General features: G+C 35.6%; 1 pseudogene; it reads left to right on the top strand.

The window, feature by feature from the left end:
- The first annotated feature begins 16,903 nt into the window (after positions 1–16,903).
- On the top strand, positions 16,904–17,682 carry LOC105529055 (annotated as a pseudogene).
- The last annotated feature ends 54,407 nt before the right edge of the window (positions 17,683–72,089 follow it).

Raw genomic sequence — 72,089 nt, 5'->3', positions numbered from 1 at the left:
CAGTAACCAGCATTTATCATCCAGGAATCAAAAGATGGAAATGGGAGTGGCTCCTTATTACCCAGCAATAATCCACTAGCAAAATTTTTTGCTTCTTGTCTTGGCAATCTTAGATTCTTTTCATCTAGAGTTTTTAATTTCAAATGGACAAGTGCTTCTACTAGGAGACACAGTAATGATTTTATTGGAAATTCAAACTACCAGCCCAATTTGGGCTACTTATGAGTTTGAATCTACAAGCAAAGAAGGGGGTTACTGTATTGGTTTGAGTGATTGATCCTGATTGCCAAAGGGAAATACAACTGCTACTTCATAATGGAGGTAAGAAAGAGTGTCTGGAGTACAATAGATCTCTTAGGGCATCTCTTAGTTCTACCGTGTCTTATGACTAGAGTTAATTGAAAAGTGCAGCAACCCAATTCAGACTGGACTATTAAAATTTCAAGTCATTCAGGAATGGAAGTTTGGGTCAACCCACCAAGCAAAGAACCACAATCAGCTAAGCTGCTTGCTGAAGATAAAGAGGATATGGAATGGGAATAGAAAGAAGGTAGTTCTGTTACTAATGGTACCAACTATGATCACGTGACCAGTTGTAGATGGGAGGACAGTAATAGTTATTATGTTTTTCCTATTTTGTTATGAATATATTTGTATACATACAAATCAAACATTTTTATTTTTCCCTCTCATCCTCTTATTATCTAACATAAGATCTGTTGATGATAAATATCTTTATATCTTAGTACTTAACTCTAGGGTATCAAAGAGATGAGTGAACATCACCTAAGGACTTTTCCTTCTTTTTGGAGTAAAGAATTAGCAAGTTTTTGGTGGAATGCAAAATAGTTGTCCTATATTAAGTAGAAGTATGACTTCATTGTTGTCTTTATTTGGAGATTAAATTGTCTTTATTTGGAGATTAAATAAAGTTTAAACAGACATTTATGGATGCCAAGTTGATTAAAGTTAGATTGTGATGGTCAGTTCTGTGTGTCAACCTGGCTAATCTACAGCACTCATTTATTCAATTAAACACTAATCGAAGTTTTGTTGTGAAGAATTTTGTACAGGTGATTAAAGCCCATAACCAGTTAACTTTAAGTAAAAGACATTATCCTTAAGTAAAAGAAAGTATAAGATGTGGACCTGATTCAATCAATCCGAATGTCTTAAGATCAGAACTGGGTCTTCTCTGAAGAAGAAATTCCACCTGCAAAAATTAGCTTCAACCCATGCCTGATAGCTCTATCCTGCCCTTCCTGGCATCCTCCTCTACAGATTTCAAACTTGCTTAGCCAGGCCCACAATCACGTAAACAAATTCTTTGGAAAACAACATATAATGTATACCCCCTACTGGTTCTGCTTCTCTATTGAATCATAACACTATTTTTCCTAAATGTAGAAAATAAACTAAAGTCACATCACTTTCATATCACAAGCTGAGTTAAATCTCTCTCCCAGTCCTCATTCCTTATTCACTCATCAACAAACAGAGCTTGTATCATGGATGCACCTTACATATTTGGTTTTAGGGAAATTAGAAAGTATTATTACTGAATATAAACTACAGAAATACAGCAGCAACATTTTTGAAAGGAGCAAACCAAGAAATAAAATTATGTCTAGACCAGATTTGTAAATAGCTATGCAGTTAACAGGACAATATGAGGAGACTTTTTCTGTAAAAGAAAATTAACAAAAGTTATTGATAAGCTGGACTTCATTAAAGTGACAAACTCCTGCTCTACCAAAGACACAGTCAAAAGAACGAGAAGCCAAGTCACAGACTGAGAGATAATATTTGCAAAAGATATATTTTGTAAAGGACAGTTATCCAAAATATACAAAGAACTCTTAAAGCTCAACAATAAGAAAATGAACAACCCCATTTTAAAATAGGCAGAAGACCAGATCAGATACCTCAATAAAGAAGATATACAGATAGCAAATAAGCATAAGAAAAGGTATTCAACATCATATGTTATTAGGGCATTGCAAATCAAAATAACAATGATACACCGTTATACATCTATTTGAATGGCCAAAATCCAAAATACTGACAACACCAAATGCTAGCAACCATATGGAGAAATAGGAAATCTCATTTATTGCTGGTGAAAATTCAAAATACTACAGCCACTTTGGAAGACAGTTTGACAGTTTCTTACAAAACTAAACATACTGTTACCATTTGTTGGCAGTAATTGCATTCCTGGGTATTTTTGTTCACACAAAATTGACACTTATGTCTACACAGAAACTTGAACATAGCAGCTTCATTCATGATTGGCCAAACTCGAGAAGCAACCAATATGTCCTCCAGTAGGTGAGTGGATAATCTTTGATACATCCAGACAATGAGACATTATTTAACACTAAAAAGAAGTGAGCTATCAAGCGTGAAAAGACATGGAGAAAACTTAAATCCATATTACTGAACGAAATAAGCCAAAATGAAAGCACTATGTACACTGTGATTCCAACTATATGACATTCTGGAAAAGGCAAAATTATAGGCAGTGGTTGCCAATGTTTAGGAGAGAGGGAGTGATGAATAGGCAGAGCCCAGAGGATTTTTAGAGCAGTGAAACTATTCTGTATGGTATTATTATAATGGTGGATACCTGTCATCATATACTTACTAAAACCTACAGCATGTACAGTACCAAGAGTGAGTCCTAACGAAAACTATGGATTTTGGGTGATAATAATGTGTCAATGTAGGTTCATTAATTGAAAAAAACTATTGCTCTGGTGGCAGATGTTGATAGTGGGATAGTTGTTCATTTGTGGTGTCAAAGGGTGTATGTGAAATGTCTGTACCTCCTATTTACTTTTGCTGTGAACCTGAAACTCTTCTGAAAAGTAAAGTGTATTTTAAAATAAATAAATTTTTTGAGACTTTGCCACCATTATTAAAATAATTCTAAGATGATTAAAAAAAATTAACTATTGTCAAATCATTAAACTTGGGTAAGAAGCTTTTTTTTCTAATAATAAAACCTCTTGAATTAAGTGAATTAGGAAAATTCAAATTTGCCTAAATTTGCATCAACTGAATCTTCATTACTAAGTTTTCTTATCATAAAACAATGAATTCTTTAATTTTTACTAACTGGAGATAGAAAATTATTAAAAATGTATACTAGGTAAATCATCTATAACTGCACAATCACAAACCATGACTAACTTAATACAAATGTGCTTTATTGAGAGTATTTTATACTGTGATTTCATTATATGTTAAATTACCACATTAAAATTGCTTAGCTAACATAATAAGATGACATTAATATATAGTAAAACATATTAAACTGTCTAAAGGAATGTGGAAGGAAAAGATACTTTTATAAAGTATCCCCCTTATTTACCAGGGATTATATTTTAGTATAAGCAAAATTTTAGTGAAGAAATTTGCAATGCTGAAAGCTAGTGACATTTACAATAAAATGAATCTTTGCTTGGATAGAGAGAGCATTGAATGTTTTGGTTTAACAATCACAGTGCGAAGGAACTGATTATTTCTCTAGCAAAACAAAAACAAAACAAAACAAAGGCCGGGCGCGGTGGCTCACGCCTGTAATCCCAGCACTTTGGGAGGCCGAGGCGGGCGGATCACAAGGTCAGGAGATCGAGACCACGGTGAAACCCCGTCTCTACTAAAAATACAAAAAAAAAATTAGCCGGGCGCGGTTGTGGGCTCCTGTAGTCCCAGCTACTCGGGAGGCTGAGGCAGGAGAATGGCGTGAACCCGGGAGGCGGAGCTTGCAGTGAGCCGAGATCGCGCCACTGCACTCCAGCCTGGGCGACAGAGCAAGACTCCATCTCAAAAAAAACAAAAAACAAAAAACAAAAACAAAAACAAGCCTACTAGTATGAAAGGTGTCATCAATGGACTGAACATTAGGTCAACATATATGAGATAGTTCATTTCAGCTTCAAGCTAAATAAAAGAGTCTGTTAGTTTATACGCTTCTCAAATTTATACCATTTCTAAAATAATCCATATCTTGACTTGCTGCATCAGGGACCTCCAGCCCACATACATATTTCATTGGATTCATTTTTCATTCTCCATATTGAGTAAGACTGTCTTGTGGATCTCTGATATTTATCTCTACCTGTTCTTTTCAATGGTTACAATCTTATCCAAGCCCTAAGGCCACAAACATGCCTGGATTAGTAAAAATAACAAAAACGTCAGTCTCCAGTTAACACTTTTCTATCCTCCTAACAATCATATGTACAATAGCAGCAGTAACTTTTATTGAGCAATAATGAGCCCTTAAATCTGACAGAATAGGAAAAAAAAAATACATTACAGTCAAAATTCTTTGGACAGAGGTAAGCAAACCTATTTCAACAAAAATGTCTAAGATATAACGTTCGTCCTGGAGTCACTCATGGTTCCTGTCAAAGCTTTGTTACACATCTTTGATACCTTTGCTCTTCACTACAAGTAATCAGAGTTTCATCAGCTCCACCCTATGTTTCCAAAATATCTTTTTCCTCCAGAAAATCACACATTTAAGTCCCTCTTTAAAAAAAAAAAAAAAAAAAAATTCTTCTTTTTTTCAGTTCACATACTTCAATGGTGAAAAACACTTTAGGATATGAAATATTTCATTTATTCATATCTGATAAGAGTTCAATACATAATACCTTCATTTCAACATGATAACATTATATTTATCCAAGAAATAAATGTCATGGGGGAAGTCTCAGAGAGAATGATATTTGGGTCAATATATTGGTTTTGTATATAGGGGTTTTCATTATGCTAAATAATAGCTCATGTTTTATAATATTGACAGAAGGAAGTATTTTTGCTCTTTTGCCCAAACCTCAATTAATTGTGAATTTCTTAATTATAAGCTGGGTCGACTGTTATCATAACGGTGTGTGCAAGACAGTCCATGGAAACATAAGCAAAATATACTGCCTTCCTGTTCTAGTTAACAAGTACAAAATTAAAGACTTCCTCAAACTTGCTGTAAAACAATATAGTTTTTTTTTTTTTTTTTTTTTTTTTTGCTGTGAAACAAAACAATATTGTGCTGTAAAACAGTAAAATAACTTTTCTAGCTCATGCATGTGCAATTTCGGCAGGGCTTGATGAGGACAGCTTGTCTTTGCTCTGCACACATCAGTTGGGGAATGCAGTTGAAGACTAGATACATCTGAAGGATTCCTCACTCACATGCTTCACAATTAATATTGTCTCTCAGACTGTCAGCAAGAATAACTACACATGGCCTCCCAGCATGGTGGCTGCGATCAAAAAGGAAGCATTGAGACAGAGAGAGAGAGAGAAAGAGAGAGAAGCTAGGGGAAATCTATATTCCCTTGGAAGTCACTTCCTGACTACTCTGTAGGTTGAAACAGTCAAAAAGCTCTACTGGAAACCCCGTCTCAATTAAAAATACAAAAATTAGCCAGACGTGGTGGTGCATGCCTGTAATCCCAGCTACTTAGGAGGCTGAGGCAGAAGAATTGCTTGAACTCAGGAGGTGGAGGTTGCAGTAAGCCGAGATGGCGCCACCCTGCACTCCAGCCTGGGATACAGAGCGAGATTCTGTCTCAAAAAAAATTTAAAAATGCTCTTTGCAAATAAGCTAAAGACTAAGGTTTATGCTAATAACAAAACACACATGAGCGTGAGAAAATAGGAGCTGGTGCTTTCCCTTCTCTCCCAGGAAGTTCTAATTTGACCAGAAGACAGGATAAAAACCTAATCACATCAGAAAAATAGCTGCCCAAATGCTTTTTAAATTACCAAGATAGCCATTTGAAATATTTAAAAAAGGATACTCCTCTAAGTTTATATTGTACATTGAGATGTTAGCTAATTATATGAACCTATAATGATTTATAGACATTTAAAATTTAAACAAACAGAATATGAAGACAAAGCTTTAAGGTCATATAATATTCATACTAGTAATTTATTTAACATCTCTAAATACGATGATAAAAGACATTCTTAGAAGCCAATTCCAAAGCTTTTAATATATTAGTACAATATTCATGTGAGAATAAATATATATAGATATGTATAAAAATTTAAATATAAAAATATGTACAATTATGTGTTCAAATATGTATATTGTTAACCTGTATAATGTATATATAAATATATATACAATGTCTATAAAAATTTATGTAAACTCTCTAAATACATATGAACAAATATTTGTGAGATATGTACCTTTTAGCCTTTTTTTTTTTTCCAGGTTTGGTCTCCCTGAAAGCACATCTCTATGAAAAGCCCTGACAATCTCACAAAAAAAGAACTACGCTTCATGTAGAGAGAAAAGCCACGTGGAGATTTCTCATTAGTCACCTGCATGAATCCTCTTGAAGCGTCCAGCACAGCCCAGCTACCAGCTGAATGCAACAGAGTAAATGACCCCAGCTGAAGTCACATAAAGCAGAAACATTGCCCAAAGGAGGGCCATCTGAATTTCATACTCATGCATTTTAGCCAAATGAAATGAAATGATCGGTTTTTTAGCCCTTTATTTTGTTAAGCAGCAGTAGATCATTGAAACAATGAGGATTTGTATGTAGATCCTATTTTGTGATTTGGCCTTTGAAGAAAAGTTTTTTGAACCATTCCTTAGAAACTGCTTGATTTCATGAATTGTTACATCTTTCAAAAACTCAGAAATATGTGGTGTTCAGACATCAAATATTCAAAAAGCATAAAACTTGCATAATTTATTTTCAAACTATATATATATATATGTATATATAACTTCCAAAATTACATACATATGTTTTTAAGCTGATACTTGAATAATCTTTCTTGGAACAGGCAGGATACATTAGAAGACCTGCCAAAATACTATCCAGTCTTTTAAGTCTGGATAGTATTTGTGAACCTAACCAAAATGTTCTAAATTTGTATAGAAATCAGAAAATTCATTTTTCTTGAAAATCACATGCTTTATCCTGCAATAGCCACTTCTTAGTTCTGTGACATTGAACAAAGTACTTAACCTTTCTGGTCCTCTGTTTCTCCACCTTCAAAACGGGGATGATAACAGTATCTACTTCAAAGGATTTTTTTAGAATTATGCAAATAAATATATGTCCAGTGTCTGGCACGTTTTACATTCTTTATAAATGTTAGCTGTAATTATTTATCATAGGTACCTTTGTAGGTCAATTCTCTAACATATCAATCTTTTTCATTACCCACAGTGCATTTTCTGACTATAACTGCTAATGTAATTTAATCTCAAATAGCTTCACTTACTGGACATATTTCATTCTGCATAAAATGTATGACTATTCACAAACATTAATATAATATTTGAAGATAATCTATATATTGACTACATAGTAGTAATATATGTATTACTGAAGAATCCCACATTCAGCTCCAATAACTTAGTTAATTGAAAAATGTCTTAGATTATCAAATCTTATATTTTAATGAAAATGGGCTTCTTTAATAATGTGCATTAAAAAGTAAGCAGTACAGTTATGTTTTTATATAGCATATTTGGCATAAAAGTTTAAAGTCATACAAAAAATAATTTAAGATCATTAGGGTATTTCAAGACTAAATTGCCCAACAAATTTTCTTACATGAAAAACTCTAAAATGCTAGGTATCATATTAAAGTTAAACTGAAATTTTATAGAGGCTTCAGATTTTCATTAGTAAAGTTATGTTACAAAAATTATTTCACAAAAAATTGTTATTCATGTTATAACTTTTATTTAAATACTAAGAAGGAAATTATCCAGGCATGGTGATGCACACCTGTTGTCCCTGCTATTTGAGATTCTGAGGCAGGAGAATTGCTTGAACCCAGGAGGCAGAAGTTGCAGTGAGCTGAGATCATACCACTGCACTCCAGCCTGGGCAACAGAGTGAGACTCTGTCTCATAAATCAATCAATCAATAAATATTAAAAAGAGCTTGGCCCTCAGTCAGAATATATTTTTGTTTTATTTTGGAATTCTCATTTATATGCTACTATTACAGAAATAAATAATTTTAGAAAATAATTATCTTCCTATGTTAAAAGATGATTGACTGTTGCCAATACGTATTCAAGGAGTTTGAAGCATATAAAAAAGAATGAGGATAAACCCAAGCAACAAAGGACCTAGAAAAAAATGTAGCAAAACAAATTATTGAGTTGATGTGTGTGCAACATGTGTGTGTGTGTGAGTGTGTGTTTAATTCACTTCTAGGTTTTTTGTATTCTTGATATTGTTTCACATTGCAGTTGATAAAAGTGAACTATTAAAGGTATAGCAGAAAAACACCAACCATATTATTTTGATCTTGTGAACAAAGATATACTTGACATTGTAAATGTTTCAGTGCCCCCAGTATTTCAGCATAGGTTCTTTCTATTTTCCCTAAGTGTTGGCCAGCTGAGAAATAAAGAGAAAGAGTACAAAGAGAGGAATTTTACAGCTGGGCCTCCGGGGGTGACATCACATATTGGTAGGACCATGATGCCCACCTGAGTCACAAAACCAGCAGGTTTTTATTAAGGACTTCAAAAGGGGAGTGGGTATATGAACAGGGAGTAGGTCACAAAGATCACATGCTTCAAAGGGCAAAAAGGAGAACAAAGATCACATGCTTCTGAGGCCAATAAAGATCACAAGGCAAAGGGTAAAGCAAAGATCACCAGGCAAAGGGCAAAATCAAAAATTCCTAGTCTATGTTCAGCTGCGCACATATTGCCTTGATAAACATCTTAAACAACAGAAAACAGAGTTTGAGAGCAGAGAACCGATCTGAGCTCAAATTCACCAGGATGGGTTTTTTTCCGCATCCTAATAATTCTGAGGGTATTGCAGGAGACCAGGTCATATTTCAGTCCTTATCTCAACCGCATAAAACAGACACTCCCAGAGCAGCCATTTATAGACCTCCCCCAAGGAATGCATTCCTTCCCCAGGGTATTCATTATTAATATTCCTTGCTGGGAAAAGAATTCAGTGATATCCTCCCTACTTGCACATCCGTTTATAGGCTCTCTGCAAGAAGAAAAAATGGCTCTCTTCTGCCTGAACCTGCAGGCAATCAGACCTTATGATTGTATTCTCTTGTTCCCTGAAAATCGCTGTTTTTCTGTTCTTTTTCAAGGTGCACTTATTTCATACTGTACAGACACACATGTTTTACAATCAGTTTGTACAATAGTGGTCCTGAGGTGACATACATTCTCAGCTTACAAAGATAACAAGATTAAGAGATTAAAGTAAAGACAGGCATAAGAAATTGTAAAAGTATTCTTTGGGAGCTGATAAATATCCATGAAATCTTCACAATTTATGTACATCCATCACGGCTCCAGCCAGTCCCTCTATTCGGGGTCCCTGACTTCCTGCAACAACAAAAGTTGATGTTTTATCTCTAAGTATACTTCTTCAAAGCCAGGGATGTACAATAACCATAAAACAACTCTGTAGGAAGTGTTTAGAATTGCTTTCTTTAATTCTCCATCCTTATGGAAGTCATAAAATCCTTAGAGGGGATGTGTCTATTACAGACAATGATCTCTGCCCACCACAATCTTAACAAGTTTAAAATTTTTACAGAGATTTGCTGTGTTCAGATTGCTGCTGAGAACTTAAACTCCTTCTAATAATATATCATAACAAAGGTATAAATAATTTTACTATAAACACACACTAAGACAATGGACAAGAAGACTTGAAAGATATCAGTGTAATTTTAGACTATAAAAAGCATACATATCTTAAAAAATTGATGATCGAATCTCTGAAGATGAAATGAAAATCAGGCCAATATACATACTGTAATATTCTGAAAGGACTAAGGAACTGATGGCACAAAATACTGTGGAAAATACTGTGTTGAAGCAGGGGTTGAAATCAGGAATAATGTTGAAAAGTCTGTATAAGGAGCAGTGAAACCCTTGATCCTTTCTCAGATTCAGCACTTCCATGTAATCACTCCTCTACTAAGCAGGAAAGTAAAGATTTCATTTACAGAGAAATTGAAGCATAGGGGCCCCAGACCAAGGACACCAAGCACTGTAAAGAAAGCAGAAGAGAATCCTACTGGAAATTCAACCAGACACATTGGTCTGTCCCATGAATAGTGGGAGTCGGACAAACACTTTCTAGGTAAGACATTAGAAGATGCTTCTCTGGTGAAACTGACTATTCCCAGAGAAAAGGAAACACAAGTACTCCTACTATTGAAGGGTCCATAAATAAAATAATCAAATTGTGTCTCAATCACTCTAAAGTGAAGCCTTCTGTTTAAAAAAAGTTTCTACCAAAATTTTAGTACCTCTATTTTAGTTATGAGCAAAAATACACAAAGGATTTGAGGAACGAAAAGAAAAACAGAAAAAGAAGCCCAAAGTAAACAAAGATAATGTAGGAGTAAAAAATTTTGAAAAGCTTTGGCAAAAAACCAAAAACATTAATACATTAATGTATTCTTAATACATTAGATCAATACATTACATCAGTCAAGATGCTGGCAACAAAATACGACACACACAAAATGTGAGACTATGGAAACTCCAATGATGGCCCTATTTACCAGTTTTTAACATTAAGAGCAACTAACGAGAGATGCTAAAGCATCCCTGGCCTAGACAAGGCATGGAATTTTGATCACCCATAAGTCTGAAGAGGTTGAGAAAACATATTTATCAAGAACTAAGAGAGTTGTAAATATAAAAGAGGGCCTCCATACACAAGCTGTGTCCTTTGAAAGAGAAAACAATTTACTGCCAATCCACAGCCTGACTGGAGGAAGTGAGGAGAATAAATACTCTCCTGTACGTCTCTGTCCGTCCTCTGATCTCTTGCCCATGACCCTTGTGTTGAATCTCAACCAGATGCCAGAGGACGAGGGAGCTCTAGTGATGCAACCCATATGACTCAGACCACAGGGATCATCTAGGATCACAAAGGAGGGGAAGAAGGATAGAGAGTGAATCTTATGGGATAAATGGAGAACATCCTGAACAGAAAGTAACAGAAGATGAAAACACATCCATAAAACCAAAAGAGAATGATACTTTAAAAAGCATGGGCTACCAGAAACTAACAGTAGTTACATAAAAAATAAAATATTTATCATATATTTATTTGTGTATATATTAAAGACACTATGCATATAATCATTAGAAAGGCTGGACATTTGGAAGATAACATTTGGGAAATTTCAAAGGCAGTTGAGCAAAAAGACACGTGATGTGAAATAGGCAGCAATAGATTACAATTTGAAGATTATCTAGGAAGTCCCCATCCAATATTAGGAATTCCGGCAAGATAAAGAATAAAAGTTAGAGTGGGAGAAATAAAAAAATCTGTCAGAATTGAAAGAAATAAGTCTAGATATTGAAAGTGTCAAATACACGCTAAGGAGGATGAACATTAAAGACCCCTCCCTCATCTAAAATATTCAAACAGCACAATTACTGAACTCCAGTGATAGTGAGTAAATTCTAAAGGTTTTTGGTCACCAAAAGCCAGCTCTGTAAAATGGAATCTAAATAAGAGTGGCCTTTGAAATTCTCAATGGCCCCTCAGAACACCAGAAGACCATAGGGAAAGCCTTCAATGTTCTAAGAGAAAATAATATTCAACTTAGATTCCTAAAATCAACTCAATCTACAATTCAAGTTTTGAGGTGAAAATATAGATATTTTGATACGTGCAAGTGCTCAGAAAGTTAAAAATTCACAAATTATTCCCAGCGGAAGACTGTTCAGAAGTCCACATGAAACGACATTCTCGTGTTTTTCTCCAACTTCTGATTGTTCCTTCTCTTTCTTTGCAGGCTAATCCTTCTTTATGTAAACATTGACATATGCTGTGGTGTGTGTGTGTGTGTGTGTGTGTATAATCTTTTCCTTTTATTTCTTCACTAAATATGTATCTGTTCACATATACATGCATACATATGAACATATGCACTAATATAAACATACACTGATATCTATATAAAACAGAAAAAATCTTAAATTTAGATTTTTTAATTTGAAAATACTTATTTCTGAAGAGATGGTATTAATGGTATTTTAAAAGTCTGGTCTTATTTTTATATTAGTTTGCCATGTGAAATAAATATCTCACACCAAAATCTTTCCTTTTCTAACCATACATCAAGAATTAGAAAGAAGTTGATGTGTTCCACTTCCAAAAGTAACCTTTTTCAAGCTATAAAGTGTTTCAAAGGTTGTCAGACCTCTTTCAGAAACTACTTCCGCTTGAATGATAACAATGCCTACATCATAGGCTGATTTGGAGGCCTAAATGCAATCATGTAAAGTAAAGTGACTAGCTATATATAATAGGTGCTCTAAAAATGTCATTGTTTTCACTTTGGCTTGCACGATTTCTTACCTCAGTGTAAGCTTTAATAGAAAAGATGAGAACTTATGTTAGGAAATGAATATTCAAAAGAGAAGAAGGTTCTGACTAAAGAAAAGGGAAAAGTGAAAAGAAGTCAAAATTACTCGGGTTTGGGGTCATAGGGTTATTTCATTAGCTGTCATGTGTATAGAATTTTGGGGGGTAGAATGTGAATTTTAAAGATTTCCTCTGTTTTGTGAGATATAATTCTCCTTTACTGAGTTATAAAGATTACCTCGGGCTTTTTCTCAGGCTTGTTTGAGTTGAATTTGTGAGTGTTTTGAATGGACAAAACTACCGATATTTATCTTGAAGCAAGAGCAAGAAAACTAAATTTTACTCGTATTGCAGAAGAAACCACGGCAAATAAGCTTATTGTACGTAGTTATTGCCTTCATTGGCGGCCCAATCTAACAGACTTTTCCTAATCACTGTTTGACCATAAATAACCCCGCTTGCCTTTTTGTCATATGTGTGTCATATGTTATGGCCTGTGTTTAGATATCTTCACTCTCTTTTACTTTGGTGGCATTGAGAAAACTTATCCTTTTAATATTCATTGATACTTCAGAGTGACCTCTCATAGACAGGATAAATTAAATCCATTTTCCTTATTTTACAGATGAAAAATCCTAACCCAAATAAGTAAATTTAATTTTCCAAGGTCAAACAGCTAGCAACCGGCAAAAGACTTAGAGCTCACGTCTCCTGAACCTAGCTCAGCATGTAATAAAAACATCTCACCTTGTGTTTTTCTGAAGAATCAAAGATTTGTTAAGTAACTTAAATATAATTATCTCTGTCTAGAATTAAGGCAAAATAACGTCTTCGTTTTCTCCAATAACAGTTTTTCAACATATACCTCGGACTACTCTGCCTCAGTCCTTGGGGAAACCTATACATGCTTTCTCGACTTAAAATCCAAGCTCATTGCTGAATAAAACCATTGTAGCATAAAACTTGGACTTTGACAAGCATTTCCAAATAGAAATATCCACTGCAGCCAGAGCGCCTCTAACTTAAATTTATTTTGAATATTCTTTGTGGCTGCTATTATTATTTCAATTATCGATAAATACCTATCTTTTAAAAAAATTTTAGTTGTATAATGCCATGAGGGACAAATTTATGAAAACCATTAATTTTCCTGTTTGCAAAAGTCGGTTGGCTTCACATCAGGATTCCGTTGTGAGAGCTGTTTGAACTGTTACAACTCATTGTCATGTTTCCCAGTCACTGAAGCAAAGCTGTCCTAAATGAAGACAAAGTAGAAACATTACTCTTGTCAAATGAAGTTACCAGGATCTGACAGAAGCTGTTATTGCCTTAGCACCAAAATTCAAAGTCTTCTATGCATGATCTGTTTCATTATAGGAATCTACTCTCATGGGATTTATTTTATTTTCGTAACAGCAAAAAAAGTAATTTGTTGTATTCACCTACGTACAATGATGGATTAACAGTCTGAATCCTGAAGATATCATCATCAGCAACATTGTCATTGATGCCAGTGTGATGAGCACAATAACCCTAGTAGTTTAGTCACAAAAGCACCATTGTGGTATTTTCTGTGAGGAAAAAAACAAATGGTGACCTTACAAAAAAAAAAATCTCCCTTATAAGAGAAAATTTGGAAACTTTTATTGTCATTGATTCAGATAAAAAATAGAGGTCATTTGAAATAGATTACTTGAAACTTTTATGAATAGTTGACAAATATTTAGTCTGAGAATAATTTTATTAAAATACGGTGATATATGATATAATAAGATATGAGCATTTTCAAGATAATTTATTTTTCTCTCTAAAAGACTAATTAGTATACAATACATTTAACATTTAAAGGTGAAATGTCTTCTGGTTCTTAAATTCCAGGTCTAAGCAAATATTTGCTAATTTAATGATTATATGTCTTTTAACAGATTACTTTTATTCTCAAAAAAAGTTTTATATTTTTGTGTAGTCTAAAAATGTCTGTATTTTTACTGTGATTTTTGTCTTTCATTTCATGTTTATAAAGATTAAGTCTATGTGATTACATAAATATTTATCTGTATTTTTAGTTAATAGTTTTTTAGGTTGAATTTTTTTTAAATATTCATGAATTTATTTCATCTGGAAATGTTGTTCATGTATTTTATAATTAGAGTAACAGATTTAATCAGTTATTTTTCCCAAGTAGTGATCCAGAGTACCCCAGGACATTTATTGAATAATTCATTCTTTCTCAACTTTTGTAAGATGCTACTTTTATGATTAACTAAAATGTTATATATTCTGAGAAAAGATTTTGAACTTTCTGTTCTGCGATTGATCTATGTAACAATGTATAAATATCACAATAATTATAATGGCATTATAGTATACCTTAAAATCTATGATTAGGAGCTTTTCTTGATTACTCTTTTTTAAGCTCATACCTTTTTCCAAATAAACTTCACACTTACGTTGAGTACAGTTCTTTTAGAAAAAAACTCTTTTGCATATATTGAAAAATATTTATTATGTATTCCAGTAGAGAAATGCTTTATGCTTCTCTTATTAAAATCCTCTCTTTTACTCTGGCTAAGAATTTTGAACACTTTTGCACAGTTCAGTATACTTATGCTTAAATTTTTTATTGGTATTATGTTTATTATTTATTAAATTCTTTTTGTTTTATTATTAGGTTGCTTTATATATTTTTTTACTTTCCATTTCATTTTTAAGAGATTACTTCTCAAATAGTAGAAAAATAATAATTTCATATTTTTGTTTTAACATACTGAACTCAAACATTGTAAAGTGTTCTAGTGATTCTCTTGGGTTTTCTTTCTAGGTAAATATATAATCTGTTGGTAATTATATTTTGATTTTTTTCTCAAACTTATGACTAAGTTCTTTTTTGGTCTTATTCCTTTTCCCAACATTTCTAGAATAATGTTAAGTAAGAATGGTGAAATGAGTAGATATTCTTTTTCCTATAGGTTTTTTTAATAGACAGATATATAGATAGATGTTATAATTGTGCAATGTAAACTAAAGTAATATTTTATTATCCCCTTCAACAAAAGGAAGTACATGCTTTAGTCATCTATGACTCTGGAAAACAGCATGACATTTCTTATCTATTAAATGTTCAAAAATAATTATTAAATAAATAAGTAAACACAAAGTAAAGTACATTAGAAACAAATCCATGAGTGCATTTCATAACACGTGCCTGTTTTACCTCAAGCTACATTTTTTTCTTAAGCCTTAAGTATTTACCTAAGAGTGTTCTAGCTGCCTTCCTTGCTCTTTATCAAATTCTTTCTCATGGTTCTGAGATCTGCTCCCAAAGACCACTCTCAAAGCTAGAAGCCTGACACTATTTCAGATTTCCCCCACACTGAATGCCCACTTGAGCAATGCATCACTGTTTTTAAGGTACTATCTTTGACAAACACATTTAGCGATATCCCATACAGAACAAGTGACCTCCTTTCTCTTGAGAACTGCCCCTAGCTATCGTAACTCTGCTCTGTGTCCCTCACCAACTTGCTTCTGTCAGTTGGACCAGAAGTGGAGACCAGACCAAAGCCAAACAATAGAGATTCTGTTCAAGAATTTGAAAGTGTCATCGAGACCTGAGATCCTGAATGGAGAAGATAAAAACTTGAAAGCTGAAAACTATCCTCTACATGACGTGCCTCATGGAGTAAGAAGGTGGGGAAGTAGTTTGAGAGAGTGAAGCAAAAAGAAAGAAATTAGAAGAGAAATAGAGAATTTTCCTAGGATATCTGGTTTGTTTTTATTTTTTGATATTTTATTCTTTCACATCTTGATAGCTTCATTTTGTCTCTCACTTCTCTTAAAATAACTTTTTAATGTTTATATAACATCTCCTCTTTTCCATTAGCTATTTTGGCTTGCTTCTGTGACTTTTGACCAAAATATCTTCATGACGACACGATCAATATATATCTCCTCTATTTTGAAACAATTGTCTCTCTGAAGACACTGCTGAGATCTTTATATTTATTGATTCAACAATTGCAATTGGGTACAATATCTGCAGGCAGACTGTGTAGGTTTGAATACCTTCTATACCATTTACTAGGCTTGAGTCTTTGGTCAAATGCCTAACTTTTCCATGTCTTGTTTTCTTCATCTGTAAAATAGCAAGGATAATAGTACCTACTTCATAGAGAGTAAAAATTCAAGCAGGCAGTATTTGTAAACCACTTAGAAAAATGTCTTACACATAGTTTGAGAAAACATAAGTGTTTTGTAAATAAGAAATTTTGTTTTAAAAACTAGCTCACTGAATTGTGAGCACTGATTGTACTTATTGGATGCATTATTATTATTATTATTATTATTATTTCCTAGAATAAGATTTCTCTCAACATACATGAGCATCTCAATCCCTGTTCCAATCTACTGTTGCTTTTAAAGGTCATTATATTCACCACCAATGCAGGAAACCATTTAGAGGCACTGCTGCCACCACAGACCTTGCAGTTAGCTCCGCCCGGACCCACCCTTCGAACGCAATCCCTGATGCAGGCTTCACTCCAGATCGCCCTGGGCTTGCTTCTCACAAGCTCACCTGAAAAAGCTCAGTAGTTTTTCCTGGAATAACTGTGATGAAGCGAAGGACCCTGCGGTGATCAGAGGCATAACTGTGGAGCCTGACCCCATCCTCCTTCCTGAGAATGTGACCCTCAGTCTCCTGGGCAGCACCACTGTGCCCCTGAGTTCTCATCTGGAGATGGACTTAGTTTTGGAGAAGGAAGTGGCTGGCCTCTGGATCAAGACCTCATGGCAGCTGTACCTCTGAACACTTTTGGGGGACCCTGTCCAGAGCCCCTACATACCTATGGGCTTCCTTGCCACGATCCCTTCAAAGAAGGAACCTATCACTGCCCAAGAGCAAATTCACTGTGCCTGACCTGGAGCTGCCCAGTTGGCTCATCACCGGGGCACAGAGCATGGAATCCGTCACAGCAGAATGGAGGAGTGTGAGGAATTTCCCTTTTCCTCTGTCTTGTGTTTGCCAAGGCCAAATTCCCACTCTCTGCCCCTCTTTAATCCCCTTCCTACAATGAGTCCACCACCATTACTGAAAATCGTTTTGTGCCATTTACATTTTAGGCTGGGGCAAGCAGCCCTGGCCTAAGGGAGGATGAGTTGGACAGTTCTTGATAGCCCAGGGCATCTGCGGGCTAACCATGTTACCTATCCCCATTAGACATTCTCTCTAAAGAGCCTCGTTCATTTCCAAAGCAGTCGAGGAATGGGAACCAGTGTGTTTTAGGACCTGAAGAATCTTTATGACTTTCTCTCTGTCTCTCTCTCTCTCTCTTCTCTGTCACTCTTTTTTTTTTTTTTTTTTTTTGTCAATAAGTTAAAGGCAAAGTGAGAGTATTAATGACCAGCCCCCTGTTATAATGAAGGGGCGAAAGGAGTTGCTCTTAGTCTATTCCTCCCTTAACTTCTGTAGCTAATTTTGATTTCCTTTGTAGGTTTTCCCAATTAATACTGGGGCACAGCATATCCTGAAGAGGTAGGGTGTGTGGGGCAGGAATCCCTTGGGGGAGATATTAAGAGTGCTCTGTTGTTTATAAACTCAGGTACCCGCAGGACCTAGCAAGAGACTTAAATGAGTGACAAGGACTATGAGAAATATGTTGATTCCAGGCTTGACTTTGATTTTTCTTTTTTGATTAAAGATAATACTACAATGTAAATATTTCTTATACGATAAAGAAAGTCATAGCACATGTGTGTTGATACAAGGCTGCTGAGGCCTGGCCTCCAGTTGGAAATACAATTAAGGGTGGCACAGACTGGGGAGTGCATAGCCAGTCTGTGAAGTCAACTGCTACGTAGCTATGACCAGTCAGTGTCAAATAAGAATGGTGTGGGTCCAGTATTGCCAGATAGTTTCAATGTTTATTCCCAGAGTAGCCAAAAATCCAGATTTTTATATGAAATCTTATCATTTTAAAATATTAGCAACTAATTTTTTTTAAACACTATGTGGTGTGATGTGTGCCAAACGGAAACATCAGTGGGAGAGTCTGACTCATGGGTGGCCAATTCGCAACCTCTGACCTCAGACCGTGCATGCCTTGTGTTCTTAAGACCACTCCTGTGGCAACATTTCTCCCTCCACAGGGCCAAAGCCATAGTGTCTGATCCCAAGGAGAAGGCTCTTCCTTCCGTGCTAGGAGAGGTATGGGCAGCTTCTCAGCTATTAGCTGTGGGGATCACGAGGCTGCGTGCCCCAGTCTTGGAGTCCTGTCAGGTGAATGAGGCAGTTAGGAAAGAGATGACCCCACAAGCAGCTGCTTTTGGAGCAGGGGTCCAAGGCAGAGAGGGTGGCCTCCATGTCAGGCTGCCTGGATTTGTCCAGCATCCTGTTACACCGTAACAACTTCTGAACCACACATCAGCCCTGAATTCTAGGCTCATTTGAAGCCTGAATAACAATAAATCTTAAGTTGCAAATAAATAAATATCGTCATATTCCCTAGGAAAGACAAATTAAAAATAGACCTAAGCAAGGCCGGGCGCAGTGGCTCATGCCTGTAATCCCAGCACTTTGGGAGGCCAAGGTGGGTGGGTCACCTGAGGTCAGGAGTTTGAGACCAGCCTGGCCAACATGGTGAAACCCTGTCTCTACTAAAAATACAAAAATTAGCCTGGCATGGTGGTGGGCAACTATAATCCCAGCTACTCGGGAGGCTGAGGCAGGAGAATTGCTTGAACCCAGGAGACGGAAGTTGCAGTGAGTCAACAGTGTCACTGTACCTCAGCCTCGGTGACACAGTGAGACTCTATCTCAAAAAAAAAAAAAAAAAAAAAAGACCCAAGTAGGAGAGAGAAGAAATACCTAGGGCACAAGGAAAATATGATGCTCTGACATCAAGTTTTCTGTGACCAAATTCCAGAGGAGAAGGCAGCCTACAGGCCAAGTGAATTTAAGAAAAATTCTATTCTAATAACCGTCCCAATCCAGAAGAAGCTTCCAGACAGCGTATCCTTGGCCTAATTTCTTTTCAGTTTTCTTATTCTGCCCTAGCCTCACTGTCCGTCCTTTCTTCTTTTGTTTCCAAATAATCACTTATATGTGGATATATGTGTGTCTGTGTTTAGTTGCATAGAATAGTAGCCCATTATCATTTGATATTTTGTTGCTATTATGAGTGTCCTTTTCTTATTTCTAACTGCAAGCTCTACTTTTGTTGTTTAGTCTTCTTCTTTTCACTTCTTATTTTTCTTCATATTAAATATTTATTTATGTTCTTTTATCAGTCAAAGTCCTGACAGGAAATAGATGGCAGGGATACTCAAAAAAGATCTGACAAACTTAAAATCGTGACTGAAGAGAACTCTGTGAAGGGACTATTTACAGAGGTCTGGTTTGAGTTAAGGAAATAAAAAGGAATGGCAATGCAGCCAGAAATAATATAACCTGGGAGTTGATGTCACCTGTGGGACTCAACTACAGGGCAAAGAGAAAGAGTTATCACTGTAACCCAGTGGGAGGAGGACTGCAGTAAGAAATGCAAACCGTGCCTCTCAAGATGTGAGGGCGTAGAACAATTGTGGGAAAGATAATAGTACCTATTTCATAAAAAATGAAAATTCAAGCTGACAATATTTGTAAAGCACTTAAATCGGTGCCTTACTCAAACCCTCCTTCATCTTGTTCCCGAATACTTACTGGTACTCCCTCTTGGCCAACTTAAGAAGAGCTTAAGCTCCCTATTGGCCAACTTAAGAAGAGCTTAAGCTCTTCTTAAGAGCATGTATGCTTGGTGTCATGGACCTCTAAACCCTCTGCCTGATCACAGCAAAGAGAAAAATAGAATATATGCTATAATATATTATACATAATATATATGTCATATATATTTATATAATATATATTACATATATTATATATAATATTTATGCTGGCTTTGAATGTAATTTCTCAATTTTATACATCCAACTTTTTGTCATTACTTCTAATTTTTTACTAATTTAAAATAATTTTCTTTTATTTATTTTTAAATTATTAAATTTGCCACTCTAAACTGTTTCAAATCTTAAATTTATTTTTACATGTATTATATTTATTACATTATTATTTATTTATTTATTTTTTTGAGACAAAGTCTCACTCTGTTGCCCAGGCTGGAGTGCAGTGGCTCAATCTCAGCTCACTGCAGCCTCCACCTCCCAGGTTCAAGCAATTCTCCTGCCTCAGCCTCCTGAGTAGCTGGGATGACAGGTGCGCATTGCCATGCCCGGCTGAGATTTGTATTTAAAATAGAGATGGGGTTTCACCGTGTTGGCCAGGGCAGTCTCAAACTCCTGACCTCAGGTGATCCCCCCCACCTTGGCCTCCCAAAGTGCTGAAATTACAGGCGTGAGCCACCGGCCCTGGCCTGTTACTTTACTCTTAAACTTTGAGTCATAAGCATTTCATTTCATGTTATAATTTATTGTAATTTATTCTTTCTTTTACTCTATTCTTTTTTACTTCAGTTATGAGTAGTTTACATAGTAGTGCCCAGGGATATAGTGGCAAAAAACAAAACCACAAACAGAAGAAATTTGAAACCCCCTGCTTCACCACTTCTACTGATTGCAGCTTGGAACATGTATTAGAATTACCTGTAACTTTTTAAAATTGCTAATTTCTAGACCCACCCCACACATATTAAATCAGAATGTCCTGGATTGATTGCTGCCTAGGGGTGTTCTAAAAGTTTGAGAACCGCTGCTTTAAAGGATGGGTCTCTAGAACATGTGACCCAGGGAGACTGTTACGGGTTGAACAGCATCTTTCCAAATTCATACATCGAAATACCACCAGTCCTTCAGAATGTGGCCTTACAGGCATGCACACAGGCAGCATGTCATGTGAAGATTAAGGCAGAGATCAGGATGATGCAGCAGAAACCAAGGGACACAGAAGGTTGCAAGCCAACCTCTAGAGGCTGAGCGATAGAGATAGATAATAGGCTCTCCCTCACACCCCTTAAAGGAACCAATCCTGACAATACCTTGATCTTAGACCTCTGGCACCTTCTCTTTAAGAATAAGGAGAGTAAAATCTCCCAGGGAGAAGGAGAACAGGGACGGCACTTGTCCTATCCCCACTAATGTATTTTTCTAGACATACCTGCTGTCCAAGCCTTGCAAGCTGTCTGAAGAAACTAAGATAAAGAGCATCTTACCATAAGTCTTACTCAAGTTGCCACACCTGCTGACCACAGGACCTGGACAAATTAAAATAAGAAACATCTCAATGTAAATCTCACTCAAAGGAGTTAATCCTATCGATCACATGCACATAAGACCAGAGGAATAACCAACTTTCAACTCATGCTTCAGTATAATACTGAAATCCTTGCCCAGGAAGGGACTTTCTTGCCGTTTTCTGATCATGTGACCTATGTGTTAGCAGGATTCTTTACTAAGTCTGTGCACCCTGCACTCTACCCCGCAATGCGATGATGCTCATCTACCTCATGAATTGTGCATGCTACCCTTCTTAAGACACCACAATGCACTCCCCAAGGGGAGTCAGCCAGAGAACTTTTTTTTTTTTTTTTTTTTCTGGATTACCTCCCCAGTGCCCAACCTTTCCAGGCATAAGCCATAAACCTTGTCTGGGAAAATCTTTTCTCACCTCATGTTAATTTCTATTACATTGAGTGCCAAGACCCTTATGCCGGTGACACTCTTACCCTTCCTTCCTTTAGCTATTCCCATGTCTAACCTATTTCAGGAGATTGAGAATTCATCTATTGATTCAGTTCTGACAAAGAAAGATTCCAGTGTATATTTTATGGCATTAATATCCTGTGAATTTTTTACTTTGACAAAAAAACATTTTTTCAGTTTAGCATTGCTACCTAAGGAGTGGGAAATGTTGCATTTCTGTCTGTCTGTCTGTCCATCTGTCTGTCTCTCACTCTCTCTCTCTGTCTCTCTATTTTTTGAGTTGGAGTTTCTAAAACCGTTATTAAAATATTAGGAAAGCTAATCTTTCAATGTTGTTTTAAAATTACGTTTTTAGATTAATAAAAGTTCATAAAGACAGAATTTTTTAAAGGCCATTTTAAGACTTTTAGTCTTTAATCCGTTGACATTTTAGTAAGCTCATAAATATGTCCAAAGTTTACTGAGTTTTACACCCATAATCTCTATAAGAAATTCAATCAGAGCCATGGTTTACTATCCAATTTTATAGGCTGCCCTATTTTGAAGTTTACTTGAAACCGTATTTCAAACTTAAGCCAATTAATAACTTAAAAATAACCCCACTAGCATAAAATTCAATTTGATATTTAAGTATTTTACAATATTCATTTTTTCCTGTAACTTTTAATAACCTAGACCTGTAATTTGGTGAACTATATCAATGAACCATACGAATGATGAGTTAATGGAGTATCTCCTAAAATAAATCCATTGAAACCTATGATTGCTCTTTCATTCTATTTCTAACATGTTCTGAGAAAAATGGTGTCCTTACTCAAATAAATGTTGAAGGTACACTAAAAGGAAATATAAGAAATTATAACTTTTAATATCTGTTAATGAAGAATTCTCAAACTTATTTGATCTTGGAAATTCTTTCGTAAAATGTATCTTTTAATGGGCTCCAAAACCCTTGATCTGCAGAGTACATTTTGAGAAATTCTGAGGACCTCACATCTCCAAATGTGAGTAATTTTTAACTGAAAACCAACAAACGAGACGAATCTCACTTGTGACTTCTGTTTTTTTCACAATTCAAATTGATATAAAGCTTAAGAATGAAACAATACTGTGCAATTGTAAAGTATTCACTGAATTTTACCTAACATTAGTTTTCCAGCTTGGCCTAAGTTAACTTTCTTTTTCAATCACAATTCATTTGTCAGAGAAAATGTCATTGTATTTAATTTTACTTCAACTTTACAGTTACAACAATAGCCCTCAAAATAAGATGCAAGTAGTTAAATGTCCTAGCAATAAGTCAACTGGTGACTCACTTAGCTGTGTATGCAGTTTTGAAGGTGAGATTAGTTGCAAAACTAAAACTTACAATTTACAAAATAAAATCTAAAACTAAAAACTTCACTTCATAGTTTTTTAATTTTTATTGATTGATTCAAGCTCTAAACACTGGTTATTCTCTGGTTCTTCTAAGGAGAAATATGCTGGTGTTACCAAGCATAGATACACTGTACTCCCACCAGGGAGAAAAGTAGAGCCTAAATAAAACATGTGTAGGGCATGGTGGCTCACGCCTGTAATCCCAGCACTTTGGGAGATTGAGGCAGGCAAATCACAAGGTCAGAAATTCGAGACCAGCCTGGCCAACATAGTGAAACCCTGTTTCTACCAAAAATACAAAAAATTAGCTGGGCGTAGTGGTGCTTGCTTGTAATCCCAGCTACTCCAGAGACTGAGGCAGGAGAATCGCTTAAACTCAGGAGTCAGAGTTTCAGCCAGCCGAGATCGCACCACTGTACTCTAGCCTGAGCAACAAGAGCGAAACTCCGTCTCAGAAAAAATAAATAAATAAATACATAAATAAATAAATAAATAAATAAATAAATAAAACATGTGACTAAGCAGTAAGAACCTTTAGGGTGTTGAGCAGTTAATGTCAGCAGGTAAAGAACTTATCCAAGAGTTGTTGATTATGTAAGCAATAAACAATTTCACTTACATATTTATTACAAATTTCACTTACATATTATGTAATATGTAATATTACAACTTTACACATTTCACTTACATATTTCACTTATATATTTATTATAGATAATAAATATAAAATAATAATATTTATTATTTTTTCCTGATTGCTTCCCTAAAACATGTCATATAATACAACAAAATGAAACATACAATAAGATCATACCAAGCATAATATCAATGACATGTATTTCTTCGTATTTACAGTTATTTTACCTTCTGTTTGCTTTATCTGAATTTTTTATGTGTTTTAGGAAAAGTGTGAGAGATTGGAAAATAATATTTTATAATAAATATAAAAAGAAATAACATATTTTATTACATTGTGGGTTGTAATAAAAATGTATAGCAAATGAAATTTTTTAATTAAAAAAATGGTCTTCAAAGCTATGCTTAATTCAAAAGAAGAAAAAATTCTAAATGTATTTAATTTCCATTTAACTTATCAAAAGCCAAGTCCTGAAGACTCAAATTACAGAATTTATCTCACAGAGAGTGCATCCCCTGGGCCTATGATGTTTAGGTCATAAAGTTACCTGCTCTAAGATATAAAGACAACATGACCTAAAGGAAGTAAAAATTCCAACATACCTCTTTTAACCTAGGGAATTGGGGGATGACAACAGAATTATGAGAAGCAGAGATACCTTAATTCAATAGTGCCTGGACCAACCTTTGACAGATCACAAGATCAAGAGGTGATGTGTTTAAGACAAGTTAAAGAGAATGATGAGGGTAGAATGCATTTGGTCCCAGTGGGGAAATGGAATTAAAAGGGTCTCACATTTGGGACCGTGGGAGTACATACTTAAGCAAGATGATCTCATTTCAAAATAAGGTAGCCATATTCAAATAATAAGATCGAAACTTTATTGGTGAATAGAAGGCCCCAGTTTTGACTCCCAGGCCTTTGTTAGTGCTCATGTGTTAGAAAGGCACCCAAAACTTTCCACGCTTTTCAGGAAGGTGAGACTACCAAAAGTGAGGATTGCATGTAAAAACACCATGGCAAAACATGAGGTGAATCATTTCAGGCAAGAGCTGGGTAAAGGATTGTTATAGTGTGATATAATAAAGAGTACAGATTTGGTCTTTGTTTCCAGTTTCTGGTGCAGAGCTTCTAAAACCTTCTAAAATTCCTTTGGAATTTCCTAAGTAATGAGCATGATAGGTGCATCTTTGGTTACAATATTTGGTCTTAGGCCCCAGCTTCTAAGACCCTCGGAATCTCCAAAGTGACGAGGGTCTCTTTGTATCCTAATGAGATGACTGATGGCCGGAGGCCCCTAGATAGCTTCAGGATGGAGGCTGGCCACCAGAAAGAAAGGCATGATTATAGGGTTGAAACTTGCAGGTCTATTCTCAACCTTTAGGGAGAGAAAGGGGGGCTGGATGGACATTGAGTTTATCACCAATGGCAAATGATATAATCAATCATGCATAAGTGATAGAACCTCCATTAAAAACCCTAATTGATAGAATTCAGAGAACATTTGGTTAGTGAACACCTCCAGGCACCAATAAAGTGTGAAAAGGTGCATGGAGACTCTGGGTGCCCCTCCCCCACCTTGCCCTACATATCACTTTCATTTGGTAGTTCCTGAGTTGTACCCTCATAATATAATGGTAATAGTAAGTGAAGTGCTTTCCTGTGTTCTGTGATCTGTTCTAACAATTTGTTAAATCTTACGAAGGGGTTGTGGAAACCTCCTGAATTTATAGCTGGTCAGTCAGAAGTTCCAGTAGTCCAGGACTTATGCCTGGCATCTGAAGTGGGGGGCAGTCTTTTGAGATTGAGCACTTCACTTGTGGAATGGAATGTCAATTTCAAGTAACTATTGTCAGACTATTGTAGGATACCCATCTGTTATTAGAGAATTGGTTGGTGTAGGGATATCTATAAGCCAAGGAGAGAGACCTCAGAAGAAATCAACCCTGCCAATATCTTGATCTCAGACTTAGCCTCCAGAACCATGAGAAAATAAATGTTTGTTATTTAAGCCACTCACTCTGTGGTACTATGTTATGGCAGCCCTAGCAAGCAAGTACTTTAATATCAGCTATCGTAGTCAGTAGCTGACTTGAATAAACTCTCTCTCTCTATATATATATCAGGTAAAGCATACATTTCTCAGTGGATCCTGATGAATGTGCTGCCCAAAACAACACAAGGTCAGGGGTTTGTCTCTTTTCCCTACATTCACAAATTCTCTATCTACATATATCTTGATGATATCTTTGTGAAAGAAGTAGGGGTGATGCAATATAGGTCTGAAAGAATGAGAACTTTACCAAAAAGACTATCCACATCAGCAGAAAGTTCATAACTGCAGATCTTAAAATGTACTCCTTTGGCCAGCAGAGTGAAATCTCATAAAGAAAGTCACCTAAATTATTAATAAATAAACTGCCTGTATTTTTCTTGGCTGAGGATAGTGTAAGCAAATTGGAAACTCTGCTTTAAAAAAAACAAATAGAAGAGCCACTTAATAAATTTAGGGGAAGGCAACATGAAGAAATGAGCTAATTTTAAGAGCAAACTTTGAGTAAGAAGAGCTAATTGCTCTGGGCACAAAATACAGACACAAGGATATTCTTTTCAAAAAATATAAAGTAATACCACTTGGAAATAAAAATGAATACATTAGTTACTTGTGCAACAGTAGAAGTCAATCTCAAAAGCATTATGATGAACAAAGTAAGCCAGCAAAAAAGAAATGAGAGCCTACTCTATGATTCCATTTATGTGAAATTCTAGAACCAGCAAAGTTAATCTATAGTGATGCACATTAGGACGATGGTTGACTATGGTGGATTGGGTACCTGGGGTGATATAAATATTCCGCATCTTGGAAATGGAGATACACCTCTCAGAAACCATTCAGAGATACTTGCCCTGACCAACAGTAGATAGCAGAGTTAACTGACAGCTCCAGCTTCCATCTCTGTTCAATATGAGAATAATCCAATGAGCAATCTTTGCTCAGGAACTCTCCATTAGAAACATTCTCAAACTTCTTCTGTGGTCTGAAACAGTCACTCAAAATTCTTTCTTGCTCTCTCCTTTCATCAATGTCAGGCTGTTCCTGTCTACTTCTTCCCTCTTCCTCTTTATATTTCACAGGTGTTTCCCTCAATAAATCTCTTGCACATTTAATCCCACTGACATCTGCTTTTCAGATGATACATGGGAGTTGGGGTTACATGGTTATACATTTGTCAAAACTCATAGAACTATACACTTGACATCTGTGTATTTTACAGTATGAGAATTTTACATCTAAAAATAAAAACCTGCCTTGCCTTTTTATCTTGAAATCTGCTTGTACACTCATGAAATATGTCAGTACTAGGTAAGTAATACTTGGCACTATTTCTGGGATAATATTTCAGTAATAGACACACAGAGGTATAGACAAACAAGTTCATAGTATTCTTAGGAAGTAGGCCCATACAGAGATGACATGAGGCATCCCAGTTGAAATGCTATTTGATAAGCTAGCTTCACTCACTGGTAGGTGAACTTCCTGGACAGACGCCTACTATCACACAATTTAATCTTTAGCATACCTTCTTAGGTTACAGATTATTACAAATCTTGAAATCCCAGAGTTTTAAGTCGAACTCTGAGTCTCAAATTGTCACAGTGAAAAGGATACTCAACAAGCTTGATTGAATGTTCCACTGTGTCAGCCAACTGGTCTTCATTTTCCAGTCCTCTTTACTTTCTTCATGGATAGAGAAAGCAATGCATCACTATTTTGTTCTAACTCTACATTCGCTCCTACTTTTAGGGTTATATTTGCATATATCATGTCTCTTTCCTAAAGTTTGCTCTCCCATTGCCTGTATAATTTTCCAGAAATTAGATTTCTGGAAAGCTCTTTCTTTCACTCTTTCTCATACCTATTGCGCATTTGTCCTTTTTTTTTGATGCCTTACTACCCTATCATGAGTCCTTTTTAAGCATATGCCAACATATGTGAATCTGACATATAATGAATGATATGTCTGAGGGTTATTTCCTGTATAACAATTAGCTGGAAACCACAGAGATTTTAGTAAATAGTTGCATTTGCCATTTTTAGTATACAGGAGAAGTAAGCTTTTCTGCAATCATTTCAGAAGAAAGTGCAGATGGGTAGGCTGAGCCTGGGTCAGGGGCTAAAATGACACTGACAGGGAGAAGAAGCAGGATTTTTTTTCTTCCTCTAGTAAAAGAAAAAAAGTGAAAACATATAGCAAACTCTGACTTAATAATCATCAAAGATTTATTTATCACCTAGTATGTGCCAGGCACTGTACTAACTACAGATGGGAATACATAAGTAAGACATTTCCTTGACCCTCAAGGAACTCACAGTCTAATGGAGATGACAGACAAAAAACCAACAGTTACAATAAAACGTAAGCACTCTGCAGAACTCACTGACAGAGCCCCAAGTTGCCCACTGTGAAAGACAAAATGTCCAGGACAACTAAGGAGGTGATAGTTTTTCACTACTACAAAAAAGAGAATGTTCAATGAGGAATGTCTCAAAACAGATAAATTCTGAGATTTTCTAAAAATTAAAGATTTGAGAGAGAGGATTAAAATATGTCTTATCTTTGAAAACACAGAAGGGTGGAGGAGTTACTCTACCACTGCTGCTGTCTAGAAACACAGGGCTCAGATAAACTTCAACACTCACACACTTTTGAATGTCTTACAACTTTATCTTCTTTTGATGCCCCACTCCTCTAGGAAACCTAGGGGAGACGAATCTGGCAGTGTGCTTGTGCTTAGGGATAATGGAGAAAAAGAGCTTCCAAGGAAATTACCCTTGACAGGAAAGGAATATTTCAGGAATATATATATATATATATAGCCAGAAAAACATGGCTAGTGTCATTTAATTTGGAATGGCAGAATTATAGAGTCTGATTCAAGGCATGGCAGCAACTGAGAACCAAAAAGTGCAAAAGAACAGAATTAAGAAAAAAAAAAAAAAACCATTTAAAGGAGTTTGGATTATAAACTGAAGCCATTAAGAAATTATTGGACTCGTAAAAGGGGATGTAATGTGATCACTTATTTGTATAGCAAGATTACTCAGAAAAAGATGGATAGTGTGAAATAGACAGCAGAATGTCATACCTGAAGACGGAGAGACGAGAAAGGAGACTACCTGAAAAATATGTAGAACCATTGTTGAAAGTCTGATATATATATACCTGATATACCAGGGAGCACTCCTGATGGCCCTTAACACTTATGTGGCAGAATCTCATGCTTTATTGTTATTAGAGGGCTGTACACATATATTTTATGTTTCCTATTTACCTATTTACCTAGATGAACTAACTACTTGACCACTCCTCTAAAACCAGATCTTGACAGTCATCATGGTATGGATTTTCACAGAAACTTGATGCAATACTAAGTGCACATTTACATTCTCCCTTTCAATTTTGTTTTTCTATGCTTTAGTTCTATATTTATCTTATATTTACCTTTATCTCTTCCTACCCTCACAAACTCCAATTGTCAGCTAGTTTAAGGAGCGAATCATCCTGCAAATTACTGTATACACCTGTGTCAGCATTTTCACCTTTCCTGTACTCAGTAAATGGTTAATTAAGAAGCATATGCATACATCATTCTGATTGGTAACCTTGGGTCAGGAAATCAGTGTCTCTTAATGACTGACATTCAGAATCTAACATGTAAATTTTCTCAATTTACATTTAAATATGAATATGTGATACATATTTAAATATATTTACATAATGCATATTTAATATATTTACATTGAAATTCAGTTGCAGTGAAATCTGAATGCATAAGTTGCTGACATTTTTATTTTCCTGGCTTCCCTGTCTTTTGAGAATGTTCTATGTCAGTAAAAGACCTTGAATTGTAGGAAAAAATGGCCATCTCTGCAGAAGTTGCAGCATGCTTACCTGGAAAGCGTTCTTATTAAGATCATAGCTATAACTTCTTATTATTGCAAATATACACATATTTTAGTAAAGAATAAAATAAATTACAATATCAGTCATCTTATAATTCAGTCTGGAGGCAAGAGGCTTAGAAAAATGGTACCTGTAACCTCTGGGGACAGATTCCATCATTACATTAACAATCACTGAGGCAACCATACATCATTAAAACAGACAAGTGGTGCACCAGGGATGCAGGAATAATAAGCAGAACAACTTGTAGTGTCACTTCATATAGGAAAACTGTGGACGTCTTGTAGATGTGAGAATCTTGTTTGCTTTGGATAAAATATAATCACCACCTCTAGAGATATGATAAGATAAAAGATGAAACAAAGCTATACCCAAAGGATACATCTTCATTTATCTGGTTTGTCTGTACTGAAGGCACCGAATGAACAATGAATGCATTGAAGTTAGTGACTAGACTCTGCACAGGCAGTGGTGCAGAACTGATTTTTCACTCATTTGATCTAAACATTACACTGTTATCAACCTCAAAGAAAGTTTGTTTATAAACCCGATTTCCATTGTAGAAAGAAATAGACTGGGCTAAATAATTTGGATTATGTGCAATACCTATTTTTCCTTTCCTTTATTACATTTCCATTTCTAAATGAGGATTGCAAAACAGATAATGGCATGCTCTCCTATGTAAGCTCAGAAACTTATTATAATTCTCACAGAATTGTTTTGAACACAATATGCATTTATCTGTAAAGTACCGTGGGGATGTTGCCACTCATTAGATCTGCATTGTAGGGAATTAGAATGTGCATAATCAGGCTGTTTGAAGCAGAGCACTTTTGAGGCTATCAGAATTCATCACCTCTAAGGTCTTTCAGCTGACTCTCCAATTCACCTAGCCATTCAGAACATGGCTAAATTCTGTGACCATCAAATTATAAAACTGACCAAGTCATATTTTACTGAATGTCAGAAAATCCTGGTTTTCATACAAAACTCTGCTACTCACCCCATAACTTAAGCAAATGATTTAACTGCTTTGTGCCTCAATGTCTTTGAAATAAGTGTTTCCGACTGGATTGCTAACCTTATTGAAGGTGTCTGCCTTTATGACACTGGCGAACATGTTGAAGGGTAGTAATTTGCTGCTTAATAAAAGTTTGAGAGAGAAGGAACAAAATAAAAATCTTAAAAAAATTATCAGTTTGTTATTTATGACTTTTCAAAGTTTCCTTAAAGGATCTTGATTTTTTAATTTGAAATTCAGTGGCTTAGATTGTTAACTGTTAAGGCAAAATTTCAACTAAAAAACTAAAATGGAAATTATACTTAGTCCTAGTCCTAATTCCAGTTCTTTCCTAATCCATTTCATTTCATTCGCATCCTTTTACATTGGAAAAGAAATTAAACAGGTATTTAATAAGAATCAAATTAATTAAAAATTTTTGTTCAAGCAAAGACCAAAGACCAGATAAATTTATGTGAAGTGCAATATAAATGAGGCAAAGAAGATTTATTTTGAATTTATATTCTCATGCTTAAATTAACATTTTGGCTATTCATTTTGCATCTAAAATCAACTTTACCGAATAATGATTATAATTACATTTTACATTTTTATGGAGAATTCTAAATGCAATTTTCCATGTTAATGCACTCATTAATGTGCTTTGTTTATAAACACATTTAAGTGCTGTCAATTTCAATTTGTAAAAAGAAATCTCAGTCATAAGACTTAAAAATTCAAATCTGAATTCTAGCTTGGCAAATTAAACTGAAGCTTCATATTGAGAGAACATGAAATAAGTATGCTTTTGAAAAGCATACACTACTCATATTTCAGTTATTTAAGTTATGTAAGATCAGTTATGTAAGGTCTAAATTACGATGCCATTTTCCTAAAGTTTTTCAACCTTAATTTCTACTTGTATGTAGTTTAACAATAGCAATTATTAATTGCCATTAGTTTTGACATCATACAGCACAATTTCAATTCTCAGCAAAAGAATTCAAAGATTAGCACACAAAAACACAATAGAGTAAAATAACTACACTTTCTAAATATGTCACCTCAAATCATTTGCAAAATACATACAATTTTCTTTAATAGTCTGAATTTAATAGAATATCTATTTGCCTTGTCACTTGATTAATGCCTTATTAATGTTGTAATTGTTCATATACCAAAAAGGACTGCTAATAACATTCTATTTAAAAATTATGTCCATATATGGAACTAATACTCTTCAGAGTATAGGAAGGTACATGGAATATTCTGGGTTGTCAATAAACTTTTTGAATAAACAAATACACCCACAAATAAATGAATTAATTGACAAAAGCTATGTGTATTCTTCTGTAGTGTCCTTACCATTGTAAAATTAGTTTGCTCTCATGACCCATAAGTTATCATTTCTTTTATATATGTATTTTCACTTTTGTGTTTGCAATTCTGAGGGATACAACAGCTTCTCAAGTATTGTTAAATGGGGAAAACAGGAGAGAGGAAACATAGGTAGAAAAAAGCAGATAGAGAGAAATGGAGAAATAAGGGAAAATGCAGAGTAATAAGAAGAAAAAATAAAGGAAGAAAAATTTATCTAGTTGAAATAGTTAAATTACATATTTGATATTGATATTCTACATTATAATGGTAACTCTTATTTTTATTTTCTAGTTCAAAATAAAGTGTTTCCAAATAGAAAAAGAAAATATTTCTGGTACATACTTATTTAAAGAAGTTTAGAAGTTTGATAAATATCTTGGTTATTAAACAGAGATAAGTTCAATTTTTTTATTATATATATGTATTCCTCTATGATATTAATTTCAAATCAAAATAGAATCATAAATAGAATAAAACTGGATCACTGACTGTGCCTTTCTTGATTTCTGATAAAATGTACTTAAAAATATTAAAATAAGTAGTCAAAAATATAACTAGATCCAAACAACGAAAAGTGATAGCTAAGAGAAGACTTGAGAATGAAGCAGCCTCTAATTTTCCCTCTATCCCTACTCCACGGGGAAACAGATGGAAGAATATGAGTAGTAAACATTTTGAATGTTACTAATGATCACTATATTTAGAGGGAACCACATGAAGGACACAGTAGGTAGTACAAAGGAAAAATGTGGTGGGTGGGAATGGAGCCTACTGAGAAGAGGAGCAGAAATGCAAACATGGAATCCCTACCGTCTAGCTGTCAATTAAATGCTCAGTGAAGGCCGGGCACAGTGGCTCATGCCTGTAATCCTAACACTTTGAGAGGCCAAGGCGAGTGGATGGCTTGAGCCCAAGAGGTTGAGACCAGCCTGGGCAACATGGCAAAATTCTATCTCTACGAAAATAAATAAATAAGTAAATAAATAGATAATTAATTATCAATCAAGTTGGAACCATTGAGATGTCTTGAATATCTTAATTGTGCAGAGAGCCAAAAAGAAAGCAGAATAATCATAGTATCAGAACTATCACTCCCCAGCAATAATGCTCACTTTATTTGTTTTTCAAAAAAAGTAAAAACAACAATAAAAACAACAACAAAAACTCGTACATAAGATCCTCTGAAGGAGCAGAAATCTCAGGGAAAAGTGACCATGCAAGCCCCACTTGAAGTCTCCTCTACTTTATCTTTCCCATGGAACCGATTAACATCAAAACCCATGCATTATTCTTCAAGTTTTTCCAGTCCCTGCTGATTCCCAAAAGAGAAAGGTGGATGTGACAAACGCATAAACTAGTTTGCCTTTCAACTCAGCAAGGCTTTTACTTCCAGGCAGAATTGGAGCAATGGTCTAATGCTCCAGAATATTACCTTAGAAGGGCAGGTACGGTCCTCGAACCTAATGGAGTAAGTCCTGGAGCATTTAACAGAAGTAGCAGCAGCAACCAGGACCTCCTAAAGGCTAAACATTCCCCACACTGGTCCTCAGGCTACAGAAAATAAAATAGAAGGAAACTCTTAGTTTTCACATCATAGCTATGAAATGACTTGTGGGAAGAAATACTTCTTTTATTGCTATGGTTTCACTGTGTCTGCCAAACTGTTACAGTGTTAAGCAGTTTGTTTCTTGGGGAAGTGTTTAGGTCATACGGGCTACGCCCTCATTATTAATGTTGCTATAAAAAGGGCTTGCTGCAATGCATTCTCTCTCTTCTGTTCTCCTGCCATGTGAGGGCATGCAGTGTTCAAGACACCACCTTGAAAGAGAGACTGGATCCTTACCAGAAAAACGAATCTGCCAGCACCTTGATCTTGAATTTCCCAGCCTTCAGAGCTTCGATAAAATAAATCTCTTTCCTTTATAAGTTATCCAGTCTGTAGTATTGTGTTAGAGTAGCACAAGTGGACTAAGATACATGTCCAATATCAGAATACATTAGAAGTTTGGCTGTCTCAGTCCTCCTGTACGAGTTTTTGCTTTAGAAACAAACAATCTCCTAACTCAGTTGCTTACAATAAATATATATATTTTTTAACTCATGTTGCAGGAAGCTTTTAGGCTGAACTCCACTGGGCTCACCTCTATTTCTTATTTCTTGTTATTATAGAACCCAGGCTAAAACACCACCACCACCTAATGTGGGAGGAGGGAGAAGGCAAACCACAGAAGTCCTTTAAAATATCTAATAGGTGGCAAATGTCACACTCTCATATGCCACTGGCAATGTCACGTTAAGTCCCAAGCAAGTCACATGCTCAATCCCAAGATTAGTATGATGGGAAGTATATTCTACTTACAAGGAGGGCACAACAGAGTAAAATGACAAAGAGCATGTGACTTCATCACAGGTAGGAAGCAAATAATCAGGAAAAATAATTTAATCTGTTATACCACATTAATGATGAGAAAAATAAAAAGAGTTAACAGGACAACTGCAAATATATACCCAAGAGAAGAAACAAAATAAAACATAACCAAAGTGATAATGGTAATTCCAAAAGAAAATATAGTCCAGACATTTTTAGAAAATTACTTCAAGGGTTTTATATTTTAGAATAATTAAATAAAAATAATAATGGATAAGGTGAGATGGTAAAACAATTGAATAAGCAATAAATTTTTAAAAATGGTTGAAAAGGTAAAGAAATTGATAAAAGATAAACAACACTATCACATATATAATAGCTAACAGATTACTATTAAAGATATACTAGAAAATTTTTCTCAAATGAAGAAAGTTCATGTAATCTCAGCCCTTTGGGAGGCCGAGGTGGTGGATCACTTGAGGTCAGGAATTCAACAACAGCCTGGCCAAAATGATGAAACCCGTATCTGCAAAAATGCAAAATTAGCATAGCGGCACATGCCTGTAATCCCAGCTACTCCAGGGGCTGAGGTACCAGAATCGCTTGAACCCAGGGAGTGGAGGTAGCAGTGAGCCAAGTTCACACCACTATATTCAGTCTCAAAAAACAAAAAAACAAAAGCAAAAACAAAAAAAAAAGAAGAAGAAAGTTTAATATGAAATTCTAAAGGGCATAACTTTTCCATGTCAGATAGAATAGAATTATCACTAAAGTTTATGGTGTTTAAATTTATTCATCAATTTATTTATTTAGTCATTCAATAAATATTTGTCAATTGCCAGCTATTTGCCAGTGATTGTTCTACGTACAGGGAAACACAACCTTGCCAAACAAAGCAATTTCTGAATTATAATCAGAGAAGACATTAAAACTGAAGGATAAAGAGATAATTATTTGGACATTTATAAGAAAAAGCAAATCATTTACTTAAAGGAAAGAATTAGGCTATATTTTGATTTCTTAAAGCATCATTCAATGTCCAAATAGTTGAAAAATGTTTCCAAAACTCTGAATGAATTATAAAGAAAATTATTCTTATGTATGATAATATCACAATCTTTGCATAATTTGCTTAAAAATAATTACCCTAATTATTCTCAGATGTCCTGCCCTTAAAATGTTATTAATAATCATAAGACATACGTTAGTCAAAACTGCTTCTTTTTAAAAATTCTTACACCCAGCCAGGTGTGGTTGCTCAGGCCTAAAATAACAGCACTTGGGAGGCCAAGCCAGGAAGATCACTTGGGGCCAGGAGTTCGAGACCAATCTGGGCAATATAGGGAGATCCTAACTATACAAAATTAAAATTGAAAACCATCAGCCAGGGGTGGTGATGTGTGCCTGTAGTCCTAGTTACTTGGGAGGATGAGGCAGGAAGATTACCCGAACCCAGGAGTTTGAGGCGGCCGTGAGCTATGATTGCACCATTGCCTATGCTACAGAGCAAGATCCTGTCTCAAAATAAAATAAAATAAAACTTACACTTAAATTCTTAAAATTATCTTGAAGTCATTATATCCTCTCTCATCCTCAAGGTAACTTCACCTCTTTTTGTTTTAATCTTCTAGGTTATTCCATGACATGGCATTAACATCTCTTGTGAAAAGATTTATCTTTAATTTAGTGAAAGTCAACTGCCAAGACAGCAAATACTATGAAAGCATTTTTGAAGTTATAAATCATGATTTTATATTTTATATAATCACATAGCATTTATAACGAATTCACACAGACCCTATTTGCACTTTCAGATTTAGATTACCTCATTCTTGATGATTACATTATTATTTAAGTGCCATTAAGTGGTAAAAGTGATCAAATTTGCTTAAAAATTAGAAAGATAACATACAAATGTATAATAAATTTATAATGTTATAAAATGATAGGTAATATACATAAAAGTAAAGCTGGTTAAAAGGAATAGGGAGGGTAGAGGAATTGGACTAGGGCAGTATGGACACTAAACACTGCACTCCAATCGAAGGGAAACATGGCACTGCAGCTCACCTTCAGAAACACAGAGTTTGGTGGGGGTGGAGGTGGACCAGGCAGCTGCCTGATCAGGCTGTACCTAGGAAAACTCTAATCTGTGTTCTAAACCATTTTGTTTCCTCTTTCCCTTTAAAGTACACGTGCTGGGGACTGTTTGCTGTTGAACTCACCCTAGCACCTCAGGCAGGACCCCCAACTTAATCTGGAGGCAATACTTCTTCAGGGTGACCCCTTTCTATAGGATCTCACAGGGTGGGGGGATAGGACTAAGGAACACTAGAGTGTTAGGATCCTTCTGTTGGCAATAAGGACATCTGATCCTTCCAGTCTAATAGCAACATTACGAAATATGTCAAGTTTGTACTGGACATGATCTCCCTTCCTAGACTGAAGGATGGGAATGGAAAGATTAAAGTCAAGCCACAGGGCCATCAAGGGCAATGAGTGCCCACAAAGGTAGTATAGTAGCCTTGGGTCTGGGACAGACAGGACGGGGTCGCTACGGCAAGACAACCTATTTTCTATTTGATAAGTAGGAAACTCCTGAGACCGCAAGAGGGATATGGGGTGGGGAACTAATCTGTCAGTCTGCTTTTCTCCCACAAGAACATGGCAATAAAGACCCAAAATCATAATGTCTTAATTAGGGTCTCCCAAGCTGTGGCCACTGTGGATAAACTGGCAAAGTGTTGGATCTGCTATCCCAGACCTCATTTTGTCACAGACCACACCACCCTCTCATTCTGCCAGCAGCAAAGCACACCAGCATTTCTACAGCCAGAGGGTGTATCGCCAGAACCCGAGTCCTGGATTATCAAGTGAGGATCTGGCACCCACCACATGGTAGGGAGATGCAGGTGCCCCGTTTTAATTTAACTGACTCTGTGGCAAAATGGCCCACAACTAAAACTACAACAAGTAACTAAACCTTCTTGGGCTGGTACTTTGATGCAGCATATTCCTTTGATTACTTGAAAAACAAGTGCTCAAGTGGCAATGACAAAAACAAGCACTAAACTAATGTGAACCTGTGTAGGGGGTTCATGAATAATATTGCATGGGGGAAACTGAGCCTGTGCAACTGTGTCAACAGTAAGATAGTTGGCAAAAGCCAGTGCCAGCAACCCATGAATGCCATTGAATAAGAAAACAGGTGAAGGGGTGCTGTGTGTACCCAAGGACTACATCTTCTCTGTGGACAGTACAGGGCGACCCAAGTAACGGATGGGCAATGTGATCCCTGGAAAGCTGGCAGACGGTGGGATCCTGCACATTGGGAGTCCTGGGGGTGTGCCTGGATATCACTATGGGAAAGAGGTGCACAAGTAAGCCAGCAGCCTAAAGCTACACACCAGGCTTACTAGGGATGTGCCAGGAGGTTTGACCGAATCTGAGTTTGTTTTCTTTGCAAGATGTTTTGTATACATAGCAGTCAATACTCATGAAACATGATGAGAACCCTGACCCTGACCATAGCAGATGTTGCCTCCTCCACTGCTACTTCCCTGGCAGCCCAGAAGACATCACTCAACTCTCTTGAGAAGGTTGTTTCAGACAACAGAACTGCTCTAGACTTTCTTTCAGCCTAACTCGGAGGAGTGTGTGATTGAAAACACCTTCCGCTCTACCTGGATAAATACCTCAGGTATTGTTGAAACACAAGTAGAGGCAATCTGGAAGCAGGGCCGCAGGCTGCAAAATGGGGGACCCTCTGACAGGTCTTTCTTTCCTCCTTAGTTGTCTTTTTCAAATATACTTCCTGCTACAGTTTGACCATTTTATTTTCTTATCAAGCCACCTATCAAACCACACCTTCACTATATACTTTTCAGACAAGGTTTAGATAATTAGTGATCATATGAGTCTGTTGAATTCATCATATATAGACATTCTGCTGCAAAATTATTAAGTAGTAAGTTCAATAATGCATTCCTAACTCCCTGTACCTGTGACTGTGATGTTATTGAAAATGGGGTATTTGCAGATGTAATTTAAGGATCTCAGAAGGAAAGCCTTCTGTATTTAGGGTAAATCCTAAGTCCAATGGCTGGACTTGTAATAGAAAGAAGTAGGAGACTTGACTCACAGTGACACAGAGGAAAATCATGTGAAAATGGACGTGGAGATTGGGGTGATGTGTGTATAATCTAAGGGACACCAAGGTTTGCCAGCAACTAAGAGAGAAACGTGGAACAGATGCTTTCTCAGAGTCTCCTGAAGGAAGCAATCTTGCTGACACGTTGATTTTAGAACTCTGGCTGAAATATGAGAGAATAAATTCTTTGTTTGCCCTTCCGTATGTACTCACCCCATTGTCCATACCTCTCTGGGCATCAGGACACTGAGTTAAATAAATTACTGCAGATTCTTGCCCTCTGACCTAGGTGGAATGACAGCAGGATATCCCAGGCTAAACAGAAGTAAGATCACATCCATTTCTCTGGCTCTACGTTGGGGAGAGTCGGGGAAGGCTCTGTAGGTGAGTTATATCCTTCTATCACAAACCATAATTTATTTAAGGCTGTTCATTTGGTTTAAATCAAAACCTCCAAAGGATACAAGCAACATAAGAGGAACATTCTCTTACCAGCTACCACCACTGTTCACTTAGCCACAATTTGTGCAGGTAATTCTTTTTTCCTCATTTAATCAAATCTTCTGCAGAGCCTATTGTTTTATTAGTTCTTCTCAGGTAATGAAAAGCTGTCTAGTCACTTTGAGTGAAAAAAAGACATTGTTTTAATAATTAAAGTCTCGATCTTGTATTAAGCATAATTTCTAAACTGAACCCCCAGAGATTTCCCACATAAATCTTGGAGACACTTGAAAATGATATCACTTCTGTATCTGTGTTATGTGATACGACAGAGTTGACTTTAAGATAGGGAGATAATCTGGTTACTCCTGAACTAATCACATGAACCCAAAAATCAAAGACTTTCCCAGGCTGAGGCAGAAGAGAAAGTCAGAAAAGGACTCAGTGTGCTCTTGTTGGCTTTAAACATGGAGTGAGCCTAAAAGAAGAAGTTGGTTGCTCTTAAGGAGATGAGCGAGGTCCCTGGCACACAGCCAGCGAGAAAATGGGGGTTAAATTCTACAACAACAAGGAACTGTACTCTGCCAAAAACAGGCATAAGCTTGGAAGAGGACTGCAAGTTCCAAATGTGAACGTAGCCCTGGTCAGCACCTAGATTTTGGCCTTATGAGACTCTAAGGAGATAACCCAGTTAAGCAAGCAATGCTGAACTTCTGACATGGAAAACTGTGTCTACTTAATTTATACTGTTTTAAGCCACTATGTTTGTGGTGATTTCTTATACTATAATAGACAATGAATACAAACACAATGTAATTAATGTTTCAAACCTAAATTTACATCTGCTCTCCTCTCTTAGTGAGCATCTCTGAAAGACTACAAAGCAAAAATAAGGAATGGGATGTTTTGTCTTCCTCCCTACTTCCCTACTTTGCACTTTTCTTCACTACCTCCTGCTAGGCATGGTGTGTGCCCCCTCTAGGGAAGAAGTACTGAAAGAAACAGAGGCAAGAAGGGTTTTACTTGACTAGTGCTGTCATCATCTGGTGGGGGATCTCTCTGAGCTTACGGATCCTTTAAAACTGACATTTCCTGGGCTTCGTTGATGTTTAGTGCTGACTACTCTTTTTGAAAGCATGCTGGTAGGTTTTGTTTTGTGCCATCTTGTTTGGTTTGGCTTAATTGAAACTTTATAATAGCCCTTTTTACTGATAGGTCTATGATTCAGACAGCAAACTCTCAACCAGCCATCATATCCTACTCTCCTACTCCCCTAGAAATATCCTAAATGGTCTATACCCCAGAGACTCTTCCTTTTGGGTTACTTTGATTTAGCAGGCTTCCCATTGGGGCAGGGTTTCTCCTAAATGGTGTCAGTCTGGTCACATTCTGGGATGTTCATGTGGCCCAAAGGAAAGTCACATGGCCTGATCAGGCAGAATGGCGGGAATGCATCTGCTCCCGTGGAGTGCACCTTGCTCCTGCCTGGCCATCACAGAGAACTAAAGACAGATTTCTGCTTACTGACATTTTCAAGTGTGAGTCAATTGCTGGTCTAGACTCTGGTAAACATCAAGCTCTCAAGTGGTCTTGTTGAAGAAGATGTGAGGGAGAAGAAGAATAGAGTCTTCCCATGAGAGATGGTGGTGGGATTCACAGTATACAGATGACTATCTTTAAATAAATTCTAGCATCCCTTCTGCTATAGACTGAATGTTTGTATCCTCCTCCCCCAAATTCATGTGTTGAAACCTGGTACCCAAAGTGATGATATTTGGATGTGGGGTCTTTGGGAAGTAATTAAGTCATGAGGGTAGAACTCCCATGAATGGGATTAGTGTCCTTGTGAAAGAGACCCCAGAGAGCTCCCTTCCCCTTTCTGCCATGAGAAGGCACAGTGAGAAGATGCTCATCATCTTAAAGACAGAGATTATGTTATTTTAAAAAGTAGGCGGCCGGGCGCGGTGGCTCAAGCCTGTAATCCCAGCACGTTGGGAGGCCGAGGAGGGCGGATCACGAGGTCAGGAGATCGAGACCATCCTGGCTAACATGGTGAAACCCCGTCTCTACTAAAAAATACAAAAAAAAAAAAAAAAAACTAGTTGGGCAAGGTGGCGGGCGCCTGTAGTCCCAGCTAGTTGGGAGGCTGAGGCAGGAGAATGGTGTAAACCCGCGAGGTGGTGCTTGCAGTGAGCTGAGATCTGGCCACTGCACTCCAGCCTGGGTGACAGAGCAAGACTCCATCTTAAAAAAAAAAAAAAGTAGGCACTGTTCATTAATCATCTTCCACATGTCAGTCATTACGTTCAGATAGAGTCTTTCCACCAGTACTGTGCAGTAGATCAGTAGATATCATTACTCCTATTCAAAAGATAAAAATAATTAAAAAACTGGAACATCAAAGTTAAGTAAATGCACAAGATCATACATATTTTAAAAATTATAGCACCTGAATTTATATTTATATCTGTCTTAACACTACAACTTATTTTCTGTTGGGATAATTGCCTTATAAAAACGCATAATTAAAGGATCCACCTTATAAATGTTTCAAATATTTTAAATGCAGCATTCTATACTTTTGTAGTGTTCAGTTTTATTTCTATGATACTTTCACATTCATTACAGACAACTTCACCATAAACATGCAGAGTGTGAATTCTCCAGTACCTGAAATATTATATTTGCACTTTCTTCTTTAACTGGAACATAGCAGCAGGGCTACAGTTTGTATTACTCTAAAGCTGCTTCTTCTACTTTATTGTCCTTCTTTGGTTGTCTGCTTTAGACTTTTCAAATATTAAAGATATATAAAATGTATGGTTGAAATTGCTCTGATAGTTTGTACACGGAAGACAATGACTACTTCTAGAACTATCTCTTAACAGGCCACAAACACTCTTCTCTCTCTCTCTGTCTCTCTCTCTGACACACACACACACACACACACACACACACACACACACACTCCTTTTTTGTTACTTTCTTCTTAGAAAACTAAAAAGAACCCTTGAATGTTTTTCTTCAAAATGAGATCAAATTCTCTAATAGACAAACAAATGAAAGAGAAAAATATTGATGTTCCTACTTTGACTGTAGCCACCACATAATTTTGTCAGTGACTAGTGAATCTTTTTGAAGTAGTGAGAGCTATTTGGAAGGATGATCCCATCTTATATAAATGCATTCAGCTTTCTTTTTATTCTTTTCAAAGCCTCAGATTGAAATCAACTCTGAATGAAGGTTAAAGGCCTTAGCTGTGATTTCAAACAGTCATAGTTTACGTCCTAGCAGGTCTGCTTATGAGCCACACAATTTAGGACAAATTACTTAACTGTTCTAACTTTCAGTAAGAAGAGTTAAGTAATTTGCAATATTTTCCTCTGAAATAATGGAGGATTTAAAGAAAAAATCTCTTAAATCTTTCATCATCACAAAGAGACTTAAAGAGGTAATGTAAGAAAATAAGAAAAAGTACACTAAGCACTCAGCATGGTAGTTAATGCTAAGCACTTAAAAATTGTAACTCTTATCATCATCATCATCATCATTATCATCATTGTATTAGAGAAAGAGGATGTAGAAGAATGAGTATAGACTTTGGAATCAGAGTTGAAATGAGTTGGGATCCTGGCTGTGACAATGTATGACTTTGAACATGTTCTAACATTTACAATCTTTAGTTTCTGCATTGTTAAATGATTTTGATGGTAATATTTACTTTACGAGATTGTTGTGAGGATTAAAGATAATCTGTTTCAAGTGCCCAGCATGTCAACTTTGTAAAGTCTAACATATTACTTTTTTGGTTCTGTAAGAAAAAATCCTGTTCAATACTTGGGCCTAAAAATGCATGAACATGTCACTTAGAAGTTCAATAAGAGATTTTTTATTGATAGGTCTCTGCAAGCAACTCATGGATAATTTGAATACTGATAAAATAATAGTACTGATTGTTATCAGGAGATTTTAGGTATGTGGCTTCAATACTACCCATTAAGAAAATAGCCAAACAAAATTTTACAGTATGTTTTGTCTTTGACATTGCTGTGCTATGTCACTAAATCACTGTTATATGCAAAACTGACTAACTAGAGGGTTACTCAATAATTCTCAATAGTTTTACCTTTGTATTAGAAATATCTACTAACCATCACAATTGTTTAAAGAATCCCAAAAAACAAACCCCAAAAACTTAAATTTTAAAGTATCTATTATACAAATTAAATCTATTAATTTACCATATTTTAAAACCTTTAAACAATGCTTAATTCACTCTTTTTGTTTTTAATTTTAAAACAAAATCACAAAATGTCCCACAGACAATCTGTGGTCCAGATCCATACAGAACAAAGCTATGTTTTGGGGTTAGTCTTAAATTTGCAATGTCTATGGCCCTATTAAAATATGAAAGATTGTGTCATGATAATTCATATAGAGACAATCAATTATAATTCTCATATACTCCTTCTTCCCACCTTTACCTTTATATCCATTTTTTAATGTTCTATATATTTAGTTATTATATTAATATCTTAGCCAGGAGGTCACATGTAGTTGAAAGACGTCAATATGAAAAATAAAATGACAATCAGAAACATTTATCTTTTTACCATGTTAATCTAAATATGATGTTTTACAGTTGTATAATGAGTTTATATAAAAATTTTTTAAAACCAACAACGTATTTCATTTATGTCAAACAAATTAAAATCTTCATGACTCTTTTTTTTGCTTAAAAGAATCTTATGTGAGGCATTTTGCCATATATGTGTTTTAAAAATCACAGATTAGAAAATTACGTTGTAAAACATTTGAAAACATTAAGATAATATAAGCAACCCAAGTCAACAAGCTATTATGAAAATAAAGGTGAAGGGGAAAAGTGAAGACAATGTAAAATAAATTAAAGCTTTTAGAAAATTATTAGAAGACCAAACCTCAAATTCTTTATGATTGAAGCTATAGGTGGGCATTTCCTAATTCTTAAACATATAGAAAGACATATGAAATACTTCATTTTAAGCAAAAAGCATATTTTTCATAATGGAACTAATGTTCCACTAAATGACTTTATCAGTGAAATAGCCTTTCCAAGGAAACATTAATTAACGTTATTAGTATGTTCTTTTCTCCGTGTAAATTATCATGTGGGTATGAAATAAATATATATCCTGAAAATGTTTTATATTCCTGTGTCCCCAAGTGAGGGCTTTGCCATGTAATGCTATTTCCCCAACACAGTAAATCTGATTTCCCAGTTACAATTTTAAATTACACCCAATTTTGTAAACAGATTCTTACATACTCTTTTCAATAAAGATTCATTTTCTACCTTTCATAATTCAATAAGAAACAGTGGATTTGCCAAGAATTTTCTTTACAGTTGGAAAGAAACCAACACTGGAAAAGGTTTAGCAGCTGGCACTAATGAAATGAAATTGAATTAACTCAATGAAATTGAACATATTCAATGAAAATAGGGCCACACAATAACATCAGTTGGTCTCCTTACAGAATTAATGTAATTTTGAAAATACGTTCCAATGTTTATCATGTTTCGTTATTCTCACAACACCAAATGTCACTGAAAATTGGCATTCGTACTTTTTTCAGAGAAAATAAACCTTGGAACAATAGAATATAGCTCCTAGGTTCAGGAATACTCTAACTCATGGACTGGCTTATGCTTTCATTTCATGTTATTTTATTGAAATGCTCTTCAATATATTTGGAATGCAGTACTTGTCAGGTAGTAGGTGATAACTGATGGATAATGTTATCTTTATTCCAGATACCAGCAAGGTAATTGTCCAGCTCATTATGGCTAAGTTGTTTTATACCAAAGAGTTCATAGTTGAAGCACTCTTTTCAGGAAGGGGTTTAGGTTTTTTTTTTTTCTCAAGATCAAGGGACATACAGTGACAATATTAAGATATGTAAATTTTGTAAAATGAGATTCAACTTTTTTACTTTCATTCAAGACTGCATTGAAAGCACTACATCTAAAGTAAACAAACATTATACCCATGGTCTCTGAAGAAGTGGAGATCATTTAACTTTAATATAAATCATCACAGACAAATCCTAGGAAGGGGATTTGTTTTACCGAAAGGTAGAACAATATAAACACCTCACATCTATAAGAATTTTACCTAGAGCCTATTTTCTCCTTTTTTTTCCCATTGGTAATGAATCTTCAAATGATTTTCAGATCTCAGAAAATCCTGATAGTCCAGCCACATGACAAAATGTTTCCAATAGCAAAATCATTTCTTTTTATCACAACTTTGAAATTTGGGAAGGTTTGACAGGGACAACTCTTCTCTGCTCCCATACAGGGTCCACTGGGGGTGACTCGAAAAGCGGCCAGAGGATACACTTTTAAGTTGAAATACTTACAGCTGATGAGTAGATGCTGCTTGGCAGGGAAGTTCAGATGGGGTCACTAACCTCAGTTCTTCTCCACTTGCACCTCTCCTTGAGCTGCTGTGCTTTCCTGGGGCATGGTGGTCACATTCCTGCAAGTGTCCCAAAAGAACCAGGCAGAAACAATATCACGTTTCATGGTTTGGCCTCTGAAGTCACAAAGTGCCACTTTCATCACAGTATAACAGCCCATCCAAATCCAAGGAAAATGAACATGGCACCAAGATTTTAAATGAATAAGTATCACACTTACACTGTATTCAGATCATGTGGGATGGGAGATGTTTTGGCAGCCATTTTCAGAAAATAGTGGGTCACAGTTTATCCCCTGACCACAAAAATTTAGATCCCTCCCAAGTGTAAAATATATTCTCCTTTTCCATGAGGTATATCCCATTATAACATCAGATTGAAGTCTAGAATCTGTCATTTAATCAAGTCCAGATGGGGATCAAGCTTCTGTGGAATTGCTTCCCAGATACAGCATTTTAAATATTATTTATCTTAACCTGAATAACAGAGAGCTAAAAAGATAAATTATTTACCCCACCACACATATACAGTGCCAGGATAGGCCACAGGGATAGGATAACTGTTATGAACACTACATTCAAAAAGAAGGAAATTTGAAGAACACAACAGTTATCAGTATATTAAAAATATGAAATAAAGACAGACAGACACATATTGCCAGTTACTTGATTAAGACTTGAGTTTATTTCCTGTGAATTGTTCTCTGTAGCTCTTTTCTCCACCGTCTGGATTCTTTATTTTTTTTCTCCGAGCCACCTTCTATTTCCTTAAGAAACAATCTGTGATTGAAATTTTCTCTTGTTCAGTCTTTTGGGTGTCCAAAGCAACGTTTTATTTTGTACTGTCTCTCTGATATTTCCAAGTCTCTTTGATAAGTCCAAGCTGGTATAATTTCTTCAAATACTTTTGGGATTTTTGCCTATTGATTTGTAACCCACTCTATTAGATAAAACCTACATCCATGCTCTAAGGTAAGTCCTTTTCTACTTTGTTATTTACATTAACTTTCTGTGGAGCAATGGCATGAAAATTCTTAGAAGCCTCATTGTCTAATAGACAGAGTTTGCAAGACATGCTGATAAATCTCTGTGAGGGACCATAATAGTCTGTTCTCACACTGCTAATAAAAACATACCCAAGACCGAATAATTTACAAAGGAAAGGAGGTTTAGTGGACTCACAGTTCCACGTGGCTGGGGAGGCCTCACAATCATGGCGAAAGGTGAAGGAGTAGCCTTCATAAGTATATAAAGACCCAAAGTAATGGGTAAATCTGTGTGTTTTTGTGATAGTTGTGATGAGAAGTGGATAGTCATGGAGAAGTATGGCTTGATAAAAAAAACTATGATCTAATGGTTATACAATGGAGGAAATACAGATCTGTTAGTTCAGATTCTTCCCTATGACCCTGTATCTTCAGAAATAAACATGTTCTTTTCTTTGAGGGCTAGAGGGAACCTCTTACATTAAAGTCTTATAAACTGCTTCAGGGAAAGGTCAAAAAGTCTTTCCTAGGTTTTATGACCTGCTTCAGGGAAGAAGAGCATGGTCAAGTTGAGGGTGACCTTACCGCTTCTACTGTTTTCTCAAATATCAGGATGTCATATTTTGAGGTACCATGCCTGAACTTCACCACCTATATATATTTTTATATATTGACACATGTGTATACCTGTATATATACAGTTGACTGAAACAATTCCTCATACAGTAGAAAATCTACCTATAAATTTTGACTTTATAACTGACTATAGACTACAAACTTTACTGACAACATAGTCAATCACATGTATTTCATATGTTGCGTGTATTATATACAATAGTCTTACAATATATGAAGCTAGAGAAAATGAAAATGCTATTAAGATAATCATGAGGATGAGAAAAATACATTTATTATTCATTAAATGGAAGTGGATTTTCATAAACGTCTTCATTCTTGGTTTTCACATTGACCCAGGCTAAGAAGAAAATAGAGTGTTGGTCTGACTGCCTCTGGAAATGGCAAAAAGAGAAAACAATCTGTATATAACTGGACTTGCCCAGTTCAAACCCATGTTGTTGAAGGATCAACTGTACACATATATCAACTATTGTGTATGTATATATTCTTGTGTATATTCTACTTGGATATATGTGGACTACTTAAAAAATATTAGCCATATGGAAATATAATAATCTTTGCCTTTGTGAATAATAGTAGGGGTCTGGGAACAAGGGAAAGTTATCTTTAATTTAATAAAATTGGGCTGTTAGATTATTTTACTGTATGCATGCATTATTCTTTTTTCATAAAATGCCAATTACAATGAACGTACTGTAACAGATTAATTTTATAACAATACAAATAATTCTGTATGACTCTAAAACCCATCTTGTTTCCATTGCTCCACAATGTGAACTGAAAGCTGCAGGTCTTAATCCTTTTCCTTGATTCCTCAGGGAAAGTATAAAGGCTTGCAGCTCCCACCATTAGGAAATATTATAAGAGTTGGGAAGAGCTAAAATCCTAGAGAGTAGAATCCAATCTTACAGTTTTTTAGTCTACCTCATTGTTTCTGTGTACCTAGTAGATATCCAAGAATAATTTGGTAAAGCAATAAAACAATAACAGTAAGTAAAATTAGTACAGAATAGTAGAATGTTCCCATTTGTATGGTTGAAATACTTTTATTTAAAGAAAATATTACTTTTTGCCTGAAAAACAAAGCTTCCCTAAAAATCAATTGCTTTGATATATGGTAGTAATATAAATATTTTTCTAATAGCTACAATTACCTTTGCCTTTGCAGTTCTATAGGCTAAATATAGTTTGATTTTTGTGTATGTGACATTTTTGTGGCCTAGCTAAGTTCCCTGGAGGGACATTGTCTCTTTCCAGAGATTTATGTGGTCTGAATGGCAGGGATGATAAGCACTTGCTGTTCCATAGTGTAGTTAATACTCAGCCTCAGGGTAAGAGAGCACTGAAGCATCCCATACTCTGAGGTACAGTGGTTCTGTAGCAATCAACAGCACTGTTTCTTTTTCTGAGGAAATTTGCATCAAAATGCTTAGTCCACAGGGAGCTCAACATTCACTCACTGCTTACAGCTTAAAAAAAACAGCTATTATGGTCATTTCCCAGTCTTTCAAGACAGAACAAAAAGCAAAGCAAAGCAAAGAAAAAGAAACACTATTGTAACAAGAATGGCAAGAGAAACGGAGCTGTCTTAATAGAAACATAATTCTACCTTTAAGGTATCCCTTAATAATCTACCGATTATTATGAGTTATTACTTTTTTCATAATGTACCATATTCATGGTAATGCAATGGGGGAGACAGATCTATCTTTAATATTGAAAATTAATATTAATATGAAACTTTTCTTTTACATACCTCATAAAGGATCTTATTTTCTTGCCTTTTTCCTATTTGTTTTCACTTATATTCAATAAAGAGTATTTGAGGAGTTTTAGGGTCTGTTATAAGAAAATAAATGAATAAATGAATAGAGGAAGGAGAGAAAAGGAGGAATTAGTGAAAGACGATTTGGACTTTGTTTACACACACGTTTAGGTTAGTGCTCAAATTGCACTGTCTTGTTTGTCTTTAAATATCTCCGAAGTATTTTTTTTCAATTTTTGCTACAGACACAGAACCTTTTTCTGACCAAATGTTAGTCAAGTACCTCTAAATCCTCTTTCCAACTAGGCCTTAGACTTTTGGCACGTCTTTGCATCACCTAATTTTAGCAAGAATCCTGCTCAGTTAGTTTAGCAAGAATCCTGCCATGTTATATATATATGTACATCTCACCCTCATATTGGATCACCTTCAATATCTGCCAAGGGTTCTTATCCTCCATCATAGCCCAAGTGATGTATGATTACTGTAGCCTGACTTCTGTTAGGACAATTTAACCAGAATCTCCCCTTATCCTTGATGTTTCCTCTTAGTGCTTTTCATTCACCCACCCCTGCTCCTTGGCTATAAATTCCTACTATTCCTTGTTGTATTCAGAGTTGAGCCTAATCTTACCCCTGTACTGTAAATCCCACTTCAGTAGTCCCTATACCTATTATGATAGTCCCCTGCCTTACAGTTTTAATAAACGGTATAAATAAAACCTGCCTTACCGTTTTAATGTATCATGAATTTTTTTTTAATACTGCAATGCAATTTCTTCTCTCAAACAACAACAACAAAAAAAAGGTCAACAAGAATTAAAATAAGAAGGAAAAATAACATTTAGTTTAACTAGGTAGAGTTGCAAAACAATGCTATAATCCATAAAAAGGGTTTATTAATAACAGTAAAGATAAGGTAAGGTAAAATAAGGTTGTCCATAGCAGATGCTGCAGACACTAAGTAAAGGCCTTGTTCCCAGGTAGGTTGCATGTCCAGAAGACTCAAACAAGCATGCTGCCTCATGCTGCTGAGTGCAAGGGGAATGAGGTAGAACCAGGAAACTTCCAGACATGTCAAGTGTGAAAGAATAAGACTTTTCTTTTTGCAGGATAAAAGAGAAAATGTGGGCAACAAAAAAGCTCTGCAGTTGACTCAGGATGGCTTAAGAGTCTACCTGATACATGAACATGAAGCTTCCCTGCTAGTTGGACCTTAATTCCTATCAGCCTGGGGGGAAGACATGCAAAAGCAGAGTATGAGGGAGAATGGACTGGGCCACAGACTAGAACCCAAGTCCCTGCTGACCAGGTTCTGCCTCACATGCCTCTCTCCTCACATGCAATCATTTGTTGGATCGTTATGTTATGGGTATGAACCTAAAGGAAACCAGTATTAGGACTATATTCAGATGGGAGAAAGAAAGAGAGGCAAGTATGTAAATTATAAGAAGAAACATAACAAAAATATAAACCACAAAGAAATTTAAAAATATGCCACTACTCAATTATGTTATAGAACTTAAAGAAAATATATTGTCTCTAAAGGAAGATCTCAAAGAGAAAAGGGCTCCAAAAAGGTATAGAAAAACGATAGAAAGAGTGAAATGATTTAGTAATGCCAAGGAAACAATAGTAGAAAACTAATACGGAATTACAGCTAGAGCAAAAAATAATAGACACTGATAAATTTTGGGGTAATCCTGTTGTATAAATATTCTAGAGACTCTCTCACAATAAAACATTTTAAACTAATATCTGAGATATTTTATTTTTAATTTTTTCAGGTTTATCAGGTTTATCAAGATATAATTGATAAATGTACATATTTAAGAGGTATGACAGTGTTTTAATACATGCATGCATGGTGAAATGAACACCACAATCATGCTAATTGACATAATCATAACCTCACAGTATTACTATTTTCTGTGTGTGTGTGTGTGTGTATGGTGAGAATATTTAAGACAGATCTTCTTAGCAAATTTCAAGTACATAGTACAGTATTGTTACTATACCCACCACACTGGACATTAGACCTCCAGAAGTCATTCATCTTATGTAACTGACACGTTGTTTCCTTGACCAATTTCTCTTCTCACTCTCCCTCTTCTGCCTGGCAACCATCATTTTAACCATTCTACTTTTTGTTTCTGTAAGTTTGACTGTTTTAGATTTCACATGTAAGTAAGAGTATGCTGCGTGTGTCTGTGTCTGGTTTATTTCACAGAGCATAATATCTTCTAGGTACATTTATGTTGCTACAAATGGCAGAATTTCCTTCCTTTTTTGAAACTGAACAATATTTCATTGTACATATGCAACACTTTCTTTATCCTTTTATCCTTTTTTGCTTCAATACATGGTTTAAGGTAAACTGGATATTCACATTCAGAAGAATAAAAATAGACCCTTATCTCATACCATATACAAAAATGAACCCAAAATGAATAACAGATTAAAGACTTAAACCTAGGACCTAAAACTGTAAAATTACCAAAAAATAAAATGAAATAAGGAAAAACTTTCTTGGCATTGGTCTTGGCAATAATTTTTTCAGTTGCAAAACCAAAAGCATAGGCAACAGAAACAGAAATAGAGAAGTTGGATTTCATCAAACTAAAAAGCTTCTGCCCAGCAATAAGAACAATAAGCAGAGTGAAAAGGCAACCTATAGAATGAAAGAGAATGTTTGCAAATCATATATCTGATAAGCGGTTAATATCTAAAATATATAAGAAACTCATACAACTCAATAGTAAAAACACACATAACTAGAATTTGAAAGTGGGTGAGTGACCTGAATATATATTTCTCAAAAGAAAACATGCAAACTTCAAAATAGTGTATGAAAAGGTGCTCTACATCCGTATTAGTTGTTTTCATGCTGCTGATAAAGACCTACTTGAGACTGGGCAATTTACTAAAGAAAGAGGTTTAATTGGACTTACAGTTCCACATGGCTGGGAAAACCTCACAATCATGGTGGAAGGCAAGGAGGAGCAAGTCATATCTCACATGGATGGCAGCAGGCAAAGAGAGAAAGCTTATATGGGGGAACTCCTCTTTTTAACCTGTCAGACCTCGTGAGACTTATTCATTATCACAAAACAGCGAACACAGGAAAGACTTGCCCCCATGATTCAATTACCTCCCACTGGGTCCCTCCCACAAGACATGGGAATTTAAGATGAGATATGGGTGGACAACAGTCAAACCATATCAATGTCACTAGCCATCAGTGAAGAGCAAATCAAAACCACAATGGGATAATACCTTACTCCTGTTAGAATGACTATTATTAAATAGCTAATATAGTTTAAGTGCATTAACTGAACTTGAAAAACAGAAAATTTAAAACTCACACATCATAAAAAATAAGCATGATCAGTCATGGCTCTAGGTAATAAGCCAACGATAAACCTTCAGGGTTTGTGTCATGCCTGGTGATACGGTTTGCATTTGTGTCCCCACCAAATCTCATTTTGAATTATAATCCCCAGTGTTGGAGATGGGGCCTAGTGGGAGGTGATCAGGTCATGGGGGAGGAGTTTTCATGAATGATTTAGCACCAACCCCTTTGTGCTGTTCTCCTCATAGTGACTAAATGAGTTATCAGGATATCTGGTTGTTTTAAAACTGTATAGCACCTTCCCCCTCTCTCTATTCCTCCTGATCCAGCCATGTGAGAAACCTCACTCCCCTTTGTCTTCCACCATGATTGTAAGTTCCCTGAGCACCCCCAGAAGCTGATGCCTCCGTGCTTCCTGTACAGCCTGTAGAACCATAAGCCAATTGAACCCGTTTTCTTTATAACTTATGCAGGCTCAAGTATTTCTTTATAGCAATGCAAGAATAAACTAATACACCTGATAACCCAGAGCTTTGGGTTTTAATAGCTACACAGGGTATAATGTGGGAAACTAGAACTAAGTCTCCAAATAAAGCTGAAATTCAATGCACTACAATATGCAGACTTTTAAATCCTCCAACAGTAATATTTTTAGTTCATATCTAGACAAAAGATGAAAGTCAAGGATTTTTAGAAAGAGAAAATAATGTTTTAAATTCCTTAAAAGACACGTAAGGAAGCCATGAGTTCACATAAACGGTACCACTTGAAGAGAACATGTGGTAGAATTATACTAATGATTTGGAGAAATCTAAAATACTGTGGATAATGGCATACTTTTTAAAGTATAGCGTAGTGGAGTCTTCAAGGTCCCCAGTCAGCCATCTAACATGTTGGAAAACAATAATGCAGCATGTTTTGAGTGGAGCTATCTATCCAAGTTACATAAGAATTGCAGTATATTCTAAATGTCCAGCATATCACAACTGGGAAAGCACTGCACATAGAAGTGCTGAGAGGACCAGAAGACTGATCAAGATCTGTGACCGTGATAAAAAGAGCTCAGTTTTTAAAGACTTCACAGCCAGGAGCACCCTGCCAAGATGCTCAGGTTATAGCATGATGCCATGAAGAACCTGGCAAGCTGCACTGATCATCCGTGGTTCAGTGTAAAAGCCTCAGCTTTCAAATCTCACTATTTTACAGTCAAAACTACCAAGGACACATAGAACACATAAATCCACAAACACAGTCCACACTCTATTCCTCACTCACGTGAAATGGCAGAAACCTTACACTACAACCTGACGCTCTTTGCAAAAGGAAGAGTGAAGAAAAAGCTTGAAAAGCAAACTCAGCAGAGTTTAAAGAGATTGGTAAGTTGAGACAGATACTTTTAAGTTTAAGAATATTTTACCCTGAAATTAAATGGGATGGGTTTCAAGAGTAAAATTGCAGATAATTATGTGAAAATTATAAAAATTAATTAAACTAAAGAGCAAAGTATTTTTACATCATATAAATTGTGGTATAACAATTTTCCCTACTATACACAGATATTCTTTCTTTGGTACATTTGCCTAAACTCCCTACAAAGTCAGACTTTTTAAAGAAATCCTGACCTTGTGGTCGTGTTCTTTCTCTGCGTCTCATTGTTTTAAGTCCTAAATTTCTAACATGGCTTATGCAGCCCTTACTTAATATCTTGAATGCTACGGTTTAAATGTATGTGTCCCTCCAAAATTTGTATGTGGAACTTAACTGCCAAGATGATGATATCAAAAGATGGCACCCGTTAGAGCTGATTAGATAATGCGAGACATTAATTCCTTTGCTTTACATAATTGCCTCCCTCTTCCATCTCTTTCATCATGTGAGTGCATAACGTTTCTCATGTCTGGGGGACATAGAAACAAGGAGCTTCCTCAAAAAAGAGACCAGGCCCTCCTTGTACACTGAGGCTTCTTGCACCTTGACCATGGACTTCTCAGTCTCCAGGGCTGTGGGAAATAAATTCCTGTGATGTATTTTATTATAGTAACACAAGTAGACTAAGACACCCAACTTATACCATAGCCCACTGGTGTCCTGTTTTATGATTATTATTATTATTCCAAGAAACCATGATGCTTCCAAATTAAAAATCTTGGCACACAGTTTTCTATTTGCTTGGATCCTTTTCTCCTTCCTCTGCACATAAATAATTCCTGATCTTTACTAAGAGATCAGCTCATTCGTCATTTCCTTTAGGTAGCCTCCTCTCATAATCTCTGACTAAGGGTTGCTCTTTTATGCATTCTCATGGATAGGTCTCTATTTCCTTGATAGTGTTTATCACAATTGCAAAAAAATATTCCAAAATTCATTATTTAAAATCGTTCTTCTGACTAAAATGAGATTTAGAAACTTTGAGTTAGTTGTTTACCACAGTATCCCTTGTGCCTCTATATGACGTCTTATAGTAAGGAATATTTATGAAGGAATATATATGAATAAATGAATAATATGAGTTAATACATGCTATATCCCTACCTCTGTTATCTTCAGTATTCAGTGTGTTTCAATGTTCTGTTTCTAATCATCTACCAAATCTGCTCTCACGAAAGTCACTGTTATCTCCTTGTTGCTGAATATAAGATTTTGTAGCTCTCGTGTTACTAAACCCTCTGATATATGTTCTGGAGGCCACACTCCCCTTGAAAACCTTATGTGGAACCATTGTGTATAAGGAAAAATAGCTCAATGGGAAACAAAGTACCACACGACTAACAGACAAAAAAAAAAAAAAATCACTCACACAATCCAGGTCTTACTCGTAAAAATTGTATTTGAAAACATTACTGAGACATGGGAATCAAAGTAAATCCCACTGAATTTACAGTATTTCAATCTGAAAAACAGGCTGAAGGATAAATTTTATCTACCTAGTATCCACGTAGAGTTACAGAAATAGAAGCAATAAAGCTAAAAGTTAGGCAGCCTTCTAACATGATCCCCTGTGCAATCTCTTGTCCTTGGGATGGGCTGGATCTGGCGAGTAGCTTCCAACAAATATGTTACAAATTGAATACAGCAAAAGTGGTCATGTCATTTCCTCGATTAAGTTACAAGAAACTGTATCTTCCTTTTTATTGAAACTCACTCTGTCTCTCTTGTTCACTTTGATAAAGCGAGCTGCCATGTGGTAAGCTGCTGTGGAGAGATCCACACGGCAAGGAACCAAGGTTGGACTTCAGCCAACAGCCAGTGCTGTACTGAGGCTCTCAGTTCAATTACCCATGAGGAACTGAATCTTGCCAACAACCACTGAATGAGTTTGGAAACAAACCCTGCCTCAAGCAAATCCTGAGTAGACTGTACCAACAGCTGATGCCTTGATTAAGGACTTGTGAGAGGCCCTGAGCTATGACAACCTCTATGCCTGACCCACAGAAACTGTGAAATGCTAAACATGTATTTTTTAAGCTGCTAATATTTGAGGATAATTTGTTGCACAGATATATATATATATATATGTATGTATATATACGTCTATATATATATACTCACACACACATACACATACACACACACACACACACACACACACAGAGAGACTAGCCCATGGAGGCAGGTCCTACTATTTAAAATATAGAAGCCAGAAATGGGAAAAGTGGGCATCATGCGTGGATGCTGACCTTTTAAGGTACAGCACATCATCTCTTTTATATTCATTCCTCTCACATATTTAGCCACCAAATACCCAACTATAAAAAATCAAGTAAATAACTCCTTTTTGTCTAGTATAATTCATGGAGATTTTACAGTAGACCTACTAATAAGATAACAAATGCTGAAAGCTTAAATTAAAACCATCTCTCATTATTAAACTCCCAAAGTGACATTAAAACCCGCAAGTAAAGTCACATTCCTTTATAGAACTTAATGACAAAGTAATTACCATGCAGCATGTTTTTCCTCTAAAATTTTACATTTTGTTCAGTTTAAGCCAAAATAGCAATATTCTGATGTCTGGGTAGAAGTGTGGTTCTTTACTCAGCAGTGAAACCTGATATATTCTTTACTGAAGTAAAAGGAACTTCTTTCACCTCTCCAAAGTTAAACCTCTCCTCATATATCTCTACATGTTGGCATCAGTTTGCTAGGGCTGTCGTGACCAAATATCACGTCCTGGGTAGCTTAGCAACAGAAACTTACTTTCTCGCATTTCCAGAGGCTGAAATCTGAGCTCAATGTGTCAACAGTTTGTTGTTGTTTGTTTGTTTGTCTGTTTCTTCCCGAGGCCTCTCTTTCTGGTTTATAAATGTTGTCTTCTCCCTGTGTTTTCACATGGTATTTCCTTAGTCTGTGTGTGTGTCTTGATCTCCTCCGGACATAAGGGCACCTGTCACATTGGGTTGGGGTGCACCATATGACCTCATTTTACCTTAATTACCTTTTGAAATGTCCTATCTCCATAGGCAGCTACATTCTGAGGTACCTGGGGTTACAACTTCAATATTGATTCTGAGGGAGCACAATTCTGCCCGGCACAGTGACCACCAATTCCATACATCAAAATGGATAACAGAATATGTAAATTTAACACCAGCCTCAATCACTACAAAATATAAAACCAAACATAACCACTGCAGCAAAAAATATATTTATTTTTCATTTTTATTTACTTAGGTATTTCCTTTGAGACAGGATCTCACTCTGTCCCCTAGGCTGTAGAGTAGTGGCATGATCATATTTCATTGCAGCCTCTAACTCCTGGGCTCAAGCATTTCTCCAGCCTCAGCCTCCTGAGGTAAGACTACAGGTACATGCCTCCTTGCCTAGCTATTTTTAAGAAACATTGTTTGTAGAGACACAGTCTCTCTATGTTGCCCAGTTGGTCTTAAACTCTTAAGCTCAAGCAATCCTCCTGTCTCAACCTCCCAAAGTGCTAGGATTATAGGTTTGAGCCACATGCCCAGCCAGAGTAATAACATTTTTTAAGAAAATGAATTTTGGTTATTTCCACTAATGGGACATAGAAAAGATTTTAAAAGAGCTGGACTAAAGAAGGTTTAGACTAGACAGATAAAGTAAAAATAAAAATTATATACATATTCATTTTAGCCTTAATTGAAATGTCAATCTTGTTGCCAATCTTCTTTTCCATTGGTTATTAACTTAATTTCAACCAGAAGAAATTGCTACCAAGGCACTAATTTTGCCTACTATTTTCCACAGTATTGCAAAAAATCAAAGGCTTTCCTATTCCTGTGCTTCCATTCTTGACTCTCTCTGATCATATTCCCTCAGTGCCCTAATAAAACGCACTGAGAGAATAACTGTCACAATGTGGTTTATCCATTTCTTATCTTCCTCTAGCTATTTAAATCCTTGGGACTTGGTTTAGCTTTATTAATCCCCCGAAACTACATGTATTTCTTCCCACAAATTGTTTTCTTGAAACAGCAAGACTTGACTTGCCCTAAAGAAGCCAAAGAGACCATAGCATCAGGCATGAAAACAGAAACTGAAGAAGTTAATTTTTTAAATTCTGAGAAAACCTCTTTTGAAGTGACCTTTCCCTGGATCAGAAAAGAGCTCTCCTTCTTCACCCTGACATATGGACTTAGGGAGAATCAAAACCGTCTATTGCACTCAAAGCTTGCAGAAGTTTTTTTTCTAGAAGTAAACTTTTAGTCACAACTAAGACTAGGTGTTTGTTGAGTGTGAGATCCTGAAGCCAAAATATGCTTACTTTCTTGATTGCAACAGTTGTTCCCAATTATATCTGTTCACGCTGGTTACACAGACAAAAAGATTCAATCTCCACATGTAGAATTTTGTTCCACAATGTAAGTTCTTCCTCCACCATGAAGCAAAATGACAGATTATTATACTTGAGTCTGAACTAATTTAATTGCAACATTGCAGTTACAAGATGACAGAACAGAAAGAAAGTAAACAGGCAAACATACACAGGTATGGCACTCTTAGCTTCTAAAATTAAAAAAACACCATCCAAGACCATAGGAAAGTGTAAGTTTATGATTATGCTGGACTGTGTCTTGAGTAGGCTTTCCTCTTTTCTTGGATCCAACTGATGAAGTTGATAGAACGGTAAACAGAGTGACAGTCCCATGGGGGAGATGCTACAACTTGGGGCAGGAGGTAAAAATGGCCCCCTTCCTCCCTACTTGTGCCGAAGTAGAAGCACAGGGAAAGTACAGGTGAGTTTCCCTAAACCAGTACTTTTTAAAGTGTGGTCCACAGCCAGTGCATGTTCTGCCAATGTGACTAATCAGTTAAATGAGTTCAGGAATATGGAGGTAACCATTTAGACTTTTATAGGAACCTGAAAGAGGAGTCTTCTGTTTGATGAATTTAATTTTAAAAATATGACCTTGCATCTTGCTTATCTGTTTTCTATCTCATTTTTCAAATATTTCATTTTAATTATGATTTACTAAATTATTGATCAATAATAAGCTGGAAATAGAAAGGTCTGGTCCTTTCCTGCATATAGCACTCCCCCACATTCTAATACAACTGTTCTTTCAAGCACTGGACATGGGTGCCCTTTCACCTTTACAAGGAAGCTCCAGGAAACTTGTTATCTTTAACAAACCTTCAAGAGTAGAAGTTAAGAAATATTTCTCTCTTGTGATTTGTCAGTGTCTGCTCTGCAAATGTGTTTCCTGATGTAATTAACAAACTCACTGTCTTCTCAATGTAACTTTTCTTTCTTTTAGCTTTGGCTTCATTCAGTTCACTTTTACCAAACACATTCCTAACAATTGACAGAGACTCTATTGCCCAGAACAAATATAAGATAGAATCTCTAACTGATCTTCATAAGGCCTGTGTTTCTTTGTGTGGCGATTTTACACTGGGCCACATTCTAATGGGAAGATTAGCTGAGATGCTAGCTATTCTTGAGTCAGATACTACCAATTTTAGCAACTGTGGTAGAGAGGGGGCTGTAGTATTGCAAAGTACAGAACAAGCATACTACCAAATAAGGAATTATTAGACTATGACTAACATAGACATTTTAACTGAGTTACAAGGTAATACGATGTTGTGAGAACATAAATACAAATAAAACTTGGATACACAGACATCACAACACTCTTCATCTACGGATATTGCACCAAATGAATTATTTCTGAATAAGATAAATCAAATAACTTCTTCTAGAAAAGTAGTAAACTTGAAACAACCTCCAGGTATAATCCAATTAAAAATGCTGATTATCATTATTTTTAATCTTTTAAAGCCAATGAAAATACATTACTATGGAGAACTAAGTAGGAGCTGAAGCTGGAACCTCCAGTAATACATGGTGTCTCAAGGCTTTGACTCAAATCCACCACACAAAAGGGCACACGGAAGACCAGGCCTAATATCCTAGACCAGGCTTGGTTAGTGACTCCCAGGTAAAGTAGTTCTCAAGGTGCAACTGCAGTTGGGTGAGCTAGAAAGTAAAATGCCTCCAAAACATGCATGGGAGAAAAAGAAACAGATACAGAGAGAAAGTAAACAAGCCTAAGAATTTCTTAAACAGGAGAAATAGTTCATAGAAGAGAAAACACACATATGAAAAGTGATTAGTAAGTGGGAGAAAATAAAATTATAAGGTAAAAGTTCTACCCTCAGATACCAAGAATTAAAATGTCATGGAAAAATTCTTAGTGTGAAAGCGGCATAACTGCAACACATAAATTGCTGGTGGATGAAGTTATATAACCATCATGAGAAACAACCTTGCATTATTTAGTAAGTCTACAGATGTGAATATAATGTGGCCCAGCAATTCCATTCTTAGTTATTTGCTCTGAAGAAAAGCGCAAGAGTGTTCATGGCAGCACCATTTGGAAGGGCCAGCCTTTGAAATAATCCAATTCTCCTTTGACAGGAGAATAGATATATAAAATGTGGTAGCATTCATAATGGGATAGCATACAGCAATACAACTTAAACACCTCATCCATCAGTAACAATAGAAAACACGATATTAAACAAAAGAAACATATCACAGAATAATACACAGGATACAATTCTACTTCTGTAAAGTGCATAAAGTATGCAAATTAGCAGTGTAGTATTAAGGATGCATTGACACACAATGACACTATAAACAAAAGCAAGAGAATGATAAACACAAAATTCAGAAACTGCAGGAATCAGAAATGCAGACAAAATTGGAGAGAGGCAAATAGAAGGCTTTAAAGATACATATATATATATAATGCACTTTTATAAGCTGGGTGGTGAGCATGAAAATTTATTAATTTAAAACATACACATATACTATTTATATTTTTGTATGTATGATACGATTTACAACAATTTAAAACTATCAAAGATGCACACATTTAAAGAAACTATAATATATATAAAAGAAAATTTATTTGTAATGTGAACACAACTTCAGAGTTCTGCCTTAAAACAAAGTTCTTGCGTTATCTTTGCAAAACAGCACCAAGAAAATAACTTGTTAAGCTATTTCGTGTAAGTAAAATCTGTGCATTGGATTATGATGAAAATGTTTAAAGAGTTACAGAATTAGATGACTTAAATCATTCACATCTGCATGCAAATCTACAATGCTGCTTTTTATAAGTTACTAATTTTCCATTCTAATGATATCTAACTTGGTGATAATTCTATACTTAGCCAACTTTCACTCAGCTTTGGTTAATCACCTTTCCATGTATTTGAATACTGTATTTGATGAGATTAGGTAAGAAGCGAGCAATATTAAACAGAAAGAATGAAAAGCTGATAATTGAATAGAAGCTTGTTTGAATGCTACAAATAATTGAAAACACATTCAAGAAGATGAAATTTGTTAAACAATAGTACTGGATTCTTCCATTGAACGTATTTGATTACATAACAATAAATGTTTTTCTAACTGGAATTTTGCTTTTATGCTTTTTTATATCTCATTTTCTGTTTGACACTGTGGAAAACAGGATTATTTATTTGAATGTATCTGTTTTTTCTCTGTTTCATAAACGGATATATCTCTGAGAGATCCTTAGAAAGGGTAGAATATCAATGTAATGAGTATTTTGCATCTACATCATAGATACAAGCAATTTTTATATAATACATACATTAAAATTGCATTATTCTGAATTGTAAAGGAGTAGGTTCATATGGAAGTTATGATATCAAAGTGTTATAGAAATAAGAATATTGGAGAATAACTAGAGACTTAGGCAGCACAGTTAAAAGTAGAATTTTGTGTGTTTTTTTCTTATTTTAGGATACGTACACACTTGTCAATTGCTAATGTAATTATAAGATTCATACATTTTACCTTTCAAAATGTAAAAAGGATTGTCAAGGTGAATTTTCTTCATCACATGAGATAATTTACAAAAATTATGTAAATTCCAGATTTATCATTTTGGAAGATGTCACTGATGAAATTATTCAATTTTCTCATTTTTAAAGAAGAACCATTTAAAACCTAAAGAACTCAGCTCGATTTTCTGATAGTATGACTGGATTTCGTTTCACATGTCCTGCCATCTAGGTCACAGCTCTTTGATCAGTATTACATTCTGTCTCTATTTGGCCATAAGTTTTTCAGTCATGTGGTTCGGTATATCTTATAATGCTCTTTGCTACAATCAGCAGTGATAGTAATGTTTTGATGAAAGGTTTTCCATATCTTCCTAACAGGAATTCCACAACTTCTAGAAATAAATGTGTACCCATTTTGTAAAGTCTAGAACAACAGCTGTTTACAATTTAAGCTAAATAATAATTTCATTAAATTTAAGATACAATTAAAGTAACAATACAAAATAGATCGGGGGAGATTTAGTGAATGAAAAACAATACTGCTATAGCAAAAATGATCATTATATAATTCAAAATTTCAAGAGTACCATATTAGATAAACGTAGAATGGTGTTCTGTGATTGATATAAATTTAGTGGTTTTAAATACATATTGGTTACATATTTACTGTACCCTCCAGAAACAATAAATTAAGCCAATATTTTTAGAAAATTACTGTGTAGTCAAAATCACTGCTTATTTGTTCTGATCTAATATTTATTTACGTTTATATGTAGTTTAATTTTCTTATTTTAATTTTAATTTCCTTTATTTTTTTTTTAGACAGGATCCTGCTCTGTCACCTAGGCTGGATTACAGTGGTCCAATCTTGGCTCATTGCAACCTCCATCTCCCGGTTCAAGCGATTCTCCTGCCTTAGCCTCCTGTGTAGCTGGGATTACAGGCGTCCGCTGTCATGCTGAGCTAATTTTTGTATTTTTATTAGGAATGGGGTTTCACCTTGTTCGCCAGGCTGATCTCAAACTCTTGACCTCAAGTGATCCATAAGCCTTGGCCTCCCAAAGTGCTGGAACTAGATACAATTCTGAAACAACATCTTTGAAAATAAAAAAACACTAATGTTTATTCAAAGATTATCCAGAATATGGTAAAATCTATGCTAATATCTGAGGCAGAAAAAGTCGATTTGCACATAATAGCCCTTAATCCTGAACAGAATGCATTTCAGTACTTATTCTGTGCTTGCTGGGTTAGCTCAATATAATTTGATTTTGATTAGAAAACCTATCCTATGCAAATATATTATTTCAGTTACTGATTTTATAAAAAAAGTTGTTAAATGATGTTGATATAAATTAAACTGTCCAAAAATAATTGCCTAGGAGTTTTTAGCATATTTTCTTTCTTACTGGCAAATTACACCTTATTTGATTGTTAAATGCTAAAAAAAGAAAAAAAAATACATGGTTTACACATAAATCAAAAAAGCAATAAATTTTTTTGTAAGTTGATTTTTACTGTCTTATTAGAAGAAAGTGTCATTTTAAATTATATTAAAGTTTTGATTATATGGAAAGTTTGCAAATATCTCTATCCTTATCAAATATATTTATGGAAGAAGAGGGCAAATATGCAGAACGTAAGGATAAGAGCCATGAGTTGTCCTCCATCCTCTTTTATATCAAAGACATGATTTGAAGGGAAATATCTATATTAAGATTTGTTAATAAAAAAAAAAAAAGCCAAACTTTGTAAAAATACTTAAAGAGATTTATTCTGTGCCAAATATAAAGACCACGATCCATGATAACCCCAGGAGGTCCTGAGAATGTGTGCCCCAGGTGGTTGGGTTACAGCTTTTATACATCTTAGGGAGACAGAAATAACAGGCAAATGTAAGGATAACATTGGTTCAGTCCAGAAAGGTGGGACATCTTGAAGCAGGGGGCTTACAGATCATAGGTGGATTCCAAGATTTCCTGATTGGCAGTCCCTTGAAAGAGTTAAGTTTTGACTAAAGTCAGCAGAAATAAATGCTTGGGGTTAAGATAAAGGGGCTTGTGGAAACTAACATTCTTGTTATGTAGACGAAGCCACCAGATAGCAGGCTTCAGAAAGAATAGATGGTAAATGTCTCTTATCAGACTTTAAAGGCTGCCAGACTCTTAATTAAATCTCTCCTGGATCAGGAAAAGACTTGAAAAGAGAAAGAGAATTTCTACAGAATGCAGGGGTTTTTTTTGTTTGGTTTTGTTTTTGTTTTTGTTCTTTTTTTTGCAAGAGAGCTTTACAGGATCATTTCAAAACATATCAGAAAGATATATTTTGGGGTAAAGTACTTTGATTTCATACAGGGCCTGCTATTTGTCACGTGATGCTTTACTAGCGTCAGATTGGAATGTGATATCTTATGGCTACAAAAAGTCCATTTTGTCATTCTTAAGATTCCTGTTTTAATATTAATACTGGAAATTTGTGCCTGAATTCCAAAGGGAGGAAAGTATAATAAAGCATGTCCCATCCTCCTTTCTGTCATGGCCTGAACTAGACTTTCAAGTTTACTTTGGAATCCCCTTAGCTGAGAGGAGGCATCCATTCAGTCAGATGAGTATCTTAAAATTTTATTTTTGGTTTACAGTCTCAAACATTACTGTGTCAATAGAAAAATACCTACATACAATATTTATTTTCTTTGAGATGTATGGAAATTATGGATTAAATGAAATAAGATATTTAATTTAAAAAGTGATTATAAAACTGAACTGTAAGTTAAAGCACATTATAAACTACTTAGTTCTCTACAACTGTGACATTACAGTTTAATAGAAGCTTACAAATTAAGGTTATTATACCATATGTTAAAATAGTCTCTCTAGTACTAATTAATGTATTTTTATATGCAAAATATCTCTGCACTAGTGTAGTGATATCTAAGAAACAGATATTCTGTTCATCTCAGGGCCACATTAAAATTAGTTTTTAAGTAAAACTATTTGGGGTTATTTTGGTTTCAAGGCATTTTGAATTCTCAACATTGTCCTCCAGTTTCAACTCTTTTTAAATGAGATCCACCTACTGAAAGCTCACTGGCAATTTACAAATAATATTAATTATCCCATTCATTCAACCTACAATATGATTATGGCAATTTATAGGTAAATTTTTTAAAGAGAAAATAAACCATTTCTCCCTTCCTACAGTTAAATGTCACCACTGCTTACTAATTTAAAAATGCCTTTTCCTTCCCTGTAAAGAATGGCAGAGTATGCCACTCCAAAATATGCCTCTTTGGCATAAAAATTATTTTGAACTCAAGGCATTTGAAAAATATCAGGTTCAGGAGGAGTACTGTGACCTCTCCCTTTTTTCCTAAAAGTAGTAGATAAATCCCCCAACTGAAAGATGCCATCCCTATAACGGGATGAAAGAAACATTCTTATCTCCAAAGATAGGAAGTCAAGGCTGAGAGAATTCTGCACAATCAGAACACTAAAATAGCTCATCTTTCTTTGGTCTCTTCATGTATTTTAGTTACTTTACCACAATTGATTCTCTTTGTTCAACTCAACACGTAAGGTTTTTCCACTTCTTTGGATTTTCATTTTACTGTGGAGATTCACATATTTATGTAAAATATTGGCATGCTTTTCTCCTGTTAATCTGTCAATGTAACTGAACTGGAGACTCAGAGAGTAGAGGTCAAGATTTGCCTCTCCTACACTTCTATGCTAAATATGTACCATTTTTTCTATTTTTAGTAAATGACATGCTATCTTTTAAGTATTAGTGTTTAATGGTTTAATGGTTTAATAGCAAATGTGGAAATAACAGAGTCAATCGTCAATTGTATTATTATTTTTAAATATTTGCTCTCCCTCCCAGTAAGAGGATTATATAACCCCACCAATTGCCACATGACATCTAGGGCCCCCTCTGAAGTTACAAGTCCTCACCCCACTGCTTCAGTCCATAGCATTGTAGAGGAAGTTACACATGCCACACCTTAAGAGAATCTTAATAACCACTGTGCATTTCCACCTGTTCCTTTGCTGTTATTTCTTGCCATGAAAGCAAACATGTCCTGGATGGTGACAGCTTTCTCAGCCTGGATTCTATACTAAGACATGAGGAATAGAGTCACAACATATTCATAGCAACCAGTTGCTAACATGAGAAATAAACTACTCTTTTGTAGGCTTAATGAGATTTGGAGGATTTGTTAATGCAGCCTGATCCAGCAGAAGCTGGCAACTACAGCTACATATGGATTTCTCTGTTATAACATATTTGGTATAAACACAAAAACAACTTAAGTGCAGTTTTGTGCATCTCTAGAATCCAAAGGAACAATCTGGTTAGTAAGTAATGTAGTGTCCCAATGGGTTCACCTTGTCCCTGCCTAGACAAAGCCAATTTATCAAGGCAAGGGAATTGCAATAGAGAAAGAGTAGTAATTCATGCAAAGCCAGCTGTGTGGGAGATTGGAGTTTTATTATTACTCAAATCAGTCTCCCTAAAAATTCAGGGATTAGAGTTTTTAAGGTTAATTTGGCAGGTAGGGGCAAGGGAAGTGGGGAGTGTTGATTGGTCAGGTTGTAGATGGAATCACAGGGGGTCGAAGTGTGTTCTTCTTGCTGTCTTCCGTTTGCGGGAAAGATCGCAAAACTGGGTGAGCCAGATTACTGGTCTGGGCAGTGTTAGCTGGTGTGTTAGAACCCAGGGTCTGCAAAATGTCTCAAGCACTACTCTTAAACTTTACAACAGTGATGTTATTCCCAGAAACAATTGGGAGGTTCACAATCTTGCAGACCGAGGCTGCATGGCACCTAAACTGTAATTTCTAATCTTGTAGCTAATTCGTTAGTACTACAAAAGAGGCTGGTCTCCAGGCAAGAAGGTTTTTTTGTTTTGTTTTGTTTTGTTTTTCTGGGAAAGGGCTATTACCAATTTTTTTAAAAGTTAAACTATAAACTAAATTCCTTCCCAAGGTTAATTTGGCCTATGCCAGGAATCAACAAGGAGAGCTTACAGGTTAGAAGCAAGATGGCGTCTGTTAGGTCTGATCTTTTTTACTGTCATAATTTCCACAGTTATAATTTTTGGAAAGGTGTTTTCACTAATAAGAATGTGCCAAAAGCTAGAAAAAGTAGTCTGAGTTATAAATTTTAAAGGAAAGAGCATCTTTTGTATTTTAAAATCTTATGATTATGTTGACATAAATACTGTGATTTCAAAAGTATAAAATCATTCTTGATATTGAGACATTGTATTTAAAAATGCCTCAGATGCTAAAAATAAAATAACAAATTCAAAGGAAGAGTCATAGAAAGTAGTATCCTTCATGGTGTCTAGCAATGCTTGGAGAAAATGCAGCAACACCCAGTACTGGTTAAGAATGAGGCTTTTTGTGGCATTTTGTGGGCCAAGGGTTAGCAAGGAACGGTGCAGTGCCCTAATGTCTTATATTCTCTCAAGGGCCACAGAGACCAAGAGTGTGGTTTATTTTCAAGGAAAGGGGCTTTACCTTACAAAAAAAAAAAAAAAAAATAGAAGAGCAAATATGCATGCATTAAAAAGAATAATCTTCTATTGGAAAAGAATAGGTTTATTGGTAAGCGTGGATTTAGGTTCCTGCTATTTGCTTATAGGAATTGCCTCAGAAAACCAGATGTCTCATGAGGATCTTGGGCCCCGTAATTTGCGGAACTTGGGTGCCACATCTTCTTCTGGGAGAAATAGCCTTGGTTCCCAAATGGTTCATTGTCCAGGCAACTTAGAATGGTTTCCCAAGGTCACCATTAGATACATCCCCACAAAAATCAAGATGAGGGAATGGGAGTTAGGTAGGAAATTTTCAGGATTTTAACCTTACACAGAGTCAAATTATTTTAGTAATAATTTTGTTTTTATGATTATATTTTGTAATAATAATAAAAACAAAACTAACATTTATTAAGAATTTGCTGTGCTCAGTGTTAAGCGCATGGCAGGATTTAGCTCATTTAATCATTCGTTATTAGATTACATGGATGTAAGTGGTTTCAGCATCTTTATGACACAAATGGTAAATCTGAACCTTATAAAGCTTAAATACATTTTACAGGATCATAGTTACTGGCATAACTGGAACTCAAAGTCATGCCTGTTAGAGTTCCAGAGTGAGATATAAAAACTACCTATAATGTCATTTGCTTTTAAAATTGGTGGGACAAATATTTGGCAATTATTAGACTCACAAAGTAAAAAATATTGCTAAATTTCTGAAAGAATATGAATGCTAATTCAATGATGCAAGACATTATTAAATATCATAGCAATTTCTGAACACATTTATTTTTCTCATTTTAATTTCAGAAAAAATAAAACTAACTTCTAAAATTAGACAATCATAATAAAATATATATCAATTCTATACATATTGGTTTTGATTCATAAAATACTTCTTTAAGTTCTTCATGAAACATTTTCTAGGACAGAAAACATGTTCATGGACTTTTGTTGTTGTTGTTGTTGTTGAGATGGAGCTTTGCTCTTGTTCCAGGCTGGAGTGCAATGGCACAATCTCAGCTCACCGCAACCTCCACCTCCTGGGTTTAAGCAATTCTCGTGCCTCAGCCTCTCAAGTAGCTGGGATTATAGGCATGCACCACCATGCCTGGCTAATTTTTGTATTATTAGTAGAGACGGGGTTTCTCAGTGTTGGTCAGGTCGGTCTCGAACTCCCAACCTCAGGTGATCTGCTCGCCTCAGCCTCCCAAAGTGCTGGGATTACAGGCGTGAGCTACAGCACCCTGCCATGTTCATGGATTTTTAAGCCATTGATAGATTTGAAGTAACCTGAATGGCACTTTAGAGAAACACTGAGAATTAACATATGCAACAAATTTATCTTAGTGCCAAAAGAGAAAAACAATAAATGAAAAGAGTATGCTGGGAGACATGTCTCTAAAATCATTTTAAAAATCCATTTTCTAAACCCATTTCTAGTATAGCATAATCAATATTAACTTGATGCTCAAATTGGTTTTAGACTTTTCACCCAAAACCATTTCCATAGTTTTTCACGAATGATAATTTTAGAGTCAATAAATGGAATCTTTGTTAAATTTGAAAATAAAAACTTCATAAATGGACTTATTGTTACCTCCTACATTGTTTTTAATTTTAAAAAAATACATGGGAATTGAAAGTAATAGTTTACCCCAGCTGTTTGGAAAAGGTTTAATTTTGGGGTAGGAAGACTATCATTAATAATAATATTATTTCTAGAAAACACACACACACTATAATTTTCACAATTATGAGGAAGGAAGTATGCATCTGTGAACTGCTTGGCTGTCAGAGATTTCCAATAGAATCCTCTTCATTTGATTAGTGAAAACAAATTTAGTGAAAATCATGTGAGTGTTGCAAGCAGACAGAACTTTTATTTCAGAACCTTACTTTATTAACCGTGGAGAATTTGGCCAGGTGATGCCTTAAATTCCTTATGATATCTGAAATGATTTCCTTTATGTTGAAAGAGCATAATAATACTTTCATCAGAATAATTGTGAATGTTAGAGTAAAATATTTAAAACACAATCTCTAGCATATAACAAACTTTTCAGAAAACTGTATACCTCTCTTATATATTACATGAGTATTTCAAATGGTATTTACCTTGCTCTTCTATTTCTGTCTACTTTGATTTTTAATACTGTTTCACCACAAAACATTTATATATACCTGATATGGTTTGGATCTTTCCTCACCCAAATCTCATCTACAACTGTAATTCTCAGTGTTAGAAGTGGGGCCTGGTGGCAGGTGATTGGATCATGGGGTTGGTTTCTCATGGTCTAACACCATCTTCCTTGGTGCTGTCTTTACGATAATAAGTTCTCCTGAGATTCGCTTGTTTAAAAATGTGTGGCACTTCCCCACTCACCTCACTGCTTCCTTCTCTGGCCATGTGAAATGCTGCCTCCTTTTTTGCATTCCCCAGTGACTGGAAGTTTCCTGAGGCTTCCCCAGAAGCAGAGGCTGCTATATTTCCTGTACAGCCTGCAGAACCATGTGCCAATTAAATCCTTTTTCTTTATAAATTACTCAGTGTCAAATATCTCTTTATAACAATGTAAGAATGGTCTAATACCATATTTAAAAAATAGTTCTCATAGAAAAGAAATAATACCTGTCCTTTATGGAGTACTCACTTTGTACTAGTCAGTGTGATATTCATTTACATTTATTCTTTTATTTACTATTTATAGCAATGGAATAATATAAATGCTGTTGTGACTATTTAATAGATGAGAAATGTGGCTCAAAGTATTGACTTTTCTAAGATCAAACTATTATTTAGTGAACAAACTGTAATTCAAATTCCATTTCTCTGGAGTCCAATTTTTTTCGCAAAGATATCTCACTTCTGATCAAATTATGAACCATAAATAGTTTTGAATATATATTATTGTCACAAGGAAATTATATTACAATATGGAACCCAGCAACAGTGCTATAAACGAACAACATTCAGTGAAAACAATGCAAAGATAAAAAAGACGAAAGAGTTAAAATATAATTATTGTGTTTACAACCTGTTACATTTATTTAGAATTGCATTGTGTTGAAGTGTTTTATAATATTTGTAATGAAACACACCATAACTCTCAATGATATCTGAAACTCTGAAGGGAAGAAGGAGTGTCTTGTTAAGACCTCGTATTACGGCTTCAGTAGGTGCAGAGATATGTATGAAATTGATTTACGTATTTTTTATCTATAAGGCAAGATATTCCCAGATTATCCCAAAGAGCAATCTTGGAGAATTACTGCTACTATTGGCCAGGTCAGAATGAAAGACCATTGCCAATGGGTTAAGCATCTAAAAAATGTCCAGTTGAGGGTAGAGAATCGTGTATTAAGATGACTCGTCACTTGTGCTGATTCTTGAGCCCCATTCTTTATTAGACACATTCTGGTTACAGGATGAAAGGCAGCCACATTCCACTGAGCTCCATCACATGTAATGGTAGCAATAACATATCAAAACGATATCGACTTTCATTGCTACTCAGTCAGTGGAGCTCCAGGAGTTCCTCAGGTTGTCAAGTGGTCTGGGAAGCGGTTTACCTCCTCCAGCACTAGAGCATTACTGTGGTTTGCATATTTTACCTTTCCAAACCTCACATTGAAATCTGATCCACAATGTTGGAGGTTGGGTCTAATGGGATGTGATTGGGTCATGAAAGTGATTCCCTCATAAATGGCTCGGGGTTGTCCTCACAGTAATAAGCAAGTGAGTTCTCACTCTATTAGTTCCCATGAGAGTCAATTGGTGAAAAGAACATGGCACATCCTTTCTCTCTCTCTTGCTTCCACTCTCACCATATGATTTTTGCACATGCTGGCTCCACTTTGCCTTTTGCCATGAGTGGAAGCAGCCTGAAGACCTAACCAGAAGACGACACTGGTGCCATGCTTCCTGTAAAGCCCAGAGCTATCAGCCAAATAAACTTCTTTTCTTTACATTATTCAGTCTCGGGTATTCCTTTATAGCAACACAAGAGGACTAAGACAGGTATCAAGCAAAGGACTGAAGTCAAGAGAAACTATACCTTTCTGGAAGTGAGACATACCAAAGGGCCCAAGTTTGGCTTTATCCTGTAGCACAAAGGTCTTTATAGCCATGCTAAACATGTGGGGGGTTCTGCTTTCATAACCCAAAGCATAAGGAGCAGGCACACACAAAGGACAAGGGCTCAAGGTCCATGAAAGATTCCATTTACAAGATGTCCCAATATTGAACAATAATTGCTGCTCTAATGGTAAGGCTAAAGGGGTGATTTTCTTTTTAGGAACCCATAAGCAACCTACAGGAATCATGGATGGTCTAGGGACTCAAGAAAGCATGAGAGAAAGTTGCTAACACCTATATAGTAAAGGAGTCCTTCAGAACACTTATAAGGGCATTTGTTCTATGGCTATCTGGAAAGATTCTAGAGTCTTTTTTTGAAAAAGGTCTCACTCAAAGTGGGTCAATTTGCAAATAGTAGCATAAATTATTTTAAGCAAAATTTATTGATTAGTAATATGTTGGTTCCAGAAACCAACCAAGGCCTAGGAGGTTTGGGACTTGTTTTAACACCATGAATGCTGAGAGGATTAATAGCTCTTTTCTAACAATGTCATAAGTGAAACAGCCCTTG

Source organism: Mandrillus leucophaeus, unplaced genomic scaffold, assembly GCF_000951045.1.
Source record: "Mandrillus leucophaeus isolate KB7577 unplaced genomic scaffold, Mleu.le_1.0 Scaffold744, whole genome shotgun sequence".
Lineage (NCBI taxonomy): Eukaryota > Metazoa > Chordata > Mammalia > Primates > Cercopithecidae > Mandrillus > Mandrillus leucophaeus.
The sequence above is the reverse complement of the archived record's forward strand: the minus strand, read 5'-3'. Positions and strand labels throughout refer to the sequence as shown.